Source organism: Emys orbicularis, chromosome 1 (genome assembly GCF_028017835.1).
Source record: "Emys orbicularis isolate rEmyOrb1 chromosome 1, rEmyOrb1.hap1, whole genome shotgun sequence".
Classification (NCBI taxonomy): domain Eukaryota; kingdom Metazoa; phylum Chordata; order Testudines; family Emydidae; genus Emys; species Emys orbicularis.
Genome location: NC_088683.1, coordinates 191,211,274 through 191,283,362, shown reverse-complemented (window position 1 = coordinate 191,283,362; position 72,089 = coordinate 191,211,274). Strand labels below are relative to the sequence as shown.

Sequence of the window (72,089 nt, the reverse complement as noted above, 5' to 3'; positions counted from 1 at the left end):
AAACAGCTCTTTAAAGCCTTCATGTATGAATAGGTGAAGATAAATGTTATAGTGATAGAGTGTGTTTGGCCGCAGTATGCTGGGAGGTGAGGAGACTAAAGTACAAGAAGTCTTCCAGAGCTTCCTAGCATGCAGGGAAATGATTGCACTAACTGCTTGTCACAGCCCCAGTTGCGATCCCCTTGCTGGACACTCACCAAGCTACTGTGTTTGGATCCCACCACACTGGACCAGCATGCTCCTAAGCTCTGCTTGGTACTGGCAGGCTCCAGCATTGTCTCTTTCTTTGGCCTCTCTGGCACACTACATGGGTACAGACTCTCTGCCTGGTACCTTGTCACAGAGATGGGACCTCATAGTGAGGCTGACCAAGGCCCCCAGGACACCCAGTTGCTTAAGTACAGCCTTTCTCGGAGCTTCAACCCTTGTGGGCACTGTTTTACAGTTTACCTCCCCAGGGACACATGATCGTTAAAGCACATAACACAGAGACTTTGCAAAAGGGATTCTAAAACAATTATTCTTTACAGTAGGCAGTACAGAAATATACAGATCCAGGGAAAACAAAAAACACACCCACACACCATTACCTGCCTCAGTTTCCTCACCTCAGTGGAGTGTGCTTTGGGCTTAGGTCAGAGTCCTTCAGGGTGTCCAGGATCCTCCTCTTGCACAGCATTGCTTTCTGCTGCTGGTCTCTTCTCTGTCTCTAAAATGGCTGGTGATAAAAGGAATCCTCCTTTTATAAAGTTGCAAGTCCCCTGTCATGTGATCCTCTGATTGGCCTCATCAGGTGTTCAAAGTCCCCACCAGGTGCTCTGTTGCTAGCCCACCTTTCAGAACCAGTTTTCTTGGTTTGGCCCCCTTCTTTGTTCAATGCTACTTCCGTTTGAATAGGAGGTTATCAAGGTTTGACAATCCTCCATTTTTAGTCCTGTGTCACTACCCCTTGGAATTGCATCCCGGGGTGTAGGTAAAAAGACAACAGGCAAGGCAGACTAGTTTAGCACTCAAAATGGAGTTTGCAGTTGATAAAGACATATCCAGAGAGTTCATAAACTTAAACAGATTTCATAAATTGTACATAGACAGCTTTCCCAAAGTGTCACACTACTACACCCCTTTAAAGGGTTTATCCTACATTCCTCCCGCCCACTAGGCATCTGCATCCTTCTGCTGGCTGGCCCAAGCAAAGAGGGGAAAAGAACCACAGCTCTAGCTACTCCTCACCCATCCCCATAAGGGTGATCTCAGTAGCAGTCCTGCCCTTCTCCACTCATAGGTGCTGCAGTTCTCTCTCTCTCTCGGGATGCATAGACTATACATAGCACTGCTAGGATTGGCTGTGTCTGTGGGGTTACTGATTGGATTGCACTTTGCCAAAACTACAGCTGGGGCCATCCCTTTCTCTACCCCTCACCCCCAGTACCAGGGGTGTCATTTCAGAAAAAATTAAGGGGGTGGGAGGCCAAGTTGTGTCAACATCCCTGATTTTGACTTCCTGCTAGGGCTGCAGCTTGCTCATGAGGGGTTAGTGGGCCTGTCCTGTCCTAGAAGGAGTGGGAGGGAACATGCCAGTCCTATCCTGGGGAGTAATGGGGGTGGTGGACAGTGCAGGGTTGCCTCACTGATGGGTGGCCCAGGGCAAGGATTGCGGCCTCCACACTTACCCCTGACCACACCACTGCTACTGCTTCCTATCCAGCCAGTGGGGAGAGGAGGGTGTTGCTGACAATGCAGTGATTAGGAACCCTTGCCAAGCCCGCTTCAGTTACCCCTGCAGGTCCTTGAGAGACCCTGCACCACCAGCTGGAAAGGAGCTATGAAAAATGTGTGGGGGGGAGGGGGAGCACGCAGGGGCAAACCAAGGTCTGGGGGGGAGGGGCAACTGCCTCCCAGCCCCATAGCAAAGGTTGCCTCTTCCCAGCACCTCCCAAATCCAGGACAGTGCAGGTGTGACCCACACCCTCTGTTTGAGGGCACCAGAACGCACATACCCCCTCACCCCTTTATGTGGGGTTGGGGAAGAAGGAAATTTCAGGGAAGAGCCAGTTCCAAGGGCTACAGAAACTCAAAACAACAGGAGCAGACATGAGAAGCACCTCAGCAGGCAGGCACTGTTGGAACACTGATAATGTCGTAAGACTGCTTTCTACAGTTTCCACTCTCTGCACTCCACTGATTGGCCTTTTGCTTGAAGATCTTCCCAACCCCTTCTCCCTCACAATCTCTTCACCTCAGCCTCACTCCCCCTGCCTTCTCTGCTCCCCCTGCCTGCCCTCTCCCCCTTTTCCTACTCCCTGCTATGGTCCCTCTCACTTCCTTTGTTTTTCTCTTTAACTGATCCCCTCCTAATAAAACCCTACTCAAAGAATTAAAAGAACAAACATTACCCACTCTCTCCTCCAAAAATCATGGCACTAACATGAGGGTTACTACAAACTGTCATACTGTTTGCTCTGCTGGAGTGTTGAATCTCTTTCCCCCACCCCATGTCTGTCTTGCTTACTTAGGTCAGGTTTACATGAAAAGGTTAGGTTGACCCAGGTACGTCTCTCATAGGTATGAAAAATCTACACCCCTGAGCAACGTAGTTAAGACAAACTAACTACCGGTGTAGACAGTGCTGGGTTGAGGGAAGAATTCTTCTGTTGACCTAGCTAGCACCTCTAGGTGGATTAACTACAGTGATAGAACTCTTCTTCCAGTCCCTGTAGTGAGTATCTACAATGAAACACTACAGCGGTGCAGCTGCAGCATTTCTAGTGAAGACATTGCCTTATGTCTCTTATTCTAAGTTTGCACAATGCTAGCTCAATGGGGCCCCATTCTTGTTTGACCACAAGGTGGTACCATAAATAGTAGTAATTATGTTTAATTTCTAGTTACTCCAGCAGGTGGCTCCAGTGGGAGTATCAGATAGGGTGACCAGACAGCAAACATGAAAAATCGGGACGGGGGTCGGGGGGGTAATAGGAGCCTATATAAGAAAAAGCCCCCAAAATCGGGACATCTGGTCACCCTAGTATCAGAGAGGAAAACAAATGTGCCCTTGTGATGATGTGGTTATTTAGATGAAACGGCACAGTGCCACATTGTTAGAACTAGATCATGAAATTAAGTTCAAGAACTAGGAATAGCCTGTATTATTTCTTTTGTTTTGTATTTATACAGAGCCCAGCACAATAGGGTCCTGATCCATGACAAGGGCTCCTGGGATGCTAAGGTAATACAAATAAATAATCAATAATAAAAGATGTTGCTGGTCCCTAAGTTATGTCAATTCTTTAAAAAAAAAAAAAAATGCAGTGGTTGGGTAGTGCTGCTCTTTTACTGCTATGAGAAGCAACCTGGAGTTTTAGAAATGGACATTACAGGCCAAAGCTGATACTTTAGCCCAGTTCCCCTGAGGAGATTATAGGCCAGTTTAACATCCAATACCAAACAATCATCTGTGCCAATTGACTGCTTAGGTAGTTTTAAAATTAGTGTCACAAAGGAATCTCTTGTCTGAATTACTAGACAGACTGGAGTCACATTACAGGGACACTTAACAGCAGGAGAGGGTGGCGTTGACAAGGAAAGAAACAAAATGGCTCAGATTGGTCAATTTCTTCGAATTAGCATAACAGAATCTTTGTCTTAAATGGGCTTTCAAACAGGTAAAACTGCATAGTAATTGAAGCATCAAAGTATCACTGTGAGCCACTCATTAATCTACACAGGACTAAATGAGCACATCTTGTGAAAACAAGAATATAATGCAAGCTGAGCCAAAGCATATTGATATTTGTGGGATAATATCCTTGACATCTAGTATTTTATAATGTTTTTTCCTTCTTAAAAACAACTACATTTGACTTCTGCTTGGATCTCACAGTGCTGTTTTTAAAGTGAATGTCATGGTTGAGACAAAGTGGGTGAGGTAGTATCTTTTATTGGTGGAAGAGACAAGCTTTTGAACTACACAGAGCTCTTCTTCAGTCAGTACCAGATGACTGGCGGATAGCTAATGTAAAGCTGATCAGAAGCAGGAAGCCTGCCAAAGAATCAGTGGGGCCACCGAACTCAAGGAAAACAAGGCCATTGCAAAGAAGCTAAATGAATTCTTTGCATCAGTCTTCACTACAGAGGATGTGAAGAAGATTCCCAGCCGGAGCCATTCTTTTTTGATAACAAATTATCAGTAGATGAGGTTTTGTAATAAATTGATGAATTAAACAGTAATAAGTCACCAGAACCAGATGTAATTCACCCAACAGTTCTGAAGGAACTCAAATATGAAATTGCAGAACTACTAACTGTGGTATGTAACCTGTCACTTACATCAGCCTCTGTACCAGATGACTGGAAGATAGCTAATGTAATGCCGATTTTTTAAAAAAAGGCTCCAGAGGCAATCCTAGCAATTACAGGCTAGTTGAGCCTAACTTCAGTACCAGACAGACTGTTTGAAACGATAAGAACAGAATTATTAGACTCATATATGAAAACAATATGTTGGGGAAGAGTCTACACTGCTCTTGTAAAGGGAAATCATTCCTCACCCATCTATTAGAATTATTTGAGGAAGTCAACAAGCATGCAGATAAGGGTGATCCGGTGGATATAGTGTACTTGGAATTTCAGAAAGCTGTTGGCAAGGTCCCACACCAAAGGCTCTAAGCAAAGTAGGCTGTCATGGGATAAGAGGAAAGGTCCTCTCATGGATCAGTAACTGGTTAAAAGACAGGAAATAAAGGGTAGGAACAAATGGTCAGTTTTTACAGTGAAGAGACGTAAATAGCGGGGAGCCCAAGGAACTGTACTGATACCAGTGCTGTACAACATATTCATAAATTATCTAGAAAAAAGGGGAAACAGTGAGGTGTAAAGTTTGCAGATGATATAAAATTACTCAAGATAGCTTTTGACTTAACTGACTGGAAAGAGTTACAAAGGGATGTCACAAAACTGGGTGACTGGGCAACAAAATGGGAAATGAAATTCAATGTTGCAAAGTAATGCACATGGGAAAATATAATCCCAAATATACATATAAAATGATGGATTCTAAGTTAGCCACTACCACTGTAGAAAGAGACCTTGGCGTCATTGTGGATAGTTTTCTGAAAACATCTGCTCAATGTGCAGTGGCAGTTAAAAAAGCTAATGGAACAATTAGGAACCATTAAGAAATGGATAGATAATAAGACATAAAATATTATAATGCCACTATATATATCTCTGGCATGCCTACACTTTGAATATTGCATTCAGTTCTGGTCAGCCTATCTCAAAAAAAGATATATTAGCATTGGAGAAAGTATAGAGAAAGGCTGGAGAAATGATATGGGGAATGGAACAGCTTCCATGTGAGGAAAGATTAAAATCACTAGAACTGTTCAGCTTAGAAAAGAGATGACTAAGTGGAGATATGATAGAGGTCTATAAAATCATGAATTGTGTGGAGAAAGCAAAGAAAGAAGTTTTATTTACCCGTTCACATAACACAAATTATGAAATTAATAGGCAGCAGGTTTAAAACAAAGATAAGCAAGTACTTCTTCACACAACATATAGTCAATCTGTGGAACTTGTTGCCAGGGGATGTTGTGATGGCCAAAAGCATCACTGGGTCCAAAAAAGAATTAGATAAGTTCATGGAGGACAGGTCCCATCAGTGCCTGTTAGCCAAGATGGTCAGGGCTACAATCCCATGTTCTGGGTATCCCTAACCCTCTGACTACCAGAAGCTACCAGACAAGGGATGGATCACTTCATAAATTTGCCCTGTTCTGTTCATTCCCTCTAAAGCACTGGCCCCTGTCAGAAGACATGATACTAGGCTAGATGGACCATTGGTCTGATCCAGTATGGCAGTTATGTAAAAATATTACCTCACCTACCTTTCCTCTCTCTCTCATATCCTGGGACTAACATGGCTACAACAACATGGCAAACAACAATGGAAGATACATTGTGGTTTACGAATTTCAAATTATTTAATGGATGAAACCCAGAGTCTATACTGAACTATGGTGGCAAGATGCTGACTTGATTCTTGATTTTCACCAGCTCCAATGACTACAGTGGAATGAGCAAATAGGTCCAGTTCACCAAGTCTTTTTATCAGTATAACTATGGAGATTAGGGGTGTGATTTTTTACCCATTTAGTTACACCTATACAATGCCTAGTATGGATGCTGTTATACCGGTATAAAGATGTCTTAAAGCATGATAGTTTATTTCCCTTCCTGTATGGGAATAAGCTATCCTGGTATAAGTATCTTTATTTTGGTATAATTGTGTCCACATGAGGGAAGTTGTGCCACATATACTGGTATAGCGGTATGACTTTTGTGTGCAGACACAGACTTAAAAAAGATGGTTCCGTGTTTAAGATGTGAGTGTAGGACATAGGAGGCCCACATTCAGTTCCCTTCATTTCAATGCCCAGTGCCCAAGGGTAGGATCCTCAAGAGAGACTTAGGAGATGTGATACTTAGCATCATGGCATCTAGAAAAATCACAGGTACAACACTGCAACACACACGTTTGAGTTAGGAGCCTAGGTTCCTAGACCACAAATGGGGAGAGATAGGCACCTTACAATGCAATCCATAAAGTTTACACACTAAGCAGGGAGCTGCCTAAGATAGCCAATGGAGATGCTGACTGGAAGGGTATATCCTAAGCCCTTTGCCTCGCCCTGCATATGGTGCCTAAGCCCAGGCTGCAGAGAGGTGCTTATCTGTTTGAGAGTCACAAAGTGGTGGGAAGATAGGAGTTTGGCTGCCTAAGTTGTGTGTGGGGCCCAATCCAGTAAGCATGCTCAGAGGTCTGCCTAACTCCACAAAACATTGGAGGGAGGGGGCGGAGGGGGGGGAATGGAGGCTATCCCTTTAGCCTACTGGTTAGGGTACTCACCTAGTATAGGGGAGACCTCTGGCTCAAATCTCCCCTCTGCCTGACAAGAAGGAATTTGAACAGGGATCTGCCCCTCAGGTCAGTGCCCTAATCCCTTAGCTAGAGAGTCATTCTAATACTTTGTGGCCCAATTAATATTTAATTAAAATGGAACAACCTCAATAAGAGAGATTGAGGGAGACCGACATTGAAATATCCCAAGGTCTACTGCTTAGGGCACTCACCCGAGTGGTGGCACATCCCTGTTCAAATCCCCCCCTCTGCCTGATGAGGAGAAGGGACTTGAATGAGGGGTTTCCCACATCCTGGGTGAGTATCCTAATCACCAGGCTAAAGGGTGTAAAGGAGACGGTCCTCCTTTCCACCCACTCCCCACCCCTGTGTTTGGTGGTTAGGTGGCCTCTGAGCATGCAGCCAGATCAGACCTTGCATGCAACTTAGGAAGCTGAACACCTACATTTCCCCTGGCTCATGAATAGGACTAGGGTTTAGCAGGAAATGGGCACCCAGGTGCCTAGAGTGAGGCAGCAGTGCACATGCCCAGTGGTAGAAATATAGGCACCTAAGACGAGGTTTAGGAAAACTGGAAAACTTCGGAGCAGAGTGACTTTAGGTGCCCACGGGTTTAGGCGGCAGCCGAGCAGGGTTTTGGTGGATCACAATGGTGCTGAAAAACAGGACCGCAAATTACTTAGTCTGTGTCTCAGCTCCTCAGCTGTACAATGGAATAATGACAACTTCTATACCACACAAGGGTGTTATGAGATGAACATGTTAAGGATTGCGAGGTGCTCAGATACTATAGGAATAGGAGCCATATAAATACCTTAAATAGAATTATGCCTGATTTGCACTGGTGTAAAAGCAATCAGTCAGGCCACACATGATTTGAGTGTCTTTATTTAGCACTCAGCTCCTGGTGTCACTCATCAGTACATTTTTCCTGGGCATTTTGCTAATCTATAAGTTTCTGCTCAACAAAGCCTTCTTAAATTTGCAAACCTCATCATCTTGGGAGACTTCAACATCTACACAGATGGTGCTTCTGACAGGATAGCCCTAAACTTTCTTTTCATACTCTCTGGATCAATACAGAGCTGCCTAGATCCTCAGGCAGGATATCAATATAAAAAACACCTAAATCATCTGTTCTGGTCAGACCATTTCCTCTTCCAGCTAGAAATAAGAACTCTTTCCATTGTAAGCATCACCACAGTCCCATCTCAAAAATTCTTAGGACCCTGCCAAATTCCTAAACTTACTTTAGATATGTCTTCACTACTCTCTTACACACACACACACACACACACACACACACACACACACTCTTTGCAGATGAGCATTCAGCTGGTGTTGATTTGAGTTCTCGGAATATTTGTTTTTATGGCTTCTCACGTGGGAAGCAAGTCCAATGTGGATTTTAAATGCGATTGCATGTCTAGCAAGCATAGTCATTGTTGGGGGGAAGGTTTGAGGTCCTGGCCTTACGACATGATCTCTTCCCCTGCTGCAATCTCACGCCACGGCTCAAAAGTAGACACGGACTCATGGCACAGACCTCTCTATCTGAGTCTGTCCAGAGCAGTGGTGGCCAATGGGAGCTGTGGGAAGTGGTGGCCAGCACGTCCCTGCAGTCTGCGCCGCTTCCCGCAACTGCTATTGGCTGGAAACGGTGAACCACGGCCACTGGAAGCTACGGGTGGCTGTGCAAATGTAAACAAACTGTCTGACCGCCTGCCAGCAGATTACCCTGGCAGGCCGCATGCGGCCTGCAGGCCACAGGTTGCCCACCACTGGTCCAGAGCAATGAGTTCCCAGGTTTTAATGTCTATCTTGAATGATTTGATGTTGGCCTTCAAAATGTCCTTATATCGGAGGCTGGGTTGACCCTTACAGTGGGTTCCTGTGCACAGTTGGCTGTAGAGCATCGCTTTCGGTATACGGAAAACCTCAGTAGGGACCATGCGTCAGACCCAGCAAAACTGAGCCCTGAATATGCTCTCGATTCCAGGGATTTGGCACCTTTCAAGGACTTCAGTGTTGGGGAGCCTGTCCTACTACTTGATGTTGCAGATGGATCTTAGGCAGTGAAAGTGGAAGCTCTCCAACCGTTTGAAGTGCTGTCAGTATAGCATGCATGTCTCGTAACCATAGAGAAGTGAGGTGAGAAAAACAGCATGGTAGATTTTTATCTTGGTTCTGAGGCAAACTTCACGCTCCCTCCAGAGCCTAAAGGTGAGCCTGCCAAATGTCATGCTGGCCTTTGCTAGATGCTGAATAATCTTATCTTCCAACATGGCATTACTGGAAAGTGTGCTATCCGGATAGCAGAATTCCTGATCGAGTTGAGGGGTGAGTTGTCAATTGTGACAATGGACTCATGGTGCTTGTGATGCTCATGGTCTAGTCCTGGCTGGTACATGACCTCTGTCTTGTTCGGGCTGACTGTGAAACCAAAGCATTTTGAGGCCTAGACAAAGTGATACATGACAACTGAATGTCCTCAAGTATGTGTGCAATGACAGCACAGTCATCAACAAATAGGAGCTCTCTTAAAAAGCTATTTGATTACCTTATTGCAGGCCCTGAGTCGCTGTAGATAATAGACCACCATCCAATCTAAACTGGATGTGTACCCCTTTGCCAAAGTCCTGGAATGTGAACAAGAGCATGGCTGAAAAAGACAGTGGCAAAGAGGGCTGGAGCCATTACACATGCTTGTTTGGAGCTGCTAGTGATAGAGAAGGCTTCTGATGAGTCACCACACTCCATCACCCTGGCCATCATGCCATTATGAAATGAGTGGATGACAACAATCCTCTTGCCCTGGAACACAAATTTATGAAGGAGTTTCCACAGGCGCTCGCAATTCACCGTGTCAAAAGCCTTGGTCAGGGCAACAAACACTGCATATACGTCCTTATTCTGTTCACGAGCCATCTCTTGTATTTGTCAGGCTGCAAAAATCGTGTCCATGGTGCCGCAACCAGCACGAAAGCCACTCAGTGACACTGGATACACCAGGTCCACTAAGTGAGAGATGAGCCTGAAGAGGACAACCAGGCAAGGATTTTCCCAGTTACGGACAGCAGTGAGATTCCGCGATGGTTGCCACAGCTCAATATGCTTCTCTTCCTTTTGTACAGATGGACTAGGAAAGCATCCTTATACTCCTGGGGCATGGTACCCTGTTCCCAGATAGTCTTGAAAAGGCTGGTGAGTTTCCTGACCAGGTGTGCACCTCCACATTTTTACACTTCAGATGGAATGCTCTTGGGGTCCGGAGGCTTGCCCCGGTACAGCAGCTTGTTGGCCTTAGTAATCTCGCTAAAGAAGGGTACAAGGACAGCTCCTCCAGGACAGAACACAGTGGGAGTGAGTCAATGGCTTCATCAAACATAGTGGATTGACAGTTCAGGAGACTATCAGTGCTCTGCCCAGTGAGACAGAATCTTGCCTCTCTCTGTGAGCAGCTAGTTACCATCTGCTGTGAGTACAGGGGCTATACCACTGGATTGTGTGTGTGTGTGTGTGTGTGTGTATACTTTAAAAAGCTGATTATGGAATATTGGTTAGTTTTTCATGCACATTGACTAAAGCAAATATGTGCATCTCTCTCTCAAGTGTCAGATTTTATGTTTTGGTCTATTTTGGTGTATAATCTTAGCACAAACAAAATCAGGATAGTACAAATCTAACAACTAGTACTCTCACTTTCAGTGGTTACCACCATTAGAGAAGGAATAACAGCCTGTATCATCAAATTACATGGGTACCTTCAGAGCGACAGCATGGTAGAAATCACTGCATTAAGCCTTAAATAATACAAACACATTACCTCACACTGATTCACTAACCCAACAATCAAATGAGATCTTCAGCAGTCACTGATGAGCACACAGTGTACTTCAGGAGTCTTTCTCTGTGCGCACAAAACGGTTTTAAGACAATTGTGCCCCCTCAACAGTAGGCCACTGCATGTCAGCCTAGTCCTTTGGGCTGCTTTAATTTATGTTGATTATGTATGGTAACAAGGAGCCACTCCAATGTTTGGGGATTACTAGTGCACTGGAACCCTCCATCGCACCATGCCTTCTCTCTCCAGGCCACAGTCTTAATGCCAGCCACATAGTGGGTGGATTTGCTATCTGCCACCAGATTTGTGGCCACTTTGCACTCTCAGAACTGTACAAAGCCATCATAATACAGGGGAGAATCTAAGCTAATGGTATGTAAATTTCTTTGTTTAAACAATTCCATCACCATTTGCATATTCTTTGCCCCTCTTTTCTATGATAAAATGATGAAAAGCAAAGGTAGGGTCATAAACTGACATCACTTATTGCAGCATATATTTTACCAGATTTTGATATACATACTTGTACTATACACATTATAATGTAATGTTTTATTAAATATATGTTACAAGATTTACAGTCTTGGAATACAATATGGCAAAGTGTTTTAAAAGAAATGTTTATGGAAATCATTTTTATAACAGTACTGAAAGACAAAATTATCACAGCATTTAAATATAAAGTATAAAAGGCACACTTCCTATCAAAGAAATAAGGCAATTAACTAGTTGTAAACAAAATTCAGTCTAAATCAAAACTTAAAATCACATTAATTTCTTTGTGATTTTTGCCACCTGGGTTTTCTGTCAACTTCATCTTGAGTTTTTACTTCTACCCAGAGGCATTGCTATCTTCATATTATGAAAAGGGTTTTTTTAATTTTTTAATTCTTTAAAACCTAGAACCAGTGGAGAAAAATCCTTTAACAGTCACATTGTAAACTTTGCATCATAGATAGGTAGGTAAGATTAAAAGAAAATGCTACCTGTAAAACTGAACAGAGTCTAGTTTCTAATCTTGACTCTAAAGTGAAAATAGGTAAAGACGAAACAAACAGTACTTCATTTCATAATATACTTCAGTTTCTCCATAGTTGAAATTCATGGGAAAAGTGCAGCCTGTTTCTTCATGTTTATACCACTGTTATATCATGAATCTTGTATGCGAGGTCATACTATAAAAAAGAGAATACCATTAATCTATATGCAGTGCTAGGATATTTGATCATCACTTAAGTAAATTTGTAGTTAAGATAAACACCATTAGGTTCATCCTAATTATACTAAAATGCAGATCATTAGGACTGAAATCAATGGAGTTACTCCTACATTAAATCAGTGTAATGTAGTGGAGAGTAAGTCCCAATATTAATATGTTAGAATAGAAATGAGCTGTTGCAGGCACCGCCCCTGCAGCTCTCATTGATTGTGGTTCCTGGCCAATGGGAGCTGCAGGAGCGGTGGTTGGGGCGGTGGCAGCGTGCAGAGCAGAGGCCCCTGGCTGCTCCTACGCGTAGGAGACGGAGAGGGGCCATGCCACTGCTTTCGGGAGCCCCTGCTCCCCGGCTGGAGTGCCGCAGTTGGGCAAGCCCCAGACCTCGCTTCCCTGCAAGAGCTCGAGGGTCGGATAAAAACAGCTGGCGGGCTGGATTCGGCCCGCAGGCCGTAGTTTGCCCACCTCTGATCTAGAACCTACTCCCACTGAAGTCAGAGTTTTGCCATTGCTTCCTATGCCTATAGGATCAGACTCCTTAGTTCATCCATCAGCTAATGTAAAGTTATCTACAACATATTTTCTAGTATTTATCTGGTCTAGTTTAAAATCACAAGCAAAGGGTCTCCCACCATCACTATTATGAAGATATTTTTGGGAAATTCAACTTAACCTGTCCTTTGCTTAATTTCATTCCATCACTCCTAGTTACCAATTGTTTCACCCTACAATTATTTTTCCTCTTTTGTGTTTACAACCTTTAAGTACTTAGTTATCAAGTCCCTTCCACTGCAACTGGCTATTTAGTCATATTTATTTTGCATTCTTAATGTTTCTTTATAAATCAGCCCTTCCAATCCCTTGATCCTCCCCCCCGCCTTCTGAGTACCATGTCTTTCTGGTACTGAGGTACCCAAAACTAAATAGAATATTCCAGTACTCATCTCACTAACGATGTATAAAGAGGAACTATAACCTCCCTTCTTTGTGTCATGATGCCCCAAATTGCTGTTCAAGGACACAACTCAAAACTACATTTGCTTTTTTTGGCCGCCACATTAAGCTGAAAGATCATATACCTTTTATATGCTGTCTACTATCACCCCTTGCTGTATTTCAGCATAACTCATTTCCAGTAATATACAGAAGCAACTGGACAGGAAGCATTTCATTTTGTTATTGTCTAACCTTATTTCCAAACTTATGTGCCTTTGTATTATTTCTCATTTTCACTACTGTTCATAACATGCCTCAATTCCATAGTATTGAATGTAATTAGCACACTTAAATCTATTTCCTCTTGCAGATCATTAATGGAGATGTTGACTCAGACTGGAACTTCTGTAATACTGCACGCTGTCACTTCCTATAGACCAGGGGTCGGCAACGTTTGGCACGCGGCTCGCCAGGGTAAGCACCCTGGCGGGCCGGGCCAGTTTATTTACCTGCTGACACGGCAGGTTCGGCCGATCGCAGCCCCCACTGGCCGCGGTTCACCGTCCCGGGCCAATGGGGGCGGCGGGAAGCCGCAGCCAGCACATCGCTCGCCCGCGCCGCTTCTCGCCGCCCCCATTGGCCCGGGACGGCGAACCGCGGCCAGTGGGGGCCGCGATCGGCCGAACCTGCCGCGTCAGCAGGTAAATAAACTGGCCCGGCCCGCCAGGGTGCTTACCCTGGCGAGTCACGTGCCGAACGTTGCCGACCCCTGCTATAGACCCTTCCTTATAACTTGACACACTGCTGATTAGCATTAATCTTTGTGTAAAATACTCCAGCTACTCAATCCATGTGAAAGTGATAATCGATAACTGCATTTACTTTAGACCATCTGCCTACTAGTTTGGTAAATCTAGCTGCAAAAATGAATCTAGCTTGATCTGTCGTTGTTCTTCATAAACCCTTTCAGGTTAATGCTTGTGCATCTAGATTTTTGTCTTTATTATTTATCCCTTTAATTTAGTACGGATTAAATTTAGCGACACCATAAAGCAGTAATAGTCAGGATCATTTGTCTCATCCCTTTCCCCTCCCCCCATCATTTTGGAAGATTAGCATCATATGTGCTTCTTTTATTGTAGTAGTAGTATTTATTTGTATCCCCATTGTACTTGCCACTGTACAAACAGAAAACAAAAAGACTGTCCCTACTCAAACATATTGATCTATTTATTACTCCATGTAGCATGTGCATCCCCATACCTGTGACCACAGGAACAAAAACAATACAAAAATAAATGCAAAAACATGATTGTTACACCCATTTTTTTCCATTTTCTTTTAAATAGATTGTAAACTCTTGGGGGAAGGGACCATCTTTTTACACAGCACCTAGCACAATGAGACTCTGCTCCTACTTGAGGCCTCTAGGTGCTACCATAGTTCAAATAAGTGATAAAATAATAAGGTAATTAAAGCACACTTCCCAACAAAAAATAACCTTCCATCTCCTGTGCCACAAAGAGGACAACTGCCACAATGTCAAACTCAGCTTCTGTCAAACAATAGGGTAGGGACGTAGATTCCAGAGTTGAGGGCCTGTGTCAGGAATGCTCTGTGCCCACTCCTTATATGAGCAAATCTAGGGCAAGTTAACAAGATATTCCCCCAGTTTCGGAAAACTTCTGTTATGTTGCACACTGTAACTGTCAGAATATTCATGATGAAAAGGCTGGTCTGGAAAAAGTATTGAGCTAAATTCAGCTCCGATGTCAACGGGTGCAAACTCCATTGACTGAAGAAGAATGACACCTACTTTTACCAGTTTAAATTAGACCCTTTGTTCCAACCCAGGCTTCCCATGCAGATGATACTTGCCCCAAAAGGGCAGCTTTCACCAGAAGATGTATTTATCTGACAACCAAAAAATAAAATAAAAAACAAAACAATCACACATCTTCTCAGACATTTGGAGGAGCAATGATCCGTTATTCAAATCTGGGTTTTCATTGGGTACACTCCAATTTTTCCAGTTCATATTAACCTGTCCAAAGTACTGTCAATCCTGAAACCCTCAAGTTTTATTTTCCCCAGTTTATCCTTCCTCTGCAGGTAAATCTCTTTAGCAAACAAAGGATAAAATATATGTCTCTTCATTCCCAAGGCAACAAAATCAACAACTAACATGGGACTTCAATTCAGGAAACGCAGGTGGTCTCATGCAGCCAGTAGTAAATCAGAGTTTCTAAAAATTATAAATAATTTTCTAACACAAACAGTACTGCAACCAACAGAAGGTAACGCTATTTTGGACCTCATAATGATAGATAAAGATGAATTAATCACTGACCTCTAAGTTACTGGTTGCCTAGGGACAAGCAATAATGACCTGATTATATTCACTATGGACAAACAAGGGACAGTCCCAATCAGTAATATATATATTTATATACTTGGTACTTCAAAAGGGCTAACTTCCTGAAGATGAGGCAAATTGATTAGGGGGGAAAAAAACAGAAAAGTAAATTAAAATTGGGAATTCTTTAGGAAGAGTTTATTAGATGGCCACAATCAATAAAGAAAACAACTTTGGCTAAGGGCCCTTCCTGGTTCAGTGGCAGAAAAGACAGCAGCAACTAGAAATAAAAACGGAAAATAGAAATCCATATTAATTAGAAGTTATGAAGTCTATAAAATTGATAAGGGAAGCTAAAGACATCAGGGAAAAAAATCCATGGCTATCAGGGCCAAGGATAATAAAGAAAGTTTACTTACCTTCCATAACCAGAGTTCTTTGAGGTGTGACGTCCTTATCTGTATTCTACTGTGAGTATGCATGCCCTCCTCATGCGCTTGAAACTGGAAGAGTAGCATCTGTTGGTCCACTCCTGTGCTCTCTATCTCCTTGTATTCTGATCCAAGGGTATATGGAGTGGTGCAGACCAACTGCCTCTCCAGTTGCTTCTGTTGCCACGAAACAGCGATGGTGTGAAGCAGAGGGGAAAGAGAGTGTGTAGTAAAGTACAGCTAGAGAGCACACATCACAAAGAACTCTGGTTATGGAAGGCAGGTAACCTCTCATCTTCAAGTGCTGGTCTCTATGTGTATTCCACTGTGGGTGACTGACAAGCACTACTCAGGATGGAGGAGGATGCGAAGATCTCTGTGATATTGATGACCACTGACCCAAAGGATGCATCTGCTGAGAAGGCTTTCACTAAGGCAGAGTGTTGTGTGAAGGTCTGAATAGAACTCCAAATGACTGCTTTATTCATGTCAAGGCATAGCACTTCCCAAAGCGAAGCTACTGAAAGAGACTTTGCTCTGGTGGAGTGGGCCTTCACTCCATAAGGTGGAGGAGCATCTGGTAACTGAGCAGATACAGCCAGAGATCCACTTTGATAGTCTTTGTGAAGATATTGCTTGGCCTTTCATGTGTTCCACAAGGGCTACAAAACTGATCTCCTAAAGGATTTTGTTCTCTGTATTCCCAGGTGAACAGCTGACAGGGTAATGCGATGACAAAGATACCAGTCCCATAGGTGGACTGCCTCTGTGCAAAAGGGTGATCTTGCTCCCACTGCTTGTTGATGTAGAACACAGTTCTCACATTGTATGATATCAGCTGAATAAGTTGCAAGTGAATGAATGGTAAGAATCTTTTGCTGGCTTCTTGAACTGCTCTGAGTTCCAGGAGATCCACTTATACCCTGGACTCTTGAGGAGTCCATGTTCCCCGAGCTGTGTTTGGCCAGATGAATGCTCTAGCCTACAAGGGAGACATCTGTAATTAACATCTTCTGAGGAGGTGTAGCAAATGGGACTCTTACACACACATGTTCCCTGTCCTGCCCCCCAACCTAGAGAGTCTTACTGTAGGAGGGAACAGTACTCTTTTTTCTATATTGTGCCTGATACATATACTGATCAAAGCCAAGCTTGTAGATGGTACAGCTGGAGTCATCCTTCAGGTCAAGATCCATTAATCATTTGTGTCTATTTAGGGATGGGATTATCAATACCAGGATGACCATCCTGAATTTTTATTTTAGGATAATGACATTGAAGTGTCATCTCCATCCCCTTTCTTCTTAGGGAATCGAAAAATATTTGGAATAAAATCCCTTTCCACCTCAGCATTAGGATACAGGTTCTATAGGTCCTGGTAGAAGTAGGGAGTCTATCTCCTGTAAGACTATCCTTTCATGAGAGCAGTCCCTGGAAAGGAATGAGAAAGGGGGGTTTGGAAGGGAAGAGGGGAACTCTATGGTACAGCCAAAGTGGATAGTATCAGGAATCTGTTTGTAATCATCTACCATATATGAGAAAACTGGGCTAGGCACCCACCAAATCAGATCTTGGAGGAGGGAGGACCTGGCACCTGGATAGGTTAGTGGTTCTCACAGATCCCCCCAAAAGCACTTCTTGGCAGGTGTTGCTCCTGGAAAGAAGAGGCAGAAGGAGCATTATGTTTATTTCATTGCATTCTCTGACACTTTTGCAGCATTTCATAAGCTCTCTGGTGAAAGAAAGGTTGCCTCGTGTACTTCCTCAGCTGAGGTGTATATCCCCAAGGAACGGAGGGTTGGCCTTTAGTATTTTAATGAGTGCAAGGCCTTGTTCAGTCAAAAGATTGATAAGTTGTTTCCCTTGAAGGGCAAATCTTCCACAGTGGACTTTATTTTCTTGGGGAAACAGTGCTGGCCGGCATGCTCCTTGACTCAGCCCATTGTACAAGAGTCTGCGTAGCCTGGATCTGACTGGGGACTCATAGCCTCCTCCATGAAGTGTTTCCTAAGCCTGAACTCCCCGACTTGATAGGTTTGTGACAAAAAGGAGTGGCTGACACTGCACTGAGTGTAGATACGAGCTTTTCCAAGGCAGTACAGGCACCTCTAGTACTCATCGCTGACTGGGAAAGGGAGGAAGGAGCAGAGGGGTGGGGGGCATTAATTTACTAAGAAAGTTTTAATCAACTTTTGTAGACAGTTCTCCAATATTTACAGATTTTTATATAAATGTTATATAATACTTACAAAAACCAGAGTCTAGGATCAGTTGTGAACACTGGAGGGCTTCATCCCAGACCATGTGACAGTAAGAAGGAACTGGAGAGACGGTCAGTCTCCATGGCCCCTTATACTCTTGGATCAGAACACAAGAAAGAGTGCAGGTATGGACCAATAGACTCTAGTAGCAGGAATCTTCTGGTCTCAGGCACATTTGTATCCTCTGTGGAATACGCATAGGGACTAGCACTCAAAGAAGGAGTGAGTTTGTTTGTACAGTATATTAGGAACAACAACAAAAAAATCACAGCACTGGTATAGGCCCATTACTAAATGGAATGGCAAAACTGTTAAATAGTGATGCAGAAAAGGCAGAAGTGTTCAATTAATATTTCAGTTTTGTATTTGGAAAGAAGGATGATGTACTGGTATTGCACATGATGAAGAAATACTTTCCAGTCCATTAGTAACTAAGGACAATGTTATGCAATGTGTAGTAGGGATAAACATTTTTGAATCAACAGACCTGGATATCTTGCACAAAGAATCCTAAATGAGTTGGCTGAGGAGATCTCTGGTCTACTGATGTTAATTTTTAATAAATCTTGGAATACCAGGGAAATTCTAGAAGACTAGAAGCATGTTAATATTGTACTGATATATAGGCCAGTTAGCCTGACGTCAATCCTGGGCAAAACAATGGAAAAGCTGATACAGGATTCAATTGATAAAGAACTAAAGAATAGGAGTATAATTAATGCCGAACAACATGGTTTTGTGAAAAGAGTTAGTCAAACTATCATGATTTCACCTTCTTTGGTGAGATTACCAGTTTGGATGACAAAGAGAACTGTGGAGGATATAATACTTTAGCTTAGTATACTACATGACATTGATTTAAAAATTGGCACTATACAATATCAATAAAGCACGTGTTAAATGGACTAAAATGACAGATCTCAAAATGTAGCAATCAATGGGGAATCATCATCAAGTGGGGATGTTTCTAGTGGGGTTTTTGCAGGACTTGGCACTGAGCCTGATACTATTCAACATTTTCATCAGTGTTCTGGAATACATCTGCAAGATATGTTCAGCCAAACACAATTTATGCTTTTGTCAAACACGAGTTATTGGGCTCAATACGGAGGTAACTGCGTAAAATGTAATGCCCTAGGACATACAGGTCAGACTAAATAGTCCCTTCTGACCTTAACTCTACAAATCTGAACCAGCATTCATACTGATGAATATTTATCTAGTTCTTTATAACAACAAATTTACAGCTAGCTTAAATCAAAGCATTTTGGAAGCTTTGTGGGACTAAAAACAATTGAAAACACCTAGATCTTATGTGGCATCGTTATGTCTCTCAAGTGCATATTGATCAGACATTGAGTATGAGGTGGGATTTCAGAACATGGAATCCATTGCGCACAAGCACTCTGCTGTGCCTAGGCAGAGCTTCATTGATTTCAGTAGGGCTCCATGCAGTTACAGCAGTCTCCCATTTGCCTACCAAATTGCAGGACTGGACCGCAAGGTAGGTATTAAAGTGGCTTAACAAAGATATAGGATGCTGTCTGAATAAAATTCATGTGCGCGCTGAAACGACCCCATTTTCATTGTCAGTAAGTTACCCCTTATGCCTGTTCTGAGTGCTGACTAAACTCCTACGCTAACCAGATATAACCAGACACAGGGAAATAATGGAAATTCAGCAAGCCACTAAGTGGGGAAAGGCATGAGTTTTTTTCCCAATTCTTGACCTTAGCAGCAAAAAATTCTAGTGGACTTTATGACAAATGCCAGCTAAAAAAGAGCATGTCCATGGCTTTTACTGATATGTATATATATATATATAATAATAAAACAAAGCTTAAATGTGCTAAAAAAATCCTTTGATGTATATTACATATGTATTCAGTCCTGATCAACACAAGGATTGAGCATAAAAGAAACACAAGGAAAAGAATTTACTTCAACTGATATCTAACTTTAAGATTTACAAATTAACTAATTGGAATCTATTGTCAGTTTCTCAGCTAACTAGACAGCTTCACCCTCTCATCTTTAAAAAAAATTGTTGTTGAAATAATGTGCAGTCTTGATGTCTCTGTAAACTGAGAGAGAGATCTGGCACGATCAGACTCTACTGTCGCCATACAAGAAAAATGTGCTTTTATTTTCCTAAGTACACCCATCTCATCAGATGCATTAAGACCTGTCTTAGGAATTTACATCTCCCCTGGAAGAGCAGTGAACCAGGAAACATTATTTTCAGGGACCTTAGATGGCTTCAGCTGCATTGAGGACAGCTGATATTTCAATGTCTTAGTGCAATACATTTCTTCAATATAAAAGTGTAGAGCCGCTCTCTTGGAGTTAATTAGTTTTCAGTTAAATTCAGGTTTAACTTTAATAAGATCCTTATTATATTTGCATCCACACAGTCAACTTCTATGTGCTTTTCAGAACTATTTTTTTATTGCAACTCCTTAATTTACACTTCCGAATATTTTATGTAATCGTATGGTGCACACCTGCCTAAAGGCTTCCTAAGTTTAAAAAGTCTGTAAATAGTTCTTATAACAGTTAAACCAGATCAAAAAAGAAAGCTTATATACCAAGCTATACATTTCCTTTCAATTATCTTCATATAATTCAGCTTTCCTTCCAGAGTTTATGCAGAAAGGTCAATTTATTGCTCTTGCAATTGATATGAATTACAATAGAATTTTTACTCTATTTTTTCATTTTTGTTTTTCAGGGTTATAATTTGCAGTAGGATACATAATTTTCTGGAATCGGAGAAGTTAGGCTAAATTCTTTTTGCTTTACCATACAGCATATAACAATATTTAAAATGCTTTACTATGAATTAACAAATCATAGCAAGTCACAAGCAAATGTGTGGTATGTTTCAGTCACTGGGGTATGGGTGAAGCACTGTTAAAAAAAAAAAAACACATGAAGACAATCAGAAATCATTGGCCACAAGAGGGCATCCAATATTCTCTTACCAAACCATATTTCATATTAGCATATTTCAATTTCAAGCACTGTGATGTTTTAACATATTGGGGGAGGAGAGGGGTTGGAGGGCGGGAGACGGAGGGATTATTTGGGATTGTAGCATTTTTCAGGATGTCTCTTCTTTTTACATGGTTTTGACTAATGTTCTCATTTTATTTTATTAACTATACCTAGGGAATTGTGAATTATAAAGGTTGTTAAGGTACCAAGTAAGGGGCCTGAGCCAAAGCCCACTGAAGGCAGAAGGGACTCTTTCCATAGACTTCAGATCAGGTCCTGAAAGTTCTGCTTAATCAATCATTTTTGTCTTATTGTTATTATATATATATATATAATTATATATATATATATATACACACACACACACACACACAAATGTTTTGGTGAATGTGCAGAAATAATGAATAATTTAGACATTCACATTATAACAATTCATTCATTTTTAAAATAATCATGTATAATCATTTTAAGAGTTTTTTTATTTTTTATGTCATACTATACTATGAATGACTACACAGAAATAAATTGTGTGTTATTGTCAAACACTGTCCGGATAAATACAATTATTTAAAAAGCATGAAAATTGTTATATTGTGCTAAATCAGTCTAGCCAACAGACAGAGCATTATGATCCAATGCCAATAGAATAAAAGAAGGCTAGTTTATGATCTCCAGAACACTTCTTCTACCTGCCTGTGAATACATCTGAGGGTAACTTAGTTGGAAGCCAAAAAAGTGTTGCAACCTATTTACAAACTATTTAAAATGTTCCGATACTATAAAATACTCATTTCACATCATATTTAATGACCATTCTAATTTATATTATTTATACTTTATTCAAAGGGACACTGGACTTGAAAAAACATGGTTCTGGCTGAAAATGTCATACATACTATAGGTGAGGGAATATCTTTTATTGGACCAACTTCCGTTGCTGAGAGACAAGCTTTCGAGCCACACACAGCTCTTCTTCAGGTCTGGGCAGAGTTGTCTCCCCCCCCCCCCCTTTCTATAGGGGTCAGGCTGTGATACAGAGACCTCCTTGACAAAGGGTTACCTTTGTCAACAACTCTCACCTTCGGCCTGACAAACACATTACATCAGACCTGAAGAGCAGCTGTGTGTGGCTTGAAAGCCTGACTCTCTCACCAACAGAAGTTGGTCCAATAAAAGATACTACCAAACCCAACTGGTCTCTCTAATCTCCAGGGACCGACACAGCTACAACAACACTGCATATATACTATAGTCAAGGTAACACGACTGACATAGCTGAAATAAGTCCGTGGAGGGAAAAATCTATTTATTCAATTTGCTAAATGGGTCTCACAGCACTCCATGTATAGCCAGTCAGCTAGGCTCCAATCCTACAACTTGTTTTGCAGGCAGGCAGACACTATTGCCTGAGCGGAGTCCCAGGGAAGTCAGTGGAACTCTGAATAGGGGCAGGAGACCACGAGCATGAAGTTCAGCACTAGTTAATTCCTTCCTTGAAAAGAGCTTTTTAAAATATCAGAGAAACAAAATATAAACAAAACAAAACCAACCCACATTATAAAAAAATTGGTCATACTTTATATTAAGGTTCTGTTTGTAAATGATTAATAGAAGTTATAAAGCTTTTAGAGACATGAGCAGTATGTGTTACAGATTCTAGGTACATCAGCAGAAGATGTTATAAATGGTTATAAGCCATTACCATAAGCAATCTGTTAACCCAGCTGGACACTAATAACTGAATGACCATTTTAAAAAAAACTTTAATTATTTATTAACCTTTTTAAAAACAATTGATAAAAGACTAGCAAAACAACTTTATTTATTCCCTAAAATCAGGACGTGTTATTTAAAACATTCTCTGCTAGAAACTAGGATTTTTTAGTCTCATTCTTTAAAAAACAAAACAAACAAACAAACAAACCTGACAGAGTCCCTTTAAAAGACACTCAAGTACAATTTGTCTGAACATTTAGATTTTGATTTTATAAAATGCACCCACAATTACAAAAAGCATCAACGTGCATATACACAAGTTAATATGACTTTAAAATAAAAGTAATACAATCTAGAACTTCCCACAAATGCAATATTTGGAACCCAGATATTGCACCATTGTGTATATCATGCAAACCAGAAAGTAAACTAGACTAAAAATTAAAATTATCTAGTCTAAATTATTTTCACTGACTAAAGCTAAGAAAGGCAACTAGTAAACAAAGCATAAATAGAGAACACTAAATTAGTTTTTTAAAATTCAGTTTAATAATCTGAAGTGGTCTATTTGTTACAGATGGAAATGTGTTTAATTATTTAGCCAGTGTCCTTTAACAGGGGGTGGGGGGAAAAGAGATAATTATTGGGGAAACAGTTACTCTAGAACATGAATGACTAATACTGCACTGACAAGCACAGAGGTCAAATGACTGGTTAATATTTTGAGATCATACTAAAGACAGAGCCCTGCCATATTATTTGTAAAGCACCATGAACCTTCCTGGTACTGTATAAATAATATTTGAGAGCCACAAGTAAATCAATGAAATAACATCCCTTCATTGGTGATAGTGGGAGATGCAAAATTGTTTGGGAAAAGGTTGCTTTAGGAGAGTTTCTTGTGGCTGTCTATGAAGGGAAATGGGGTGCTGACCACTTATAATGGGGCAGGATTTAGCAGTCAGGAGTACTGGGTTGGGAATGCTTGTCACCAGAGGATACCTGTTCAATATCTTTCTCCTGTAGCCTGACCATCCAATAGCCTTCTATATCACCCATCTTCTAAAACAAGTCCAATTTCCATGATCCCACCTCTTTGCAGATTACCTTTAAACATTATTAACATAAATTAAAGATCACATTCTTGTTGTCTTTAACAGTGTCCTAGCTTTGAGACATCCTGGTGTATTAATACATACTGTTGCCACCCTCCCAACCTTAAACTGAGGATGGACAAAGAAACACTTTTTGATAGTTATTAGATCAACAGGGGCACCAGTTCAGAAGTGGCCATATCCTTGTGTGTTTAAATTATACTTCTACAATGCATAACATGCGGAGAAGTGTAATGAGGTCAAGGAAAAGAATCAAAAAAGAGAAGCTTGGGTTCATTAGTACCCCCCGTTTTAAAAAATAAATAAAATAAAATGGGTGATTTCATCCTTGCTGTTTTATATTCATGGTGGTTCATCTGAGACTGCCGTCTTTCATTTTTATTGAAGGAAAACTATAGTGCATGGATAAAGGGCATAAACATTAATATATTTTAAAACCAAGCTTTTGCATCATCTTACTAAGTTATTTTATATTCTGGAAGAAATATTTCTGCTTTCAGCAGTTATGGGATTACTAGTGATGGGAAAGGGCATCCTATTTACTCACATAAAATGTACAGTGCTAGCAGCCACAACATAAGCTTTTGACAGCACTCCGCAAACCACCAGCTGTGTCCCAAAGATGTCATCTTGTTTAAGTCAAAATTCAGTTTAGTTACTAGCCTCATCTCGTACAATCCTCACTGTAGACATAGCTATACTCAAAGAACAGTGCTTCTGTTGCCATAGACAATGTCATTTGGGAAGTTGATGTTACTATGCTGATAGAAACATAACACATGTAACACAACTAATACACTATGCAGTTTAAACAAAGTCCCCATCTTAGTGGTCTTGACATCATGCAAGTTTAGTGGATACACTAATGTTCTGAAACTGTTCTACCAATTTCTTAAGACAATTTGCAAAAAAGGGTTCTTACTTTGTTCAAATGTATCCAACCTTGAGATTTAGTTTATTAATCTGTTCCACAGAACACTCAGGCCCAGCTAGTGGTTGCTGTCACTGAACTCCAGTAATTATGTACTTTAATATTGTTGGCTGGAGATTCATAAAATATTATACATTTTAGCCCTGATTACCTTTCTCCTAGTCTTCCATCCCAACATAACTGATGTAAGTAGAGGTGGCACTCACTAGATTTGTCGATACAAGGTTGGAAGCAGGGATTTTGTCACCGAACTTATTTCACTCACTGGTTGATGGATCCTAATTGAGGTGTCCAGAAAACCTTGTCTTTTAAGACAGGCTTTTGCACAAAGAATTAGTTTATGGGAATGGGAGTGTGGTGGTGGTATTCTTTGCTAGGGAGCTTGCAGTTTGTTTTAGCAGAGCCTGAGCCAATTTTGATTTAACTTATGGTTCTAAGTATGTTATATAAATTAAAAATAAATAAAATTTTGGAAAAATCAGAGCTTCTGGCACGTAGACATTTCTATTTTTTCCTTTATTGAACTCCTGCTTTTCCTAGAAATCGAGATTTTCCCTTCCTGTAATTCAAGTTTCTGCCACAAGGTAGTTGGCAGTCTCTAGACCGGGGTCGGCAACGTTCGGCATGCGGCTCGCCAGGGTAAGCACCCTGGCGGGCCGGGCCAGTTTTATTTACCTGCTGACGCGGCAGGTTTGGCCGATCGCGGCCCCCATTGGCCGCGGTTCGCCATCCCGGGCCAATGGGGGCGGCAAGAAGCCGCGGCCAGCACATAGCTCGCCCACGCCGCCCCCATTGGCTCGGGACGGCGAACTGCGGCCAGAGGGGGCCGCGATCGGCCGAACCTGCCGTGTCAGCAGGTAAATAAATTGGCCCGGCCCGCCAGGGTGCTTACCCTGGCGAGCCGTGTGCCGAACATTGCCGACCCCTGCTCTAGACCATTGGACTTTCCTCTCTTTGAGTTTGCTAGTGACCAATTTATAACAGCTTATCCTCCTTACTCAGCAACACTATCTACAGGCTGCTTTTGCAGACTTTCTTTAGGTGGATTATTCCCTAGCCTTTAAAGATGCTTATGGAAACAATTAGATAAGGGCAAACCTAAAGTGACTAAAATGTTTTCTAAAATAGCAAGTCTAATAACTAATTAATTATCAGCACTAATGTAATTAAGGTCTGGAAGAATCCCAAATAGTCAAATGCTTCTTCACAAAAACCCAATTTACCAGTACAGAATCTCTTTCTGTTCCTACTCACTTGACAATCTGGATCAATCAGATATAAAGAGTGCACAGTGACTCCCTAGTTCTGGTGGTCAAGATGCTCCTTCTAAGGACAGTAGCTGCCAAAGCTGACACAACAAATCTGTAGTGGCATATAGGTACGTAAGGATCATCATTTGGCAGCTTTACACAAGTCCCTTGCTGAAGCCCTTTTCCTTTCAACCCATGGGATAGTTCATGGATCTAGTACAGTGGGCTATAAATGGCTCAGGAGAAGAAGACTATGCAGCGTTATGTGGAAACACAAGACTTTTAGCCATCTAGCTGTAGTGGATCTGGACTCCACCCCCTCCCTTTGAAGTCCTGAAGAGGGGACGAGAGTGATGAAAACTGGACCGGGGGGAGGGTCGCGTGGGACCCCGCCCGGGGGAAAGTAAAACATAGCATAGCTCAGGTGATCTTATGAAAGACTGCCTGTCCTGAAAGGGGAAGAGGAATGCGAGTTTCAGCTTCTAACATTGGCTGCCCAGTGAGGACTCAGTCGGAGGGGGATGTATTAGTCACCAAAACTGAGAAGCCAGGGTACTCAGAGACAGAGGTACTCAGAAATTTCAAGGCTGCTTCCACTGCCACGGAAGAGGCCTTTATGCTCAGAGAGGAGGCAGACTAAGTTTGGGTCTGCTGTACTCTGTCTCAAGGAAGAGCAAAAATGGACATCACAATTGCCACTGAAGAAATTTGGGCACTGCCATACCTGTGCATCTTTTGCCTGTCCGTCTCGTTGCTTGCTTTATGAAGAACTAGAAGGTGTTTGCCTGGAGTTGAGGCAGAAGATTAACTGACAATAACAGCATCCAGGGTGAAGGAAATGCAGCTGGTCAGGGAAAAAAAATCTCTTTTTAAGTGGGGACTGCTCCCTCTTCCTTCTAGGTTCAGCCATTGAGGGAAACCATTTGATCCAGATTGTTAAATGAGTGTCAGCAATCTTTCATTTCTATTGCAGGATATGTATTCTAGAATTGTTAATCTCACTGGACCTTTTTTCTGATTGCTCCTCCTTTCAGGCATTACTTTTTCCAGAGGTATTCCTCATCTCTAACTGAAGAAACTGAGTCACTTTGGAGATGGCTCATGACACTTGGTAAGGGATATACTGTCTAGCCTGTTTATGAACATTTTAAAATCAGATCAGTTTTTCTTCAATTGAAACTTGTTCAGATTTAGAACGCTGATCTCTTAGTTTCCTTGCATTCTGCCTTAAGTTTACTGCTTATTTTAATTTCTGGGCTATATTAAAATAAAACTCCTCTGTACTGAAAGAAAAGCGAAGGACAGCTATATAGGGGGGAAACAGTTATTGTCATTACAGGTTTTTCATTAGTGTGCTCACTTCTTAAGCTCCATTGATCAACCATTAATTATATATATATTGAAGCAAAGTTCAAAATGTGCTTGGCACTGTACAGATTTAATTAAACATGCATTAACATATGTAGACATGTATCTTTTTCAGAGTATTTTCAGATTGTAAAAAAATCAGTTATGTATGTATGTTACTTCCTTAAGCCTTTAGTGGTATTCATGCCTATTATAAATACATATCCAGTGCTCATATGCATAGAACAATTTTTAATTACACAAATTTAACTTAGATAAATGTATAGAAATCAATGAAATTTTAAATTCAAAATTTGAGGAACTGAATACCACTAGAAATACTGTACACATGCACTAAGAATTTGCCACGTTTACAAGCTTCAGACCAAGTTTATCATATAAACATATGAATAAAATACTTTAAACAACACTTAAAATGAGCAACTTGAGGAGGTTACTTCGACCTGTAGGAAACCTTATTGTAACAGAATGTGTTTGACTGGTTAAAGGGAAAATGGCAGGGAATAGCACTCACTTGGACATCTACAATAATAATGGTTAAGTTCCTGGGGGAACAACTTTATATTCAAATATTTTATTCCTGCAATGGAAAGTGGATAATCAACCCAACTGAAAAATCATAAGCTATAATCTATATTGTAATGAGTAATCAAGTTACAGAATCTGAAGGTGCATGCCTATATCCACAGAAAAGTTTAAAATATCCAGTTTTAACTGCTAGTTTTCATTCAATTTGAAAGCGGCAACAAAAGGAGGAATAAGAAAGAACAAGATGAGCACCAGTGTGGTAGGGACAGTCACGTTTATTAGTACACTTAAAAGAGTACAAGAGGAAGAGAAAACTAAAGACACAAACAAGCTCTGCTTTAGAATAAAGACAGACTACTGTTTTCTCTAACAGATTTATTTCAAAAAGTACACGTCTGTCATGAAACTACAGCATTTTTGTATTTTTTTTTTTTTTTTTTTTACAAATGGACTCCTACAAATTTCAATGCTTCTACTTTAAATTCTTAAAAATTAAATATAAAACCTCATGCTGAAATTCATACCAATATCAAATACTATGCTTTGTGCACGTGAAGTACTGAATACCTTTTCCAGTTGCAGACGTTTACTCCGTTAGGCAGTATTGCTTTAGTATAATTAAGTTGAAATGTACTGCAACATCGAGAAGCCCAAAGGCCCTATAAACACTTAATGCAGTGTTTCAGTAGGGTTTAAGTGATACAATGAACCTAATGTGGACTTTCCTCCTACATGGCAAGAGTACAAAGAACAAAAGTCTGCCATGAAAACTACTGTCTATACTGTTGGCTTCCTTTATTGCAGAAAAGCCGATTTACAGACAGATATTTTAAACACATCTTTAACACTTAGCTGTATTGTTACTAAACAAGAGGTATGAGGACATTTAATCTGACATGTAACAATATACTACACAACATTAGATTAAATGTGTACTTTTATATGTTTCTGAATAGGCAAAATACCACAGTTAATGGCATTTACAAAAATATGATGGATATTTATTTTGCTGAACTGGAACAAGGCATTTTTAACGCACTAAACGCTTAAAAAATTTACTCATGAAATTTCAGTGTAAAATAACGCTTCACAAAAACATCTGTAAATATCTGTTTCAGAAAGTTTATTAAAAGGAAGTTTATGATATCTGGTCTAATGTAGTGTTTTTTCAAATTACATAAGGCTGTCACACTTTATTCATCCCAAAATAAATCAGAGTATGCCCCATTGACAATGGAAAAGTAAATTTTCAGTCATCCAATTAACTACTTGTTACTTCTTCAGTTCATTTAGATTTAATATTTACAAAAGAGTTTATCTTCAACTATAAGACTGCGTGAATGAGGCATTGAGGATGGTGTGTTCTAATCGGTGAACTAGCTGTCCTTGCTTCCTATAAGATTTTTCCTTGGAAGTCTTATCTGTAACAATTAACACTCTAATTTGGGGGGAAGAGGGGGAAGGGGGTACTGGGACAAGCTATTTGGTCCCATCCAAGACAATACATTGTTAATCTGGTGTCTGCTTTAAGTAAATTAGATGTCTGAATTTAAAGAAAAAAACAATTTACTAAAATATTTATTTTGTGATATTAATCAGATTTATAGTAGTAATAAAGTGGCCTTCATAATAATGCTTTGTCCATTCAATAGGCCTGGATGTTAGGTACTTGAGACAAAGTCTATCCCAAGTAGGTAGTCCTATGTATTTCAGAGGACAGTGTCAGTTCCTGTTACTTTATCTTCCATGCAATTTCATAAACAGACATTGTCAAGGCTGCAAGGTCTAAAAGCTATGCTTTGAGGGCACATCATGCTGTCCTTTCACTCTATCACTTATTCCTTTCTTGTGAGCTGACTGGGCATTAAATATGCACAAATGCAGTTACACCTGCTTTAGTGTAATACATTTATGTTCTTCAGTATCTTGCCTGTTTACCTGACAGGAGTATGGAGTATTGGACAATACAATGAGAGCCCATCTCACAAACATATCCACAGATGGATTAATCAAGCACTTTAGACTGTTAGCTAGTTGCCCAGTCCTACTGCTGGCTTTTAATCTGTGCTTTACCTCCTGTTTTGCGCAGCAAATCAGTTTTCAAGATTGACATAACAGCATTTTTAAAATAATAAATAGCTTACTTTAGGGGTAGGTAAAATAGTTGGTGTATCAATATATCATTCAACTGTGACAGTCTCTCTTCTGTGTTTATAACTGGATATGGGAAGGGATTGTCTTCGTTCCCTACACCAGGGGTTCTCAAACTTCATTCCACTTCGACACCCTTCCGACAACAAAAATGACTATGGGGGATTGGGGGTGGGGTGGAGAAAAGACCCAAAGCCTGAGTCTGCCCAAGCCCCGCTGCCCCACCGCCCTGGCTGGGGAGGGGGCAAGCTTCAGCCCAAAAGCTTCAGCCCCAGGCAGGGGGCCTGTAACCTGAGCCCCGCTGCCCAGGGTTGAAGCCCTCTGGCTTCGGCTTTGACCTGGGTGGTGAGGCACAGGCTTCGGCCATGGCCCCCAGCAAGTCTAAGACAGCCCTGGGAACCCCATTGGGCTCGTGACCTACTTTGAGGTCCCCATCCACAGTTTGAGAACCGCTGCCCTACACTTTCAAAAATTCCTTAAAATTAAGCTTTTTTTTTTTTTTTTTATTAAAGACTTTTGTATTCATGTGTCTGGAAAATAACTACAAAGTATCACGTATCACATGTGAGGGTTCTAATCATCTAATCTGGTACTACAGTGAAAGTGAATGTTTTCAGGAACATAACATTCACTAGCTTGTAAAGAGAAGTTTAAGCAAAACTGAAGCGCTTTGAAATACAGAACATTATGCAGAGTTACTTAAGCCACATCCAAAATATTGGCAGGAAGAGGTACAAATATAAAAAGTATGTAAGAAGAAATCAGGTCACAGTGTTGTGAAGTCTGTACCTTCATGTTTAAGAAGCACCTTTCAAAAAAAAGTAATTTAGGCACCAGAAATTTCTTTAAAAAACTTAAGTTACAATCAGGCATAAAAGTTTATTGGAAAGGCACAGATGAAAGATAAAAGTATCTTAGTTCTAACAGTATCTGATTACAATCTAAAAAAGATGTCCCAAAATGTGGAAAGTTTTATACATATCTAAAATACTTAATATCTACTTCATTCTCTAAATTCAGAATGAAAAGGGTTTATATACTCTACATAATAATCCAGATCAAAAATTGTGTACCTACCTACAACTAGGACAAACATCTAAGAGCAAGCTGAATAATTTCACAGACCTAGTCAGCTATAGAAAAAACAGACACTATAGCCTAAAGCTGCCCTAAACTCTTGAGAAAATCTTTTGTCTCACACCATTGTAATACAGATATACCTAGTATCTTTCACACAGGCAGTTCAGACATTTAGCTTAAATAAGATCAGTGTTGCACTCAATCTTCCTTTTCAGTTTGAAGAATATTTGGCAGTTTAATATCCACTATTGACATTTTAAATTTACAAAATTCTTTTTTCTGAAAAAAAATCACTTTCACAAAGACTCAAACTGATGCAAAATTCAAATACACTATCCACAACAACCCAACAGCTATCACAAGATATCAACAGTACTTTAATAAGTCTGAAACTAGTACAGAAACCACACTGGAAATCTTTTTAAAAAAAATTCAACAAAACAATCAATTTTAGTTCTATATCTACAATTTTGGATAACCACAGTGCATGAAGAAGAGAAACTATTTGAAATTCTATTTTTGTTATGAGAAAGTAAATGGAATTAAGTGTTTGGTAACAATATTTTGAGGTTGGTTTGTTTTTAACGGGGACACCGAGGACCAAATTATTTTACCCCCTTTACTAATTCTTTGTACAAAAGCTGTTTACACAATGTCCTAAAATAGCAGACTAATATTGTACTGTGTATAAACACACACTAGGGTCAAAAATAAGTTTCCAAAATAAGTGGGCAGATTTTACCAACTCATGAGCATTCATCATTTCCCACTAAATCCAGATGGAGCTTCTGCGTGCTTACCTCTTTGGAATCAAAATATGGATTTAGAAACCTAAAGTGAGATTTATAAAACTAAAGCAAGGTTCTGAAAATCTTAACAGACAGATATCTATCCTGCATAATTTAACTATTTGTCCACAAACACATATCCATTTTTCATGGGAAAACAACAGTTGATCTGAAGTTTTGGAAGACTAGGTTCCATGAGTAACAAGTTGGTATAAACTTGATCATGTCCCTTTAATGCCAGTGAACAGTTCTGGGTTGCTTGGCATGACTATAATAAAATGCTCTTCTCTTAAAGTTGGGGTCTCATAAAGCTTTCATGGTCTCCCCTGCAGCATTTCCACTTGTTGCATTTAATCTCAAAATCAAGTTTATCAGTTGACTGGGTTCAATTAACTGCAACTGGTAGCCCATGATATACGAGTTCTCAGAAATTCAGAAGATGCCCCAAAAGCACATTACAAAAGTTAAAGATTTCCACAGACTTTCAGTAAAATATTTAGATCAATCATTCAAGTACTTCAGCCACTGTGGCCATTATCACAGAATGGCCAAAGGGGTCAAAATATTTAAGTCATTCCAAATTTTGAGGGTGAAGTCTCTGGAAATCTAATTTCATGGACTACAGTTGCAATGTCTTTTCACTGTCAAAAATACACAACATTGTGTTTCATATTCAGAATTCCACATCTAGCTGATATGGTGTTTCTTCATCTAAAATTCAAATACCTCCATTGTTTCATGTCTCATTAGGAACTTAAATGCTTTTGCTGAAGCATTTAATTAATATATTTGACTAACAGTTCAAAAATTAATAAGCAAAAGTGATGGCTGTTCAAACTAACTGTTCATTTTCTTCAAGAACAATTTTGTGCACTTTTTAAATGTAGGTTGGAACAAGGTTTTTATTTTTTTTTAATATTTGTAAAGAATTTTTAAAAAGCATAAATTAACACCATTCTATACTATGGACCCGTCCTTGCTTTGTGCTGGAATCATCACAGGGACAGCTCCCATTCTACTTAGATTAGGTGCAGCTACCTTTGACGGTGGAAAGCTTGGGTTTTGACCAGAAGGACGTTCAAAGTCTTCACTTGGTACTTGATTATATGGAGTCTTGGCATATCCTTCCATATTGGAGGGAGACATTGAACCCAGAGAAGAACGATTGCTGCCTATATAGCTGCGGGCTGTTGAAGTACGACTCTTTGGAGGAGGAACATCCTCTCTGAAAATAGTTAAAAATAAAAATGGTTTAAACCAAGAATGTATTGGTGTTTTGAGGGATTTGTAAAATTTCTAGTGTTTTTTTTCCTATTACAAAAATAAAAGTAGCAAACACAGTAATACTGTTTATTACTTTAAAAAAAATGTTTCAAATATTTACCACTTTCAGAATACATTTTAAATGAACAAAATATTGAAACATCAGAAAATAGGATACAGGCATATTAATGTATACTACATTAAAAGTATACGGTTATAGGCTTAGCTGTCACACTGGCTTAATGTACTGGCTTAGGTCAATGCAGAATTCTAACCAGCCATAATGAATATATTACCTACGAGAAAACATTAAGAGGAAGTTATTTTCTAGTTTCAGATATTACAGTTCAAAGGGTAAAGACAATGGGCCATTACCTACCTAATATCATGGTGCACTTCTTTTTCATATTTTTTCTCTTTACGTTTCTTACAGCAACAGAAGACGAGAAAGGCCAATAAAAAGAGCCCCAGAAGAGTTCCAATAACTGCTCCAGCAATTGTGCCAGCTGTATTTATAGCTAGAATAGATTAACACAAATTACTACGATACTGGCCTTTAACTGAATTTGCATAACTAGAGAATTCTCCTCGTACACCTTAAAATAAAAACAATGTGCCCTATACTGAGAAATATTACTGAACTGATACATGAGTACTTATACACATCTTTAAATAAAAAAAAAAAAACACCTTCATTCACATGGAAAGACGGGTGAAAAGGCTGACTTGTTTATTGGAGCTGAAAGAATGCTCAATACTCAAAAATATGACAAAATTAAAAATGGTGTCAGTTACCTGTTCTACAGCATATTTCTTTTATAGATTACAAAAGAATCAAATGAGTTTATTTCTTTAACTCATTCATCAACATTTCTGATTTTGCAGAAACTACTATACTGCAAGTACTTACGAGGAGTGACATTTAGCACAACGAAACAGTCATCAGTGCCAACTCTGTTTGCAGCCACACAACTGTATGTACCAGAGTACTCCTCAGAGGCATTTTTCAGAGACAGTTCACCTGTATCTTTATCTAAAAATATTGAAGAAACTTTGGTTAAAATTTTCCATTAATGGTTATTATTCAATATTTCCAAAGGTATTAATCCATTACAACAAATTTTATTTAAAAAGTCAGTGTCTTAGTTATGTTGACATCAGTTTGAAAAAAATTAGACATTTGTCAAGCTGCAAAGAGCTGTCATATGTAATACTATCATTCTTTTCTGAATAACTGGAAGTTTATTCCATAGCATTTAATTTCAGTATTAAGGCTTGGTACTCCATACCACTAGTCTGCTGAGAATACTTCCTTGCCAAGAGTGTAAGGGATGTGTCTAACACAAGTAATCTGCGAGGCACCAGATCTTAAGACATTAAGCCTAGGCATAAAAAAAGCTTAGCATTTCAAGGTGAAATAAAAACATGAAGACAAAACCTATTATCCATCTTAAATATATTAAAATAGTAAAGGATAAACATTACTCAATAACGATGTCACCGGAAGTTCCTGTGTGCCAGTTAATTTCCTCCAGTTGTAGGATAAGAGTGGGGAGCCTTCTTGTGATACACATTTCAGGGTAAGGTCTCTTCCAGTTTCCGGTGATCCTTCAATGTAGCATTTAGTCCTTGCTGGCTTTACTAATAAATAAAGTATTATTTAAATTATTTAAAAGCCAGCTATGGTGTCCATTAATTAAGCCTTAGCAAGTATATCATTTTTCACTGCACAAAACTTGAAGTCAGCCTATGTTTTTTAACTCTTATGTTTCATACAAAGGGCAAACCAATTTTTGAGCCATTTTCAAGAAATGTTAATTATTTCTACATTTTTGTCCTCCTCCTCTCCATTCCACTGGGGGTGGAGGGGTATCAATCCTCTAATTTTTGAACACTAAATAATAAGGCTGTCAATGAATCACAGTTAACACCTGCTATTAACTGAAAGTAAACTTAACGGTGTTAATTTTTTTTTACACATTAATCATATACATGTGTGAGGGCGGAAGGCACCAGCAGCAGGTGGGGGCTGGAGCCCCATGCACCAAGAGGGGCTGAAGCCCCGAGCCCCCACCCCTGACCCTCTATTTGAAAATATAGAAAACCCACAAAAATGTAAATAAATGGTATTCTAGTATTGTTTAACAGTGTGATTAAAACTGCGATTAATTTTTTAATCTCGCAATTGTTTTTAAATCGCTTGACAGCCCTACTAAATAACAATTTATCCACTTACAATTCAGTATTAGATTATGAATTTATTTTACACAAGCACTTCTCTCATTTTAAGTGTCAAATGTAATATGGCATGTAACAATTTGCCCTCAAGAACATATACAGCGTACAGCATCTGTACAAATTATCTTACCAAGCACAGTCAACTGTATTTTTTGGCTTTCAACTGCAGGAGCTTTCTTCACTCTGCACTGGTATGTGCCTGTGTCTGTTGACTTTAGATTCAGGATATCTATGGAGCCGTCACCAGATCTGGGATCAGGATTAGTGAACTGTACCCGTCCATTCATAGCTTCATAGTAATTATTATAAATCCTGTCTATAGAGTACATAATAATCTAAAAGGAAAAGAAAAAACAGGTATTTTCTCCAAACAAATCTGCATAGCAATTTGAATATTTCAAATGAACCACAGTTCTATTTCTTTGGAAGACACTTTTTCCATGTGTAAAAATAATTCTAACCAGAACAATAAAAAACCCACCCAATGCAATTTATCTGATGGAAAATGAATAAACTCTATTAATAGCTGTTTAAAATTGCTACGTGCTAATAATGATACTGTAAACTTCTGCACGAAGGGGCTCATCTAAATTTACTGGTATTGCTTCTAAAGAATGGAATGGGAAGGGGGCTAATATATTTTAAGATCTAAGAATTTCTTTTAAATATTTTCTTAGTAAAAGCTGACTTGTTTGGTTCAACACAGCATTGTCTTTATCAGTAACTGAAAAAATGAAAAATAAAATTATCCTGGAGTTATTTTCTCTTTACAACTCACTAACTTATAGTGAGCAATTACTAGTCCTTCTATATCTTAATTATGTTTATATAACTGGCATTCATTGTTTACTATTCCTGTGCATGGTGCTTCACAGACATGCAAGATCACAAGTTCCTTGACCTGAAAGAGACAAAATTCAGAGAACAAGAGGTGTTTGTGGGCAGAAAGTTTCAACATTCAGAGCTCTTACAACAGCTAGGAATTAAAAGATCTCTAAAAAGCTCTCTCTACTCACTGTTTGTTCCTTCTTTCGATTATCTAGTGGTATTAAGACCCATTCAACATCTAGTGGGCCTAGATCTTCTTGTGATTCAGTGAATGTACATAGCAATGTAACTTTTTCTCCTTGAGCTTTTTCAACCATAGGCTGGTCAGTTGAAGTTATCTTTAGGCCTTTTGTTAGACCTAGAAAAAAAAAAGTGGTGGTATAAACAAGTGTTAAACCTCTACTAATTCAACAAACAATAATTCAAATCTATGGATAAACATTCAGCTTTTATGATAAACTTTCCATTAGACATAGGCCAAGATTTTCAAAAGTGGATACCAAGTAAGTTGCCCAATTATCCAAAGTGCTGAGCACCCAACAGCTCCCTTCACTGTAATAGGAACTGCTTGGAGCTCAGCATCTTTGAAAGTCAGCCTGCTTATACAGATGCCTAACTTCAGGCACTCACTTTTGAAAATCTTAGCCATAATACATGGTTAAGTGTACAGAACTGAAATTGTCTAGTCAGACATATTTTTAGCAGAGCTTACCCAACAAACCCTGTGCCATACTCTGTTATTGAACAATGAAGCAAACTGGATATAATGTTAATCAGTCAACCTGGGAGTCTTATAAATAGTCACTTGAATCAGGAAAAGCTACACCTTTCCTCATTTTCCATCTCCTACACAAACACACCCTAGTTTTATGCAACATAAGTCCCATAAAAAGCATACATATCATAATTAAAACCCTTTGACAGTGACTTTCCACATCAACAGTAAATGCATACCACAATCCTAACGCTACCTCTCTGGTAAATTGGGGACATACAGCATACTGCTAAGGTCAGTTAAGTCTGACAGGACAGTTGTGAAATCTTGAAGTTAAATTACTTGTTCTTGAAACATAAGGATCATTTTGCTTTAAAGGAATGGGTGGGTTAATCTTTTCCAAAAATCCTACTGAGTTTTTAGATTTAATTTTTGTGTCAGCCTTTTCTGCCTGATCTCCTCCTGGAAAAATCAACATAATCCTCATTTGCATGGTATGCTCAAAGAACAATATGTTTCCAAGCGACAGATTCCGCTCAATCCAATGCTTCAAAAGAAGAAAGAAACTATACAATGACCAAACAGGATTTACATAAAAAAAGATTTACGTAAGCGGCCGGAAGCCATCTTTCCATATTATTTTACAATCTTAAATCTACAACGTGTTCATCTGTCATGTGTTTTATAGCAGAATCACACAGTATTTGTTTAGCAATCAGGAAATGTTCCAAGAGGAACATTTCACTGTGTAAACTGTGAGATGAACTAGAAAGGTATTTGATGTTTTGAATCTATTGTTGGGTGTGAACATCTTGCTGAAAGTCAACATTTGTGATAGACTAGTAGGTTAAGTGCTTTACAATGGTAATTTCTTATCTGAAGTAGTAAAACTAAAATTCTGTACAGTAACTCCTCACTGAACGTCGTCCCGGTATTGCTGATCAATTAGAGAACATGCTCGTTTAAAGTTGTGCAATGCTCCCTTATAACGTTGTTTGGCAGCAGCCTGCTTTGTCCACTGCTTGCAGAAGGAGCAGCCCGTTGGAGCTAGCTGGTGGGGGCTTGGAACTAGGGTGGACCAGCAGCCCCTTTATCAGCTCCCCTTATTTCCCTGTGTGGCAGCTGCCCAGCAGGCTATCAATTACCAGGCAGATCAGCTGTCCCTCCCCCCACTGCTGTGTGCTGCTCCTGCCCTCTGCCTTGGAGCTGCTCCCTGGAGCCTCCTGCTTGCAGTGCGAAGGTGGGGGGGGAAGAGGGGTGCTAATGTCAGGATGTCCCCCTCCCCCCCGCTCTGTGGAGATGGGGTGTAGGAGCGGGGGGAGGGGGACACGACAGGACTCAGAATGGAGGAAGCTTGCTGGCAGCAGCTGTTCTCAACTTGCTGATCTACTTAAAAAGGCAGTTTACAGTTTAGTGGGGTCAGCGTACTTAAAGGGGCAATGTGCGTCTCTGGGCTAGTCTACACTGGCAACATTAAAGCGCTGCTGTGGCAGCGCTTTAACGTGACTTGTGTAGTCGCGGCACAGTGCTGAGAGAGAGCTCTCCCAGCGCTCTAAAAAAACCACCTCCACAATGGGCGTAGCTACCAGCGCTGGAAGCATGGCTCCCAGTGCTGGTACACTGTCTATACTGGCACGTTACAGCGCTGAAACTTGCAGCGCTCAAGGGGGTGTTTCTTCACACCCCTGAGCGAGAAAGTTGCAGCGCTGTAAAGTGCCTGTGTAGAGAAGCCCTCTCTGCCATGCTGTGTCTCCTCCCTCCATTCGTGCTGCCTTGTAGAGTGTGAGGCTACATTAACAACAATGGTTAACCCTTGAGAGCTCAGCCAAGTGCTGGTTCATCATTTAGCAGTAAGGCATTCCCTGGGAAATATCCCACCCCCTTCAACCCTCTGACTCCACCACCTCAACCAAGCTTCACAATCATCATTGCTGTGTACAATATTAAATTGTTTCTTTAAAACTTATACTGTGCGTGTGTGTGTGTGTGTGTGTATGTATGTATATATAGTCTTTTGTCGCCAAAAAAAAAATTCCCCTGGAACCTAACCCCCCCCGCCCCCTTACATTAATTCTTATAGGGAAATTGGATTTGCTTAACATCGTTTTGCTTAAAGTAGCATTTTTCAGGAACATAACTATAACATTAAGCGAGGAGTTACTGTACTAAATCTTAACAAGGACAACTCTGAGACTCACCATTCTGTCTTAGGTAAAATTTGTTTCAAGATGAGTCGTCAGCCTTGCTGCAAAACTGAAGTCAAAGCTACTTCAAATGATATTTTAAAAAAACAGGAAATAAGATAGCCAGAGGAACAACTTCTCAGATGAGGAGTTCTCATAATCAGATTCTACGAAGTCCCAGGTTGCTGAGGAGAATCTGACTGTTAGAAATTCCTCAGCACTGTTTTGATTACATAGATGCAGAACTACACAAAGCATTTGATCCTTCCTCCGACTTCTATTTATAATGCTACTTTGCCTGAACACCTACATTCAATTATTAATTAGGTGATAAATTCTGGAAGGAAAAAACATTTCAATTTCATAGAATCATAAGACTGAAAGGGACCTTGAGAGGTCATTTAGTACTGTCCCCTGTACTCAAGGCAGGACTAAGTATTATCTAGACAAGGGGGGTGGGCAAACTACGGCCCGCGGGCCAGATCTGGCCCCTCAAGGCTTTGGATCCGGCCCGCGGCGGCGCCGGCACCACATCCTTGAGGCCCCCGGGTCCGGGGGGTGGGGTGGGGGGCAGAGGGCTCCATGCATTGCCCATGCCTCCAGGCACCACCCCCCGCAGCTCCCATTGGCCGGGAACGGGAAACCGCGGCCTATCGGCGCTTCGGGTGAGGTACCTGGAGACGCGGCAAGGGCAGTGCACGCACAGCCCTCCACCCCACTCCACCCCTAGGGGCCGCAGTGCTTCCGGGAGCGGCGCAGGGCTGGGGACAGGGCAGGCATGCAAGGAGCCTGCCCTGGCCCCAATGCATGCCGCTGCCACCCCAGAGCCGCTTGAGGTAAGCGGTGCTGGGCCGGAGCCTGAACCCCTCCTGCACCCCGCCCCCCAACTCCCTGCCCTAAGCCCCCTGCCTGCACCTAGCACCCCTCCTGCACCTCAACTCCCTGCCCTGAGCCTCCTCATACGCCCCGCACCCCTCCTGAACCCCAACCCCTTGCCCTGAGCCCCTGCCGCACCCCATCTGCACCCCAACCCCCTGCCCTGAGCCCCCTCATACATCCAGCACCCCTCCTCTGCCCCAATCCCTTGCCCTGAGCCCCTTCCTGCACACCACACCCCCTCCCACACCCCACACCCCTGCCTCGGCCCTGCATACAATTTCCCCACCCAGATGTGGCCCTCGGCCCAAAAAATTTGCCCACCCCTGATCTAGGCCATTCCTGACAAGTGTTTGTCTAACCTGCTGCTAAAAATCTCCAATGATGGTAATTCCACAACCTCCCTAGGCAATTTATTCCAGTGCTTAACCACTCTGAGAGTTAGAAAGTTTTTCCTAATGTCCAACCTAAACCTCCCTTGCTGCAATTTAAGCCCATTGTTTCTTGTCCTATCCACAGAGGTTAAGAAAAACCATTTTTCTCCCTCCTCCTTGTAACAACCTTTTACGTACTTGAAAACTGTTATGTCCCCCCTCAATTTTCTCTTTTCAGACTAAACAAACCCAATTTTTTCAATCTTCCCTCATAGGTCATGTTTTCTAGACTTAATTTTTGTTGCTCTTCTCTGGATTCTCTCCAATTTGTCCACATCCTTCCTGAAATGTGGTGCCCAGAATGGGACACAATAATTCAGTTGAGGCCTAATCAGTGCAGAGTAGAGCGAAAGAATTACTTCTCGTGTCTTGTTTACAACACTCCTGCTAATACATCCCAGAATGATGTTCGCTTTTTTTGCAATAGCTTTACACTATTGACTCATATTAGCTTGTGGTCCACTGTGACCCCCGAGATCACTTTCTGCAGTATTCCTTCCTAGGCAGTCATTTCCCATTTTGTATGTGTGCAACTGATTGTTCCTTCCTAAGTGGAGTACTTTCCATTTGTCCTTATTGAATTTCATCCTAATTATTGAAGTAGCAGAGAAGAGATGTGGGAGCTTGGTCAAAGTGTCATATGGTCAGATGGTAACCAGATTCTTAAATCACTCTTGGTCTGTCTGCCTTCCTATGTGACAAGTGAGACAACAACCCAAAAAGTTCAGTATGAGGTTATACAATACACAGAAACAGTTGTAACAAGTTTCTAGAAAAATATTACCAACACATTATTGCCAGCCAGCGTGTATGTATCATTACCAAAGCCAGAGCATCTCTTGAAAAATATGGTTTTAACAGAGTTTGGAACTATCTATACTGGCAGGGCAGAATGTATTAGAAACTGGTTTTCTGGAATCACGTTTAAGCAAATATAAACATTATTTCCAACCTACGATAGCATCCCGCTGTGGATTGAGCCAAAACTCACAATTCAATCTAGAGTGGGATACTACCTGTCACAAAAGATTCCTACAGACCCAAAGCCACTGTAACAAGCACATTTGGCGTTAAGAGGCTTTTAGAAGGAAGTTTATTGCTACCAAATAACCCTTACATTTGTTTAAAAATACAAAAGGAAAGAAACAGTCTATGCAGAGACAGCACTTTAAAAATGAATTTAGCAGGGTCACTAGTTGTTATAGATTACTGTTGCTATGTGAATTCGTATTAAGGGCATCACAGTGCCTTCAGTCTCTCAAGAGGCAGATTAACAAAGAACTTCAACCAGTATCAGTCTACTAAAGCTGTCCCCCTTCGCCCTTCACCCCTCCCCCTTTCTCCTACCATCACCTCAGCGAGAGAGAGTAATGAGACATCCTCAGATCTGCTTTCCATCTAAATCCAACTCCAACCAACAGAGCCCAGAATGACCATCCATGGGAAGCATGTAGGTATGGTATGTAGGAATCAGAGTTCCCATATTGTTTTTTTAAGTGCATTTTAAAACTACTCGGAGCTGATAGTATAACAGAGATACTGACTGAATTTCTATAGCCCCATCCAGTTTCTGGCTGCTTGTTACCACGTTTTCTCCAGTCTCAGCCAATAAATAATGCCAAGAGAAAATAAGCACAAACCCATCCATCAGAGATCACATAGCAGTAAAGGACTTGTTACAACTACAATTATTCTACATAGCAATACAAGATTCAAAAGATCTTTTAAGAATTATTTCAATTACAGCTTGAATAGCACTTAAAAAAAACCATTGTGCACTTTGTTGAACATACAACAATCCTTCCACAATGACTACATTTTTAGATATTACTACTGGGGGGGTCTGTGATCCTCGAGTCCCTCAATGCCAGCTGACGGAGGGCCCCCATATCACATCAGGCCTGACACACACAGTGCCCCAACATACATCATAAAGGTGTCATGTAAGGTATCATATGTAAACTGGTGATATGCTGGTCCTGAAAATCAGTGTGTTATGTATGTACAGACTGTATACAAAAAGTTATAGATGTGTGCTTGAAATATGTTCTTAATATGTGTTTGGGAGGCAGAACAAGAACCCAGCCTGCCCGAGACAAAGGAATGTGTATTTACCTTCTGACCTGAGTACAGGCAGAGGACAACAGAAATACATTTGCATATAAAGTAAATAAAGCCATTAAACTAGACAAGCAGGGAAGAAGACAGTTAAACAATCATGCCAGGGGACAGAGTCTGCACCCCAGGAAGGTTCCTGGCTCTTGAAACAGAGACAAACTTTGGGTAATATAAGAGGGGCAAAGAGAATCTAGAGATCAGTAACGTAGGGGTCACAAGAGCACAGCACCTTACTGAACCCAACACTCCCATGAGGTAATCCAAGTAATCGGTGTAGATTTTAGAGCACTTAGAGGAATTGGGTTTTAAACAGAAATGTTCTTAACCTTAACTACAGCAGAGTTATTGCTCTAATACGGACTTCATGGTAAATTGAATTCAACTGATACAGCGAGTTAATGGCCCACTTCCTAGTAACTGAAAGTGAAGATGTTCTCCTGATGCAATATGCCTAGCCTCTCCATATGACTAGTAAGACAACACAGGTAAAGGGAGAAAGCAGAAAATTAACTGAAATGTCTTACTCAAGAAGATTTTTCTTTTACAAACCAAAAAGCTTTTAAACCACCAAGACTAGAATTAAGGGTTCAGCACTTCTAACACAATTAGGTCTCTAATTTTAAGAAATCTCCCATTAGTGCAACCACTGATTCAGCTGGATCAGTGAAAGCCTGAGTAGGCGCTATAAAGTAGGCAAGGCTCTTGCTGCTTCCAGCATTTTTGATCACCAAGCACATTTAGTTGACAGTGGTAAAAATTTTAGAATCTGCTACACTCTTCCCTACACTTGTCCCACCCAAACTACCAGTAGTGCAGCTGAAGCAAATCATAGCACTAGTGGGATTTCCATACAGGCATGTTCTCAGCAAGTGTGCCAGACCTACATTTCTTGCACTGCCTAAGCTGTTGACATCAACTGTACCAGAGAAACAGAACCTTGTGCTGACAGGTAAACAAAGCAAAAATAGTTTCCAGGGGTTTGATTTTAAAAATGTGTTAAGTTAGCGAATACAGTCTTAGTGAAGTTAGAGTCTTTGGCTTTCATTTTAAAGTAAAGATAACCAATAATATAACACCAAACATAATTTTTCAAGAAACACTACAGGCTGATGATGAGGGGAAGGCAGGGCAGGAAGAGGCAAGGCTACTTCAAAGGGACTGTCATTAAAATTCATGTCCTGTTCACATTACTAATGTAAATTACTCATTTCCTGGTCATCCTTTCAGAGATTCATTTCTTAGGCTATTTGTGAACAACATAGCTGGAGTCGATGTACCTTAGGTCGAGTTACCATGGGGTCTACACCGAGGGGGCCTGACGAGAGAAAATCTCCCGTTGACTTATCTTACTCTTCTCGTTGGGGGTAGAGTACAGGGGTCGACTGGAGAGCGATCTGCAGTTGATTTGGCGGGTCTTTACTAGACCCACTAAATCGACAGCCAGTGGATTGATCTGAGCGCGTCGATCCCTGCCATAGTGTAGACCAGCCCTTAGGCTACGGCTACAATACAGCTTGTGTTACATAAATTATGTTGCTCAGGGGTAATTAAGATGACAGAGGAGTTCGCCCGTCGGCTTAAAGCGGCTACACTAGAGACCTTACTGCGGTGAAGCGCCACTGTAAACTCTCTAGTATAGGGCAGTGCTTCTCAAAGTCGGGCCGCCGCTTGTTCAGGGAAAGCCCCTGGCGGTCTGGGCCGGTTTGTTTACTTGCCGCATCCACAGGTTCGGCCTATCGCGGCTCCCACTGGCTGCGGTTCGCCGCTCCAGGCCACTGGGGGTGGCGGAAAGTGGCAGCCAGCACATCCCTCGGCCCGCGCTGCTTCCCGCAGCGTTGGCCCCATTGGCCTGGAGCGGCGAACCGCAGCCAGTGGGAGCCGCGATCAGCCGAACCTGCAGACGTGGCAGGTACACAAACCGGCCCGGCCCGCCAGGGGGCTTACTCTGGTGGACCACATGCCAAAGGTTGCCGATCCCTGTACTAAAGCCTTGTCTAAGAACAAACTTGTACCAATTTAGTTAAATTGATCTTATTTCTGTTTAGTTTAAACCTGTTCCGAATCAATTTAAACTCAACAGAAATAAATGTAGTTTAAACCTAAATAAGTATCCACACAGCTTTTTACACCAAATGCTTAACAAAATCTAATTAAATTCACACCTAAATTAAACTGGTGCAACTCTGCAAACAAGCACATCATACATAGCTGATTGGATATTGAATCTTTTCCCCTCCCAAGAGTTTGACAGGACTTTGCATTAATTAATTATAATAATACATTTAATCAGAACGATTACAAAAGTTCCTTCTCTCACCTACACTGGTAATCAGCTACTCTTATAACATTGTAATCTCACTATTTGCGTAGTCTTCCATCAAAACCAGGGAAATTAGGACCTGATACTCTGAATAAAAAAAATTCAAAGAAATCCGTTCCAGCTCTCTTTATGCATTTTAAAGAAACAGGATAAAGAACACAGGCTATTTTCCCCTTCTGTAGGTAACCTTTAATTCAAATTCTTTGTTTTCTTTTTAAAAGAGAAACTCAGTTCCAATGGACCAATTCACTATCATCTCCATTTTATTTTAGAGGCTCTAAATATCAATTGCTGAAGGACAAGGTTTGAAATTTGTATTAGTTAGGTGCATAAGGCCTAGTAAATTTTTAGGACATCTATTATTGAAAACTACCTTACCAGAGAGACAACCTAATTTATTCTAGAAGGGTCAGAGAAAGCAAAAAGAATACACACAAGGGAGAAAGAAGCAGTAGTAACAAACAAGCAACAACTAGGGAATTAGTGAAAACAACTGGCAAAGATGCAGTAGGGAAGAAACAGATAGGAAAAGACTCTTTGGCTAGTACTAAAGAAATCCAAACTTAATATTAGTGAGAATTTGAGAGAAAAGGAGAAATGTAAACTGAGGGAAAGAATGTGAAAATAAAACAAGTGGAAAAGAAATAAAGCTATAGCTGCATTTAAGCATTTTATTTACATAGCTATATTTAATTTAATTTCCCTGGAAAATGTCCAAGAATTGTTAAATTTGGTAGGTTTCGAGTGCTTGGGCAAGAAAGGAAGAGATGAGATAATATTGCTGCTTACACTTCAGGGTATCAGGTTTCAGAGTGGTGGCCGGTTTGTCTGTATCAGCAAAAAGAACGAGGCGTACTTGTGGCACCTTAGAGACTAACAAATTTATTTGAGCATAAGCTTTTGTGGGCTAAAACCCACTTCATCGGATGCAAGCAGTGGAAAAAACAGTAGGAAGATATATATACACCCAGAGGACATGAAAAAAATGGGTGTTGCCATACTAACTATAACGAGAGTAATCAGTTAAGGTGGGCTATTATCAGCAGTGAGGACATGAAAAAAAATGGGTGTTGCCATACTAACTACAATGAGAGTAATCAGCTAAGATGGGCTTTTTTCATGTCCTCTGTATATATATAGATCTTCCTACTGTATTTTCCACTGCGTGCATCCGATGAAGTGGGTGTTAGCCCACAAAAGCTTATGCTCAAATAAACGTGTTAGTCTCTAAGGTGCCACAAGTACGCCTCATTCTTTTTACTTCAGGATATGCAACTATTGTGGGTAATAAGGCAGATTTTTTTTTAACTGAATACCACGGTAGCAGAAAATACATACATTTTTTAAGAACTGTGTAGGATATAAACCAATCCCTTAATTTAGATCTTGGTAGGCAAAAAGGGTTTTCCAATACATGTTTTACTGAGTTGTGCTACCAAAGAATCATAGAATATCAGGGTTGGAAGGGACCTCAGGAGGTCATCTAGTCCAACCCCCTGCTCAAAGCAGAACCAATCCTCAATTTTTGCCCCATCCCTAAATGGCCCCCTCAAGGATTGAACTCACAACCCTGGGTTTAGCAGGCCAATGCTCAAACCACTGAGCTATCCCTCCCCCTCTATATCTATTTGAAAGTCTTAAAGGTCAGCGTGAATGCTAAAAACTGAGCTTTACAAGTTAACAACTTCCACAAACTCTCTTTTTGCTTATTGCTGAGGGATTACAATACAAGTCAGTATCACACTATAAAACCTCTCCCAGTCAGTGGCACTCCTAAATTCCTGCTCAGCATGAAACAAAACAGAACCACCAGGAGCCTAGTACACATCAGATATGGCTTATGGCAACTTGTAAAAAGCACTTCTGCACAGGAGCTGTATGATGTTGGTGAGAGAGTATTTTGAGGCTGCGCAGTAATCCAATAATTGAGTATTCTGGGAAGTGTAAACAGCACTCTGTGTAAGCTCAAAAGCTTGTCTTTTTCATGAACAGAAGTTGGCCCAATAAAAAAATACTACTTCACCCACCTTCCTTGTCTCTCTAATATCCAACACTGCTACAACAACCCTGCAAACTAAAGAAAAGTAGCAGCTCTAAATGGCAAAGTATTACTGTGCAGAGATCATCATCATAAAATTACTAGCACAGATTATTTATAAAGTACATCTAATGCTGTACAAAAACTCAGCTATGAGCAAGGCTTTCCAATACACATAAAAGGGGGCATTATCAATTTGCAAGCTCATTATTTTGTAAAAAGTTGAGGTAAAAAGTTTTTTATTTTGTTTGCCACCAGGTGTCTCTGTCAATTTTTGTGGGTTTTGTTACATATTGGATTATTGCAATATCCTCAACCTAGCATTTTAAATCGGTGCAGAATACAATGGCCTGTTTATAATAAGTGGTGATTCTCAATGGCAGCACATGACACTTTTCTTCTGTGATCTACACTGGCTGCCTATTGGTTTTCTGGACTGAATTGAAATGGTTTTGACCTATAAAGCTCTATAGAGTGTGTGACCTTACTTAGGCCATTCGATGCAGCAGTGTTAATTTAGCAGGTCTGCTGAAGATCTGCTAAGTCGATGGCAGAGCACTCTCTTGTCGACTTCTGTACTCCAGCTTCCTGAGAAGAATAAGGTAAGTCAGCGGTACAGCGTCTCCCATGAACACAGCGCGGGACCCAAGTTATGTCAACTTCAGTTATGTAACTTACATAACTGAAATAGCATAACTTTTAGGTCAACTTACAGCCGTAGTATAGACCAGCCCTTAGAGACTACCTCTCTCCTTGTACTGTACTGTCACACTTGTGAACAGTGGAGATGCTGAAGCTGGATTCCTCTGAATTTAACAGAGGGAGCTAGAGTGTTCTATGTGAGTGGACTGCACTTCTGGAACAAGCTTCCCCTTTCCCCAATATAGGCCAGGTCCATTGACTTTGGGACACACTGGAAGGTAAATCTATTTGCAAGGGCTACCATAGAGCATGAAGTTCGGTCTGTGTCGATGGAGAGTTCTGCTGGCTGTTAGTTTTACTTCTCTTTTTGCAATTTATGACAGGAGTGCCTAGGGCTCTTTTTATTTTTGTATACAAATCCAAAGTAATGTAATCATGTTTTCCTATTTTAAAGAAATATTTCCCCTTGTTGCTGTATTAAAGGATCATACAAACAGGAGAAATGGATGCTTACAGGAGAAACAGTGAAAGTGGCAAAATGTGTCTATGCACAAAGTAAAGAAACAAAGGAAAAAAAAGATATGTTCTCCTCTAATCCGTTACATCTTGGGTGCTACCTGTAATAAATAGAAGATGCAATAGTTTCAGTCAATAGCATGATTACTGACAGGAATCCCTTTAAAAAGTTGCATACTCCAGTGGCAAAGACTTGCTAAGCATGTACTATTTTTGTGTCTGCATTTAGCAATTGTCAGAAAAGTTATTTCTTCTCAGATTAAAGTAAAGCTTAATAACTTAAAATATTTATAGATAATTTAGGTTCAAAACCGGCAAACAGCTAACTTGTGCTTAGCTTTACTCATGTTAGTAGTCTCCACTGCTCAGGCGAGTAAAGTTAGCATGGGTTTTTGCAGAATCTGGGCCTTAGGAAGTAACTCCAAAAGTGAACAAGGGACTTTTCTAAATACTTTGCTTGACTATCATTAAAATAAATTTGAAAGTGAAAGGACAATAAATGAGTTTAATCTTTACCCAATAGTCCATTCTTTTTGTATCTATCCCTGTATTCACAAACTGTTCTGAACATTTTTGAAGCTCTTGTTCCTGAGCTGGTTTCCTAGCAACATCAGTAGTTGATGACCTTGCTCCACAGGGACATAGTTATCAAGTTCAGAAGCACAGAACACTTGTATTCTTTTCATTACCATAGGAAAGCAAAGATTACAATTCCTTTTGTACAACCACTATCCAACAGAGTTATAAAAAGCTTTATTAACAAAACAAGTTTAAGTATAGAGCTTTATCTATTCCTATATCCAGGATCTTCAGATTCTGGAGAACTACTCAAGATGCACGTTTGATAAGTTTAGTTTGATTTGATTTGGACACATTTAAATGATCCAACGTGGTGTGGGTCAGTCTGCAATTAAGTAAAAGCCTCCTGAAATTCCAGTAGAGCAATCTACACAAATTTAATGAAGGCAGACAGTGTGAAGCAGAGTAACAAAACTGGGATCTTGGCAACAGAAGTGCACCACCTCCCTATCCCCTAGCAGGAAAGTCAGTGTCAACAAAAAGAACTGAATAGTGGCACCAGCTATACACTATACCAAAATAATGCCCATCATCCCCCAAATGTCTCTACCTCTAGTTCATTTTAGGGACTTTTCTTTTTGCTCTCATTCAACCAGATACATCCTGATTTTCTTCTCATCTCCATGTTTCCAGTGCCACTAAGGAGATTGAGACACATTGGAAAATCCTATATTTCTTTAAGTCATTGCTGACATTTACAAGGAAAGTGAGCAAGTCACTTTTCATTTCGGGCTTTGATTGACAGATGTCTGACATGCATCTAGGATTTTGAATGTAAGGTAGCAGTTTATCCAGAGGACAGTAGGTTTTTGGCTGTCCAGAGCTACTGGACAATAGAATTTTTCTTAGCATGTGGTGAGCTCTATGTCAGTACTTTAAGCAAACTTATTCAATAATACAACCTATTTTTAGAGGTGACATGAAAAGGGGTTCTTTATGATGTATCAAGGTGAACAGAAAGAAGGAAGGATTAAGCAGCATAAACAGCCAGAGAGAAATGCCTGTATTTTAAAAGGGTCTTTTTTCCCCACTTATTTCATTAAGTTCTAGAATAATAGTTTGACTGGTGATCACACCCACCTTTTAATTAAAAGAACAAGATATATGAGGAAGTGATAAAATGTCCTCACTAGCCTGTCAGAGGAAGTTAAGTTATCTACATAGGTTCACTCTGCAGAAATCATACATTTAGAGTTTTAAACCAAGAATATCCTCTACATTCTCCTAACAGAGGACTGACTCTTTAGATGGGAAGAGGTCCTCTTGCAAGAGGCTTTACAGTCAGGGCCGGCTCCAGGTACCAGCTTAACAAGCAGGTGCTTGGGGCGGCCAAGGGAGAGGGGCGGCACCTGCGGCAATTCGGGGGCGGCAGGTTCCTCACCCCCTCTAGGAGCGAAGGACCTGCCGCTGAACTGCTGCCGCTGATCGCAGCTTTTTTTTTTTTTCCAATTGCCGCCGCTGATCGCGACTTTTTTTTTTTTTTTTTTTTTTTTGCTTGGGGCGGCAGAAATGCTGGAGCCGGCCCTGTTTACAGTAGGGCTGACAAACTAGCAGCCCTCAGGATCCTTCTCTCTAGCTCACAAGCTCATCCCATCCCACCCCACCCTACCCAGTTCAAATGAGTAGGAGCAGGAGGAGCTGAAGAGGGAGCTCATGCAGCTGACTGGGCACAGGCACACAAGCCCCTCCCCATCCCACGCAGAAGCTCTTTCAGGAGTCACCACTGCTGCCACAGCATAGTAGCAGGGGCTCAGCTGTGTCTACACTAAGGAAAGTCTGCAACCCCCCACTCTCACTCTGCCATTGAGCTCCACTGCACCAGACAGAGAATGGCGCCTGTACCTCACCCACTGAAAATGCTCAAGCAAGTGGAAAGGAGAAGGGATATTCCCTGAGAGAGAGAGAGAGAGAGAGAGAGAGAGAGAGAAGGGGAAAATTTCCAAAAGCAGGGTAAAGTTACCATCACTGTTTAGCTGAGATAGTGATTAAAACCTGTCCTAATCCATACTAGTATTTCCACTATTGTTACCATCCATGGGGCTTCACTGATGATAGCTAATGGTAGAATAAGTACTAGAATTTCAGTATAAATATAGTTCTGATGTCACAATTATGAGTTTTGAGAGTGATTACGGCTTTTTCCCTCCCTGATTAATTATTTCTATTACCATCACACTTAGGTGCCCTGGTTTTGGACCCCACTGTGCTAGGAGCTGAACACAGAACAAAAACATGCACCACGCTCTTCCTCCCCCTACAAGAGCGTACAATCTACATACAAGACAAGAGACAACAGATGAATACAGACAGTTCGGGGAGTAAAAGGAAACGATGAGACAATATTGGTCAGTATGAAAGACAGTATCAGCATACAAGCAGCCTAACAATTGTCAATTTTTGTAAGCATCACAGGAGAGATTGGAAAGAGGATAATGAGGCAGTTTTTCAAGTGTTTGTGAGGAACTCCTCCCAAGCATGAGGGGAAAGCCTGGAGAAAATATAAAGGTGCTCATTTGAAAATTTAACAAGTGAGCAATGGAGTCTGGCAGATACTCTTGAGGTGCAGATTTGTGTGCCTGGAAACAGCAGTGCCTCGATTATTCACATTCTGGGGGCTTCGAACTCCCTGGGATTCAGCAGCAGGATTCCCTCACAGCAGTCCAATGAGTGGCAAAGAGCAAGCACTTGACTTGCTCTGTGACAAGGGATCAAAATCAACAGGCTGAGAGAATGATCTTTGCAGCAGCTTTCACAATTGATAATTATTGTTTCTCAGATACGTAGATGAGAGATTAGCACGAGGGTCAAATGACTGACATTAAGTCTTAGGTCTAACATTACATTATAAAGGATGTCTGTTAGAGTGTGCTACACAGTTAAGTAATAAAATGGTTTACATAGTAAACTTCTTTAGTCACCTCTTGTGTTGAAATTTTTCATGCTTCTCAAAATATTAAAAACTGAGAAAATTAGGGCAAAATCGACCTATCCATTTCAGAGTTCTATAAAGGCCAGTTCCTATTTAGCCCCCTCCCCACTGGCTTCCACACACAAAGACACTCCCTGAGTGTACAAGCTTTACAACCACCATTTGGAAAAGGCTTGCTTCGAGGAAGGCAAACTGTCATGGCTTTGTTTAGACTTGAGTTTTTAGTTTTGTAGACATGAACATTTAAAACCAACTCCCTCACTTATAGAACATAAATCAATTGTAAAGTTATCCAGGCACTATACATTAAACTACACACAAAAAGAATGATAAAGATATTTTTTGTACAGAAACAGAAACAGCTGTACCGCAGCATAAAGAGACTCCTGTCAGCTACTAGTCAGATTCACTTCACTGAATTGATTTGACTCCACAATCAAATTCCCACTTTCAGTTTGAAAATATGTACATGGAGCATTTCTAATTTGTGCAGTGTGGCAATTGCAGTCTGCACTAACAGTCTCAGGTGCAACTGCTTGTCTCTCCAGCTGTGCATAGACTCTCTCAATACTCAGTGAAAACCTACTCTCAGCTTTTACATGTTATGCAAAATGCAGCAGACATATGACAATCGCTATATTAGCCAATAAACAAGCCATTGCAGGTCGGACATCCACCACTTGCTGACAGCATACTCCTCCACTGCCATCCTTAACCTACTGAGTATACCAGTGAATCTGCATTTCTTCAGGTTTGTGTACTCAGGAAAAGGTTACAAGCCATTGCCAAAATGCATATACCTGGTCACCTGGAATCAGTGGGGACACAAAAACCATCCATGCCACTTGTTCAGGAAGAGCAGCGCTCCTGAGAGATCAACACATTTTGAAAATTCTAGCGTTACGTACACTGCCTGGTCACCCAGTGTACACATCCATGAACCTGCCAGGGTGAGCCATTAAGGCTTGCCTCACCACTGAATAGTTTGAACCTCTTTCCATTATTTTGCATTTAGATTTATATGAGGCTGCCATAAAATGTGCACATAAATTCAATTGCTCATACGGTTTGGGAGTCCCAGCTATTTAAATCCTTAACCATGCACCGATTCAACACATTATATGCCCTACAAATGACCAAACTTCACTCATCATAGGCTTCCCACTGCCGAAATGGTGTCATATAAGCAGCAACTGTCCACGGAGGCCAGCTTCCACAGGGTAACTGCCCCTCTTTTCCACACAAAGGAGAGCTCTTATCCATAAGGTCTGGAATTCCACAAAAGAAGATACTGTAAAATCCATTCATTCTCAAGTTATGCAGACACTGTTGCTCATCACAGGCTTCAAGAACTCAAGTCTGTAGTTATGATCCAAACGCAAAAGTGATGCTCTACCTACTGACACCACCATCTGCAAGTACAGTGCAATGTTGTCTACTCCAAGCATGATGAATGCATGACTGGTGAATTACAAATTCCAAGAACTATTCTTCCTTCTCAAGCTGTCTACAGGCAGTGCTAAAACATCCTCCATCCACCACCTCATAGAAGCCTCAATAGTTTCACAGAAGTTCCAGCAGAAACCTCTTCTCGTTAAGCAAGGAGAACCAAGTCTTCACCTTTGACTCCATTTTATAGAAAGGACTAGGAAATGGTACCAGAAGTAGAGAACCTATGGGATTTTCCCCAGTATATTGGGGGGAGGGGGAGAAGAGGTCAGACTTCAACATTCCCCTTGGCTCCAAGACGGCCTTTTGGAAACTCTCAGAAACCCACAGCCTCAGACAGCTATGCCAGGATCTGTGGGATAGGTACTCCAAGGGCAGATAAATTGTCATCAGATGGTACAGCACTAGTGAGAGTTTAGGGCAGAACTGCAGCTGACCTGCACCTGAAAAACCGTAACTAGGGTGGACATTTTACTGCTAATATTGTACTGCTAATATTTACACTGATGCTATCCCACCAGTTCAATTACAAGGGCATTTAATTTAACCACACATACTACCAGTGTAACTTCAAATTGCATAGTCAAGAGATACTAGAAACATGTATTCCTGGGTTGATTTGTATGTCACATAGACATATCTAAATTCTGTTATACCTGGCATAAGAAGGTTGCATTTGTCATAGATTATCCCACACAATTCCCTCTCAAAAAATCAGGACAAAATCTCTCAGATAACCCAATGATTCAGCTGTACAAGACAGTCAACTCTGCCAGCCCACAATCCATTCACCCACCTTTACCTTGTTGAATATATAAAAATACTTATATTACTAGTGCCGCTCAAGTGGGATTTTACAAGACTGCAATAATGGTCAAGAGGATCACCACACAGAGAATCCTCGAACCACTGTTCTTTATCTAAAAATGTATCTCACCGTAGTGATATGGCAGCACTTCTGATTTACTCCCATGTACCCCAGTCACTTGGAAATCTGCAAACCAACCCAATTTTCAACTCAGTTACATTGAATCTTAAACTTAGTCTTCAAGAGCAAGGAGCAAAGCCACTTTAGTCTCCTTTTTACAGTGTAAATGTTGCTAGTTTTTCTACTTATTTATATTACAGAATGTCTAACTAATGAATACAGTGAATTTTTTAGAATTAATAGCATTTCAAATGGGTGTTAATGGACATAATAGATTCTGTGGGTCAGCCATTAGCTAGTAGTACATGTGGTTTATCATCACACGTTACCATCTTATGCCTGTATCTTCTTCTCAAAATAAGTTTGGGGGCAGGTTTATACTAGGAGCATGTTGCCACTATAGCTATATCTGTATACTATACCGACACCACACTCCTAGCATGAACACAGTTTGTATTGTCAAAAGCATGGTTTTGCCAGTATAGCTTATTCCAACTACACTCTCTCAGCCCTCAACTCCAAGCAAAATAAAACTATACCAGCAAAGTGCAGTTTTGCCAGTATAACTGCATCTACACTAAGGGTTTTGGCATGGGTGCCTACTGCTCTCTAGGGCAGAGGAAGAAAAAGCAATAGGCAAACAAACAAAAGCAAATCAGACTAAATTGCCTTTAACATTCACAATTTCAGAAGCAACTACCCTCTCTACTTTACGAACTGATTTTATTTAGCAAAAGTGAACCTACTGAAATGTTTTAAAAAGCCTACTTTTCATCGTTTTAACCTTAGAATGTGCTGGGGTGTACAAAAATAACCAAGTATAGACTCTGTAAAATGTGGTATTCTGACCTCAAGCAGACCTGGTTAGAAAGGAATGACAGCATAGAGGTGTTAAAATGTTTGGTTATTCTAAAACTGCTAAGAGATAAAGTGAGTCCAAGGGTACTGCCTGTGGTGATGGTAGATAGGGGAGGGGATGAAAAAAAACCCAGAAAAGTAGTCAGAGAAAGGTCAGTGTAGATCACAAACTAAACAGTTTTAAGCTTACTATTTGAAGCTAAAATACTCTATATTTCCCCCAAGTCAAGGGAAGATTTATCTATAAATACTAAGCGGTGGCCAGTACGTCCCTCGGCCTGCGCCGCTTCCAGCAGCCCCCATTGGCCTGGAGCAGCGAACCGCGGCCAGTGGGAGCCGCGATCAGCCAGACCTGCGGACGGGGCAGGTAAACAAACCGGCCCGGCCCGCCAGGGGCTTTCCCTACACAAGTGGCGTCCCAAGCTTGGGAAACACTGTATTAGTGTACATATCATAACTGAAGATTTGAAGCAGGAACTCCAAATTTTTGCTGAAGTGGGATATATTTTTCCTTCATAAACAAGAAAAAAGTTAATTTGATGGATTTGTTCCAAATAGCTACTTATAATAAAGATTATTTCTTATCTCCCTCAAAAACAATAATTCAACCTGTTAAGTTACTTAAGATGATTATAGGCATGCCAGTGAAGCTTGTTTTTAAGGGGGGAGAGGGGGGGAAATCAACCAATTGAGAGAAGAGCCAACTGTCAGCCCTGGTCTACACCACGAGTTTAGGTCAAATTTAGCAGATTTAACCCTGCACCCATCCACACAACGAAGCCAGTTTTCTCGGCTTAAAGGGCTTTTAAAATCGATTTCTGTACTCCTCCCCGACGAGGAGATTAGTGCTGAAATCGACATGCCGCGTCGAATTTGGGGTAGTGCAGATGCAATTCGACGGTATTGGCCTCCGGGAGCTATCCCAGAGTGCTCCATTGTGACCGCTCCCGACAGCGCTTTCAACTGAGATGCACTAGCCAGGTACACAGCAAAAGCCCTGGGAACTTTTGAATTTCATTTCCTGTTTGGCCAGCATGGCTAGCTCATCAGCACAGGTGACCATGCAGTCCCAGAATCACAAAAGAGCTCCAGCATGGACCAAACAGGAGGTACTGGATCTGATCGCTGTTTGGGGAGATGCATCCATGCTATCAGAATTCCGTTCCAAAAGATGAAATGCCAAAATATTTGAAAAAAATCTCCAAGGGCATGATGGACAGGCTACAACAGAGACCCGCAGCGGTGACACATGAAAATTAAGGAGCTCAGGCAAGCCTACCAAAAAACCAAAGAGGCAAACGGCTGCTCCGGGTCAGAGCCCAACAAGCCGCTTCTATGATGAGCTGCATGCAATTCTAAGGGGGGCCCCTACTACTACCTCACCCCTGTCCGTGGACACCTGCAAGCGGGGAGTCTCACGCAACAGGGATGAGGATTTTGGGGACGAGAAAGATGACGAGGTGGAGAAGGAGGAGGATAGCGCACAGCACGCGAGCGGAGAAACCATTCTCCCTGACAGCCAGGAACTGTTTATTACCCTGGAGCCAATACCCTCCCAAGGCGGGCTCACGGACCATAAAGCCGGAGCTCATGCAGTCCTCCCACACTGAAAGAGCTCAGCAGAATGCGTGGAGGCAAACAATGTCAGAGTTAGGGTGACCAGATGACAGGAAGAAAATATCGGGACACAGGGGGAGAAGGGGGGGGGGGTCCACCGGCGAAGCACAAAAACCCAAAAACCAAGTGCTGCCGGTGTAACGACACAAACAGCTCCCTCTCCCAATTCCCTACTGTGGCCCAGTGCTGCCGGCAGTGGGGGGGGAGGGAAGCCGAGAACAGCCGAGTGCTGCGGGCAGTCAGAGGAGCTTATGCACCCTCCCTTAGCTATGCATACCTTCAGCCTCTGGTTTTCGGGGGGGGGGGAGGGGAACCAACCAAGAACAGCTGAGTGCTGCCGGCAGTCAGAGGAGACGGGAAAAAAAAAAAAAGCCGAGAACAGCCGAGTGCTGCCGGCGGAGAAAAAAAAAAAAAAAAAAAAGCAGAGTGCAGCATCCCGACTGAAGATCGATCGAGACGCGGGACAAATACCTAAATATCGGGACGGTCCTGATTTTATCGGGACGTCTGGTCACCCTAGTCAGAGTCCAGGAAAGCAGAAAGTGAACACTAGGACAGGATGGATGAACAAGATGAGAGGTGGCAGGATCCAATGCTGAGGCTACTGGGGGATCAAACTGATATGCTCTGGCGTCTGGTGGAACTGCATGAAAGGCAGCAGGAGCACAGACCGCCGCTGCAGCCCCTGTGTAACCGCCCGCCCTCCTCCCCAAGTTCCATATCCTCCTAACCCAGACACCCAAGAATGCAGGGGGGGGGGGGGGTTGGGAGGAGGAAGGAAGGCTACGGGCACCCAGGCACTCCACCCCAGAGGATTGCCCAAGCAACAGAAGGGCTGGTATTCAATACGTTTTGAAGTGCAGTGTGACCTTGTCCTTCCCTCCTCCCCTCATCCACCACCCCACCTGGTGCTTCCCTCCTCCCCCACCCCTCCCGGGCTACCTTATAGACTCATAGACTCATAGACTTTAAGGTCAGAAGGGACCATTATGATCATCTAGTCTGACCTCCCGCATGATGCAGGCCACAAAAGCTGACCCACCCACTCCTGGAATAATTCTCTCCCTTGACTCAGCTGTTGAAGTCCCCAAATCGTTGCGAGTTTTCCCCCTATTTGTGTGATGAATTCATAAAGAATGCATGATTTTGAAACAATGACTTTATTGCCTCTGCAAGCGGTGATCGAAGTGGGGTGGGGAGGGCTGTTCGCTTACAGGGAAGTAGAGTGAACCAAGGGGGCGGGTTTTCATCAAGGAGAAACAAAAAGAACTGTCACACCGTAGCCTGGCCAGTCATGAAACTGGTTTTCAAAGCTTCTCTGATGTGCAGCACGCCCTGCTGTGCTCTTCTAATCGCCCTGGTGTCTGGCTGCGCGTAATCAGCAGCCAGGCGATTTGCCTCAACCTCCCACCCCGCCATAAAGGTCTCCCCCTTACTCTAACAGATATTGTGGAGCACACAGCAAGCGGCAATAACAATTGGAATATTGGTTTTGCTGAGGTCTAACCGAGTCAGTAAACTGCACCAGCGAGCTTTTAAACATCCAAATGCACATTCTACCACCATTCTGCACTTGCTCAGCCTATAGTTGAAGAGCTCCTTACTACTGTCCAGGGTGCCTGTGTATGGCTTCATGAGCCATGGCATTAAGAAGTAGGCTGGGTCCCCAAGAATAACTATAGGCATTTCAACGTCCCCAACAGTTATTTTCTGGTCTGGGAAGGAAGTCCCTTCCTGCAGCTGTTCAAACAGACCAGAGTTCCTGAAGATGCAAGCGTCATGTACCTTTCCTGGACATCCCACATTGATGTCGGTGAAACATCCCTTGTGATCCACCAGTGCTTGCAGCACCATTGAAAAGTACTCCTTGCAGTTTATGTACTGGCTGCCAAGGTGGTCCGGTCCCAAGATAGGGATATGCGTTCCGTCTAATGCCCCACCACAGTTAGGGAATCCCATTGCAGCAAAGCCATCCACTATGACCTGCACATTTCCCAGAGTCACTACCCTTGATAGCAGCAGCTCACTGATTGTGTTGGCTACTTGGATCACAGCAGACCCCACAGTAGATTTACCCACTCCAAATTGATTCCCGACTGACCGGTAGCTGCCTGGCGCTGCAAGCTTCCAGAGGGCTATCGCCACTCGCTTGTGAACTGTGAGGGCTGCTCTCATCTTGGTATTCTTGCGCTTCAGGGCAGGGGAAAGCAAGTCAAAGTTCCATGAAAGTGCCCTTACGCATGCGAAAGTTTCGCAGCCACTGGGAATCATCCCAGACCTGCAACACTATGCGGTCCCACCAGTCTGTGCTTCTTTCCCGGGCCCAGAATCGGCGTTCCACGGCATGAACCTGCCCCATTACCGCCATGATGTCCAAGTTGCCAGGGCCCGTGCTTTGAAAGAAGTCTGTGTCCATGTCCTCATCACTATCGTGATCGCGCTGTCATTGCCTCCTCACCTGCTTTTGTAGGTTCTGGTTCTGCACATACTTCAGGATAATGCATGAGGTGTTTACAATGCTCACAGCAGCGGTGAGCGGAGTGGGCTCCATGCTTGCCGTGGTATGGTGTCTGCAGGAGAGCAGAGTTGCAGCGGAACTCGTGGATGATGACAGATGCCACGAGAATAGATTTTTATACCAAACGACGAGAGGACCTGCGAGGTGGATTCATGGCACCAGGAGAGCAGAGTTGCAGCGGAAGTGGTGGAGGACAACAGTTAGCACCGCGCACATTTCCCAAGGAAGAACACAGGTTCCTGGGAGCGCATGACAGACAACACGGGGAAATTCGCTATCAAGACACGAGCAGGAGAGCAGAGTTGCAGCGGAAGCGGTGGATGACAACGGGATGCCACGAGAATAGATATTTATAAAGAACGATGAGAGGACCTGCGAGGTCAATCCATGGCACCAGGAGAGCAGAGTTGCAGCGGAAGCGGTGGTTGGATGACGACAGTTAGCAGTTCTACTGCACCGTCTGCTGTAAGAAGTATGGCGTCTGCACGGAAAAAAGGCGCGAAATGATTGTCTGCCTTTGCTTTCACGGAGGGAGAGGCGACTGACGACATGTACCCAAAACCACTCACGACAATGTTTTTGCCCCATCAGGCATTGGGAGCTCAACTCAGAATTCCAATGGACTGCGGGAACTGTGGGATAGCTACCCACAGTGCAACGCTCCGAAAGTCAATGCTAGCCACGGTACTGTGAACGCACTCCGCCAACTTAATGCGCTTAGTGGGGACACACACAATCGACTGTATAAAATCGCTTCGTAAAAATCGACTTCTATAAATTCGACCTAATTTTGTAGTGTAGACATACCCTCAGCAAACAATCCTGAAAATCAGGTAAAAGCAAGGGTCGGAAAAGACAAAACCCTTTACCAGAGAATAAACCAGAGATAATGCAGTGACTGAAACAAAGTATTCACCCATTCACCAGTAGCAGGTAGGAAGCTTTCCCAGGTAGGTTGCATGGAGAAGGAGCTAAGCCACCAATTTCTGCAGAATGTAGGCTTTCATTTTAACATTTCTAGCTCTTATGATTGCAAAGATATGTTTCCATAAGTGAATCAATGCAATACTGGTCTTTGAATCCAGAAAACAGCAGCAAGTGAAATTTAGTAGCTTGGTCAGTTTCACTGCTGCTTTACAGAAACCTGAAGGTAACCCAAATCTGATATGAACCACTTAGCAGCTGCTTGGGAAAGTGAAGCAACAGAAGTAGTCACTAAGGCCTTCTCTACACTGGCAAGTTTCTGCGCAGTAAAGCAGCTTTCTGCGGTGTAACTCCCGAGGTGTACACACTGCCAAGCCACGTAGTCCGCAGAAACTGCGCAGTTGCAGCGCTATAAAAAAAACACCCCGACGAGAGGTGTACAGCTTTCCGCGCCGGGGGTACAGCGCCTTGGTGCCAGGGTAGACACCCTGGTGGATTACAGCACTGCGATTGGCTTCCGGGAGGTGTCCCACAATGCCAGTTCTCGCCTCTCTGGTCATCGGTTTGAACTTTAGTGCCCTGCCCTCAGGTGACCAACCGTGAGCCCCACACCTTAAATTCCTTGGGAATTTTGAAAGTCCCCTTCCTGTTTGCTCAGTGACATATGTAGTGGTTTCAGCACATCTTTCCAGGTGGCCATGCCTGCTCCATGCACCAGGAGATCCCCCCTTTGGAGCTATGCTGAGCTCTGGACCTCATCAGCATTTGGGGAGAGGAGGCTGTCCAGTCCCAGCTGCACTCCAGCCGTAGGAATTATACTTACAGACAGATTTCACGATGCATGACAGAAAGGGGCCATGACCGGGGCACACTGCAGTGCAGGGTCAAAGTGAAGGAGCTGCGGAATGCCTACCACAAGTCGCGGGTGGCAAACCGCCACTCCGGTGCTGCGCCCACGAGCTGCCGATTCTACAAACAGCTGGACGCGATACTCAGTGGCAAGCCAACCTCCACTGAGAAGGCCACTGTGAATACTTTGTTGGCTTGCATGCCAGTCGAGACTGGACCGAGCCAGGAGGAGGAAATCTTGGAAAAGGATGTGGAGGGGGTGGGGGACCCAGAGGCAGAGGACTCGGAGGTCAGAGATGCATGCAACCAGGAGCTCTTCTCTACCCCGGAGGAGGCTAGCCAGTCACAGCTGTCGGAGCTTGGCGAAGTGCAAACAGGAGAGGAAGCCCCTGGTAAGCGGCTCTGATTTCGGGAATCGCTGAAGCGAGTTGTTGGGGGCAGGAGGGTTGCAGAAAGCAGGCTTGTGTCTCTGTATGATGCTCATACCACCACATGCCTACTCTGAGGCCTGGTCTACACTACCCGCCGGAATCGGCGGGTAGAAATCGACCTCTCGGGGATCGATTTATCGCGTCCTGTCAGGACGCGACAATCGATCCCCGAATCGACGCTCTTACTCCACCAGCGAAGGTGGTAGTAAGAGCCGTCGACGGGAAGCCGCGGAGGTCGATTTTGCCGCCGTCCTCACAGCGGGGTAAGTCGGCTGCGAGATGCCGAATTCAGCTACGCTATTCGCGTAGCTGAATTTGCGTATCTTAAATCGACCCCCCCCTCTGTAGTGTAGATGTAGCCTGAGAGGCAGAACAGGGTGTTGACTGACTCCCTCACTTCATGGGAATCTGCCTCAGAGATCTCTACGAAACTCTCATGGAGATACTGGGCAATCCATAGCTTACACGCACCCAATAAAAGGTTAGCAATTTAGCAGTTAAATTTTCAAAAGACTATCAGTAATTATCATATGTTCACCATCCATCTTCATACAGTTCCTACATATCAACCAGACTACACATGTACCATCCCCACAGAATAAATAAGCATGATCTATTCCAAGGCTGTAAGAGTAAGCAGAACTCTCCCTGAAATTGTTCCTCTTGGTGGCTGGGAGTCTATCATGCCAGGCATCCAAACTATGAACAGGGAGCTCTGAATTCTCTGCTGCTGGTGCTCAGGCAGCATGGAGATGGAACTAACCTGATTGGAATGCAAAAGGATGATGAGATGGAGGGAAAGTGAAGTGAGACTGAGATAGGAGTTGTGAAAGAAGAAAATGATTAAGGGGTCAGGATGTAAGGGTCTGTGACTATTAAAGCACAATCCAGAATTGAACCCAGGATTACACTGTCTCAACAATCCTCTGCCAATCAGCAAATACATGGCAAAGTCTGTGGATCACCTCCTTCCAGTCTGGTCCACATAGAAGATTACAATCTTTAGTCCCCTTAGCTTAAGTGGCAGAGGTCTGTGCTTTAGAGCCAAACTCCAAAGATTCCAACCCTAATAATGACCAATTTGGGTGTCATCATCCAATCCCTGCAGGCAAAAGGTGCGGGGGAGGGGGGGCGGGAGGAGCAGGGAGAGGTGCACGGAGCTGCATTTGTGCTGACTGTTACAGATGGATTTTTCTCTTTTATTTCAATGCATCAGCTAAAACTGTTCACCAACATTTGTTGATTTAAACCAAATCCAGCCATGCCTAAACACAGGAAAGATGTGGACAAACTGGAGAGAGTCCAGAGGATAGCAACAAAAACAATAAAAGGTTTAGAAAACCTGACCTATGAGGAAAGGTTAAAAAACGAGCATGTTTAGTCTTGAGAAACGATGACAAATTAATAAATATATTAAGGGCTGTTATTAAGGGAACTGCAATCAATTGTTCTCCATGTCCACTGAAGTTACGAAAAGAAGTAATGGGCAACGAGTGGGATTTAGGTCAGATAAAGGAAAAACTTTAACTCTAAAAGGTAGTTAAGCTCTGGAATAGGATTCTACGAGAGGTTGTGGAATCCCCATCACTGGAGGTTGACTTGGTCCTGCCTCAGCCCAGGTGTCTACAGGCAGTGCTAAAACATCCTCCCCCTCCACCACCTCATAAAAGCCTCAGTTTCACAGAAGTTCCAGCAGAAACAACTTCTTGTTAAACAAGGAGAACCAAGTCTTCACCGTTGGCTCCATTTTATGGAAAGGACTAGGAAATGGTACCACCAGCAGGGAACCTATGGGATTTTCCCCAGTGAATTGGGGGGGGGGGGGGAGGGGGGAGAAGGAGAAAAGGTTAGACTTCTCAAGATCCTTTCCAGCCCTACTTTTCTGTGATATTTGTTTTTTCCCCAGTTTGCTTTAAAAAAAATTAGGAAATTACTTCCAAAAAAGCTACTTTACGAGAATGTAAGTACTCAAAGTCAAGTACTCAAAAGTTGGGAAATGCCAGAATTAAGATTGCCCATGCAGCCTTAATTCAGACCCCTTGTGGGTATGCCTTATGATATATGGTCTTTAATTACATGATCACACACTTTTTTCTCCACATGACCTCTGCTTAATTCAGTGCACAGGATAGGCGGTGTCCTAGAAATGAACCAGGGTTGTATAGAAAACGAGGCTATTGTCTGTAGATTTCTGCATCATTTGTTTCAGAGAAGTTGGAATGAGTGAATAAAGCAGGGGATTACAGAAAGAAAGGATAGTCTCATGGAAAAATCAGTTAAATGCCACCCTGAAGAACTGACTTCTATCCCCCCCATCTCCCACAGGGTTTCTATATGATGCTGGACAAATCACTTAAGCCACGGGTAGTCAACAGGCAGACTGCGGGCCAAATCCAGACTGCCAGGCACTTTTGAATGGACCATGAAATCTTTTTACATACTTATTATCATTACTGTTATTGCAGTGTGAAAAATGTTTCTCTGGAGTCTGGACCTTGACAAAAAATAATTGACTACCCCGACTTAAATCAATTTATTCACAGGTAGCCACTAATTGTTTGTTCCGAATCCTAACTTTTCAAGTACCGAATCTGACACATTTGGAGGCCTGATTTGCAGAAGAGATGACCATTCACAACTACAATGGAAGTCAATACAGCTCTGTTCTGGACATATAACATGTCAAATACCCTGAAAAAATCAGTCCCGTGGCACTTCAAACTGGGATCCCAAAATTAGCAGGCTCTCTCTACCTTAATCTCTTTGTGCACCAGTTCCTCATCTGTTAAGTGACAATAGAATACCACATTACCTCACTGAAGTGTTATGAAAATAAATTAATGTTTATGAAGCAGATTGATATTACAATGATCAGCTCTGTAAGAAAAGCCAATGAGGAAATTAATTCTGTATTCAAAGCAGAGCAAGAAGGGTGTACAATAAGTTAGACATGGGAAGACAAATCAAATGGTGAGGATAAAACAAAACATTGAATAGCTGCTACTCATGGAGTTAATAGAACCCATTACAAGCACAGGATGAGGCAGGGGACCTTTGAAAAGATAGTCTTTAATTACATGACCACATGATATCCTAACACGTACAACAAATGGGCTGAATTAAAGTTGGAATATGCAGCATTAATTCTGTCATCTCCTAACTTTTTGAGTGGTTGACTTTGCAACCTTAACATTGTTTAATATTTTAATGTAATACTTATATTTTAATTTGAGGTGGAGGTAACAGACATATTTGCAAGTCCACTTAAAGATGATCGGAATTTGAAAACTATACTGTAACCATAACCACAGCATCTCCTCAACTTGGTAACTGAATACTTGAAGACTAAATCATTGTCATAAGTGGGAAAAGATTAGCTGAAAAAACCTCTAGGTCAAAATACTGAAAGTAATCATTTAAATATTCCTTTCCTTTAAAGGAACATAAAATATTTTGCATAAGGTAAATACAAAACAAAAAGCTAAAATTTACCCTCTTTATGAAATCTAAATATAGATGGTATCCTGAACATTGATTACTGCTCTTTCCAAATTCATTTTGAAAGCAACTGTTCTTCAAATCACCTTTAAATAAAGACGGATCTGAACTATAAATTGTATTTCCTGCTACTCAGTTTCAAATTAACACTAACACATTGTGTCATTTACTTCCATTTTATGATAAAATATCAACATGATGTGCTAACAATTGTCAAATGATAGTGATTATATACACTGGCACAGTTTAATGATTTGCAAAGAGAAAGTAATGTTGTAAGTATTTTTTCCTATATACAGAGTTTTCACCTGAATCAAGTGTTTTGTGTTTATATATAAAAATTTGTGTTCAAACTTCACTCTGGGCAGAACTGTCCAAGAGACTCAAAGAAAACAAAGAAGTTTCTAAATGCACAAAATTAACATTAATCAATCCAGATTATACACAGTGCCTAGTCTAAGTACATGGAAACTATTTTTAAATGAATCTTAATCAACAAATGTAATATATTCAGTAAAACAGATAGCAAAAAGCAAAACCAGCCATGTATTTTTACTTGAAGTTGACAAGAAAGTTTCCAACTACTCATGCATTGTCACACAAGAGATTAGATTTGGAGATTCTATTATAACAAATGTTGATCCCATGAGTAATTCCCCAACACAGCTGTGACATCAACAATGGCATTAACATTTCAACAGGAAACAGAGAGAGTCATCCTAACACTGCTGAAAAGCATTTTTTTCTAACTTTTAACCTCCCCAGGTGTTTCACAGTTCTTTTGTATTACATCGAAATTGATGCAAAATTGTACGAAATATCTGAAAGCTTTGAAAACAGGAAGTGTTTCAACAGATAACTGTAGCAGTTTCCTAAAATTAGGTAGAATTAACACATCACTTTGATAAACTTTATCGCAGGATCGAAAATAAGTGTTTTAGGCAAACTATAGTGAACACATTTTAACGGGAAACAGTGAACCAGTTCCTTAAATAGTGCCATTACCTAACATTTCTATAATTTGTAAAATAACTGCAGATACACTGAAAGAATTAAACTATGCTTATCCACCTTTTAGCAGCCAAAAGGGTGTCAAAACAAGGAGCTGTTTTAGGAACACATAGTGCAATATGACTGCTCCTTTTGCTTAATTAAATCTTGCTTTTGCTCCATACGCTGCGAACAGACCAAAGTATTTCCAACTAATTTATATTCTTTGCTTTGACTTCCACCCCAGGAATGTATTCATAACGTTGTGAAAGTTACTCGTTGTGAAAGGTTTCAGAGTAGCAGCCGTGTTAGTCTGTATCCGCAAAAATAACAGGAGTACTTGTGGCACCTTAGTCTCTAAGGTGCCACAAGTACTCCTGTTATCGTTGTGAAAGTTAGCTCTACCCTAAGCTTCTCATTTAATCCACATTTCCTACATTGCAGGTTGCGGAGCCACATTTTTACACGGATCCACAGAAAGACCAAAGCACCGAAATGCGCTGAAAGGCGCCACGCGATCTCTTTTTGAAGAGGAACAGGCTGGATTAGCGCCGAGGTGGGTCTGGGCTCCGCACTGGGCGCACCCTGCCTCGCTGACAAAGCCACTTTCCGGCTGAAGGATCCCCGAGGCACTTTCACCGGCTGGGAACGCGGCGCACGGAGGGGACAGCGCCCCGGCAGGGGCACCGAGCCGGCGGGCGAGACTCCAGCCTCTCCGGTCCCCGGGCTGGGCGGCGGGCGCCAGGGGGCGCCAGACACACGGGAGGGGGCAGGAGCCCCCCGCCCGCAGCACACACCGGACCCGGCGAGCCCGCCTCTGGGGGCGCGGGGGGGGCAACATCGTGCTACAAACGACACCCAAGGGGGGCGCGCGGGAGACCCTGACAGCGGGGAGGTGCCGAGGCCAGCAGCCCCCCACCCCGCCGAGGCAGCCCCGACGCCTGGCCCCGACCGGCGGGGCAGGAGCTGGGGCGAGGGGCGCGCTCTGCCCGCCCGGGCACACGATGGCCGGGGGGGGACACCTCGACATCAGCCCCCGCCCGGCTTTGCCCCGGCCGGGCTCTCACCTGCGCAGCACAGCAGGAGGCTCCCGAGCAGCGCGGCCAGTGGCGGCAGCTCCATGGCGGGGCAGTGGCAGTAGCGCCTCAGCGTCCTCCTCACAACACGGCAGCTCCCAACGGACACTCCCAGCAGGTGAACAACGGCCCGTCACTTCCGGCCGGCCACAGCCCCACAAGCACCCCCCGCACAGGCACTGCCCCTTCCCCCGGGACACACACACACACCGCACAGGCACTGCCCCCTCCCCCGGGACACACACACACACACACACACGGCACAGGCACTGCCCCCTCCCCCGGGACACACACACACCCCCCGCACAGGCACTGCCCCTTCCCCCGGGACACACACACACACCGCACAGGCACTGCCCCCTCCCCCGGGACACACACACACACACACACACGGCACAGGCACTGCCCCCTCCCCCGGGACACACACACACCCCCCGCACAGGCACTGCCCCCTCCCCCGGGACACACACACACACCGCACAGGCACTGCCTCCTCCCCCGGGACACACACACACACACACCGCGCAGGCACTGCCCCCTCCCCCGGGACACACACACACCGCACAGGCACTGCCCCCTCCCCCGGGACACACACACACCGCACAGGCACTGCCTCCTCCCCCGGGACACACACACACACACGGCACAGGCACTGCCCCCTCCCCCGGGACACACACACACACCCCGCACAGGCACTGCCCCCTCCCCCGGGACACACACACACACCGCACAGGCACTGCCCCCTCCCCCGGGACACACACACACACCGCACAGGCACTGCCTCCTCCCCCGGGACACACACACACACCCCGCACAGGCACTGCCCCCTCCCCCGGGACACACACACACACCCCGCACAGGCACTGCCCCCTCCCCCGGGACACACACCCCGCACAGGCACTGCCCCCTCCCCCGGGACACACACACACACACCGCACAGGCACTGCCTCCTCCCCCGGGACACACACACACACGGCACAGGCACTGCCCCCTCCCCGGGACACACACACATACACACACACACACCGCGCAGGCACTGCCCCCTCCCCTGGGACACATAAACACACACACCGCACAGGCACTGCCCCCTCCCCCGGGACACACACACACACACCCACACCGCACAGGCACTGCCACCTCCCCCGGGACACACACACACACACCGCACAGGCACTGCCCCCTCCCCGGGACACACACTGTACAGGCACTGCCCCCTCCTCCGGGACACACACCGCACAGGCACTGCCCCCTCCCCGGGACACACACACACACACCGCACAGGCACTGCCCCCTCCCCGGGACACACACCGCACAGGCACTGCCCCCTCCCCGGGACACACACACACACACCGCACAGGCACTGCCCCCTCCCCGGGACACACACCCCGCACTTGTTCCCGACACACACAGCGTACAGGCACTGCCCACCCCCGGGCCACGCACACCTCTTCCCTCCCCCTTCTCCTCCCCCCCCCGGGACTCACACACCGCACAGGCACTGCCCCGCTTCCCCCATGATACACACACAGGGGCGGCTACTGCCTCCCGGGCACTCCCCACCCCTGAGCGGAGACTAGAGACAAAGACAAGGAGGAGTCCTTGTGGCACCTTAGAGATTAACAAATGTATTTGGTCATAAGCTATCGTGGGCTAAAACCCACTTCATCAGATGCCCACGAAAACTTATGCCTAAATAAATGTTAGTCTCTAAGGTGGCACAAGGACTCCTCGGTGTTTTTGCTGATACAGACTAACACGGCTACCACTCTGAAACTAGAGACAAAGAGTCGCTGACTCCGACACACCAATTACTCGCAGCTACAGGACAGCCCCAGACGGAGCGATACACCCATCCCTCCCCCTGCACACAGCTACGGGCCCATACCACCCAGACACGCTCCCAGAGACACCCAGCTATAGCCCATAGCTACACCCTCTACTGCCCCCTTCCCCCACAGGGGCACCCGCCTCCTCCCAGCACAGCTACAGCCACGCACAACTGCTTCCCCTCCAGTGCAGCCTGGCAACTACGGCTAATCCCCCTAGCTACTGCTCTAGTTTACCCTCTACAACTCGGTCAAGCTAAATTCCTCACCTAGCCCCTTCACAGTCACCTACCCACTCACCCCTTTGGCCCTGGCTGCAGCACAAGGGTGACTCCAACTGAAATTACTCTCAGGCTGTGTCAACACCAGCGTTTCTCCCCCCCCCCCCCCCTTAAAAGTTTCCACCATTATTTTGCAGCATTAGTTCGTCTCCATGGTGGGAGCACTAGTGTAGTGCTGTGGTCACCCTGTGGCATCTACAAACGTCCTTTGAGCAGGGTTAGGTGACAGGGTTAATGGTTAAAACATGGAGCCCTATATACAGTAGTTACCATTGTTACCATCACTGCAGCAGCAATGGGAAGAGATTTTTGCCAAAATGCCTTGGCTGAGGGGAGATCTGACAGACTGTGTCTACATGGATAAAAACAGAAGCCATACCCAACACCTCTGGTATCAACTGAGGAAGCTGTAGTGTAGTGTAGTGTAGTGTAGACCAGTCACAGGTAAACTTATCCATGTCATATAACTCTTTTTACCACTGGTAATGAATTGTTGGTCCCATTTTTGCCAGTATAGATGATGCCATATAGGACAATCATTACCCAGTACTGTGAAATGGTACTGAACAACAAACATACCTTTACAGTCAGCATTTCCCCATTGACTTTCAGACATCACCAGGCCCATAGAGATATATTGTATGTATTTTCCATATATAGAACAACCTCATATTTTCACTCTGAATGATTTACTTTTGATTAAAGGAAACTAGAAAATAAGAACAAACAAACATCTTCCAGGGAAGATAATGGAGCAAGTAATTAAGGAAATCATCTGCAAACACTTGGAAGGTGGTAAGGTGATAGGGAACAGCCAGCATGGATTTGTAAAGAACAAATCATGTCAAACCAATCTGATAGCTTTCTTCGATAGGATAATGAGTCTTGTGGATAAGGGAGAAGCTGTGGATGTGGTATACCTAGACTTTAGTAAGGCATTTGATACGGTCTCGCATGATATTCTTATCGATAAAGTAGGCAAATACAATTTAGATGGGGCTACTATAAGGTGGGTGCATAACTGGCTGGATAACCGTACTCAGAGAGTTGTTATTAATGGTTCCAAATCCTGATGGAAAGGCATAACGAGTGGGGTTCCGCAGGGGTCTGTTTTGGGACCGGCTCTGTTCAATATCTTCATTAACGACTTAGATATTGGCATAGCAAGTACGCTTATTAAGTTTGCGGATGATACCAAACTGGGAGGGATTGCAACTGCTTTGGAGGACAGGGTCATAATTCAAAATGATCTGGACAAACTGGAGAAATGGTCTGAGTTAAACAGGATGAAGTTTAACAAAGACAAATGCAAAGTGCTCCACTTAGGAAGAAAAAATCAGTTTCACACATACAGAATGGGAAGAGACTGTCTAGGAAGGAGTACGGCAGAAAGGGATCTAGGGGTTATAGTGGACCACAAGCTAAATATGAGTCAACAGTGTGATGCTGTTGCAAAAAAAGCAAACATGATTCTGGGATGTATTAACAGGTGTGTTGTGAGCAAGACGCGAGAAGTCATTCTTCCGCTCTACTCTGCTCTGGTTAGGCCTCAGCTGGAGTATTGTGTCCAGTTCTGGGCACCGCATTTCAAGAAAGATGTGGAGAAATTGGAAAGGGTCCAGAGAAGAGCAACAAGAATGATTAAAGGTCTTGAGAACATGACCTATGAAGGAAGGCTGAAAGAATTGGGTTTGTTTAGTTTGGAAAAGAGAAGACTGAGAGGGGACATGATAGCAGTCTTCAGGTATCTAAAAGGGTGTCATAAGGAGGAGGGAGAAAACTTGTTCACCTTAGCCTCTAAGGATAGAACAAGAAGCAATGGGCTTAAACTGCAGCAAGGGAGGTCTAGGTTGGACATTAGGAAAAAGTTCCTAACTGTCAGGGTGGTTAAACACTGGAATAAATTGCCTAGGGAGGTTGGGGAATCTCCATCTCTGGAGATATTTAAGAGTAGGTTAGATAAATGTCTATCAGGAATGGTCTAGACAGTATTTGGTCCTGCCATGCGGGCAGGGGACTGGACTCGATGACCTCTCGAGGTCCCTTCCAGTCCTAGAATCTATGAATCTATGAATCTATGAAAAGTAAAGTTTCTGCGAAAGAGTACAATGTGTGTTTCCTCTGTAATACACTTCATCTGTGCTGAACACAAAATGGCAGCTGCAATCAGTGGACAGTGACTCCTAGAAAATAAGATTTGTACTCCAGAGGCAACAAGACCATAGCAGTTACATAGCTGTATATAGTACATGCAGAGGTGAAAGTAAGACGGTCTGGTATGGTGTACCGGCAAGAGCCGGTGTGCCGTGCTGGACTGACCGGCTTCCCCAGGCTGGTGATTTAAAGGGCCTGGGGCTCCCCACAGCAGCTGGAGCCCCGGGCCCTTTAAATCACCACCGGAGCCCTGCCACTGCTACCCCCAGGGCTCCGGCAGTGGGGCTCAGGCAGCGATTTAAAGGGCCCGGGGCTCCCAGCCACCTCTGCAGCTGGTAGCTCCAGGGGTGATTTAAAGGCCCTGGGGCTCCCAGCCGCAGCTGGAGCCCCAGGGCCTTTAAATCTTGATTTAAAGGTCCCACCTCTTCCGGTTGAGGCCACGCCCCTGCTCAGGACTCCAGCGTACCGGTAAGTCCTTTATCTTACTTTCACCCCTGACTACAGGATAGAGTGGGGTGCAGTGTATGGCCCACCCATAGTCCAGTGGTCTAATATATAACTGTGCTTTAATACATATTAATATTTATTGTTGATTTAAACATATCAGTTTAGTTAAAGCAACATAAACACCTAGTATATAGACAGTTATTCTGGTATAAAGGTGCTTCTACTGGTGTACTTTTTTCCACATACAGCCAACAGGAAGTAGAATAAACTATACCAGTAGAAGCACCTTTATACTAGTATAACTGCATCCACACTAGGGGCTGTAGCAGTATAACTATTTTTGAGAGAAAAAAACCCACACCGCTAAATGAAATAGTTATGCTAGCATAAAATCTGTGTGTAAACTAGGCCTTAGACATCCAGGAACCACAGGTTTGAATTTTGGCAGGAGTTCAGCTAAAGATATTTATTCACCTTCATAAAATACTTCAACATATTATTATACAATTTGTTGTGTGTGAATCTTTCAGATAAGACCTTAAAAACCAAGATCATTTCTGCCCTGGATATATATTAATAGATCTAATGGGCCACTATTCAAAAGGGTCTTCTCTTATCTGTTAGCTAACAGGGCATGTTATTCAGTCATCGGTGCAGTTGTGCCACTGTAGTTCTTA

The 72,089-nt window shown here is 42.7% G+C and overlaps 1 protein-coding gene across 1 annotated transcript; it reads right to left on the bottom strand.

Moving 5' to 3' along the window:
* Positions 1–32,844: 32,844 nt before the first annotated feature.
* On the bottom strand, positions 32,845–66,087 carry CXADR (CXADR Ig-like cell adhesion molecule). Its single transcript, XM_065423336.1, is given in 9 exon segments — positions 32,845–33,112; positions 33,530–33,668; positions 34,061–34,183; positions 34,636–34,791; positions 35,519–35,723; positions 36,405–36,574; positions 53,484–53,489; positions 64,357–64,485; positions 66,066–66,087. Coding segments are annotated over 9 exon segments (1,218 nt in total).
* Between the last annotated feature and the right edge of the window lie 6,002 nt (positions 66,088–72,089).